Source organism: Amblyraja radiata, chromosome 22 (assembly GCF_010909765.2).
Source record: "Amblyraja radiata isolate CabotCenter1 chromosome 22, sAmbRad1.1.pri, whole genome shotgun sequence".
NCBI lineage: Eukaryota > Metazoa > Chordata > Chondrichthyes > Rajiformes > Rajidae > Amblyraja > Amblyraja radiata.
The window spans coordinates 1,089,624-1,151,480 of NC_045977.1; the positions used below are offsets into that span (position 1 = coordinate 1,089,624).

General features: G+C 48.5%; 1 protein-coding gene across 1 annotated transcript; it reads right to left on the minus strand.

The window, feature by feature from the left end:
- Nucleotides 1-21,989: 21,989 nt before the first annotated feature.
- LOC116985499 (mucin-7-like) lies at nt 21,990-60,746 on the minus strand. Its single transcript, XM_033040263.1, has 7 exons — nt 60,734-60,746; nt 54,365-54,541; nt 53,147-53,242; nt 51,305-51,457; nt 33,074-33,157; nt 26,458-26,543; nt 21,990-22,116 (listed from the first exon to the last, which is right to left on the minus strand). Exons 1-7 carry the CDS (start codon nt 60,744-60,746, stop codon nt 22,048-22,050), a joined length of 678 nt encoding a protein of 225 aa, XP_032896154.1. The 3' UTR covers nt 21,990-22,047.
- Between the last annotated feature and the right edge of the window lie 1,111 nt (nt 60,747-61,857).

Sequence of the window (61,857 nt, forward strand, 5' to 3'; positions counted from 1 at the left end):
TGAATACCGAAGAAAAGAAATTGTTCAATACCTCCCCCATCTCTTTTGGCTCTGCAGATAGCTGTCCACTCTGACTCTCTAATGGACCAATTTTATCCCTCGTTATCCTTTTGCTATTAATATAGCTGTAGAAACCCTTTGGATTTATTTTCACCTTACTTGCCAAAGCAACCTCATATCTTCTTTTAACTTTTCTAATTTCTTTCTTAAGACTCTTTTTGCATTCTTTATACTCCTCAAGCACCTCATTTACTCCATGCTGCCTATAATTATTGTAGAGCTCTCTCTTTTTCCGAACTAAGTGTCCAATTTCCCTTGAAAACCATGGCTTTTTCCAATTTTTACTATTTCCTTTCAACCGAACAGGGACATAAAGATTCTTTTCCATAAAATAAACTGTCCCAATTTACTCCTTTTAAATCGCTCCTCAAAGTTAGCCTTTCTCCAATCAAAAATCGCAACCCTAGGTCCAGTTCTGACCCTCTCCATAATTATATTGAAACTAATGGTATTCTGATCACTGGTCCCGAACTGTTCCCCAACGCATACCTCTGCCACCTGACCCGTCTCATTTCCTAACAGGTCCCTTCTCTAGTAGGTACTACTATGGATTGCTGCAAAAAACTATCCTGCACACATTTTACAAACTCCAACCCATCCAGCCCATTTACAGAATGTGTTTCCCAGTCTATGTGTGGAAAATTGAAATCTCCCACAATCACTATCTTGTGCTTACTGCTAATATCTGCAATCTCCTTACATATTTGCTCTTCCAATTTCCGCTCCCCATTTGGCAGTCTATAATACACCCCTATAAGTGTTGCTAGCCCTTTCCCATTTCTCAGTTCCACCCAAATAGCCTCCCTAGACGAGCCCTCTAATCTATCCTGCCAAAGCACTGCTGTAATATCTTCCCTGATAAGCAATGCAACACCTCCACCTCTTGCCCCTCCAATTCTATCACACCTGAAGCAACAAAATCCTGGAATATTTAGTTTCCAATCACAGCCCTCCTGCAACTATGCTTCACTGATCGCCACGACATCATACTTCCAGGTGTCAATCCAGGCTTTAAGTTCATCCACCTTTCTTACAATGCTCCTAGCATTAAAATATACACATTTAAGAAACCCACCCTCTCTTATTCTCTGTTTATTGTCTTTTTCTTCTCTCTCCCCTACATTTTGGGTCAGAGTGCTACCATTCTCTGCCTCCTGCCTCACACACTGACTGCTAGCTTTCCCAATTTGAGTCCCTCCCCCCAACCATACTAGTTTAAAGTCTCCCCAGTAGCCTTCGCAAATCTCGCCGCCAGGATATTGGTCCCCCTCGAGTTCATGTGCAACCCATCCTTTCTGTACAGGTCGCACCTTCCCCAAAAGAGGTCCCAATGATCCAGAAACTTGAATCCATACCCACTACACCAGTTCCTCATCCACTCATTTATTCTCCACCTCGCTCCATTCCTACTCTCACTGTCGCGTGGCACAGGCAGTAATCCTGAGATTGTTACCTTTGCAGTCCTTCTCCTTAACTCTCTACCTAACTCCCTAAATTCTTCTTTCAGGACCTCTTCTCTTTTTTTACCTATGTCGTTGGTACCTATATGTACCACAACCTCAGGCTCCTCTCCCTCCCATTTCAGGATTTCTGGGACACGTTCAGACACATCCCTGACCCTGGCACCAGGGAGGCAAACTACCATCTGGGTCTCCTGTCTGCGTCCACAGAAACGCCTATCCGACCCCCTGACTATAGAGTCCCCTATTACAATTGCCCTCCTCTTCTTTTCCTTACCCTTCTGAGCAACAGGACCGGTCTTTGTGCCAGAGGCCCGGCCGCTGTCGCTGCCCCCAGGTAGGCTGTCTCCCCCCCAATTACTCAAACATGAGTACTTATTTTCAAGGTGTACAGCCACCGGGGTACTCACCAGTCCCTGCCTCTGCCCATTGCCCTTCCTAACTGTTTAAACAGTTTTCTGTCTCCCGTGGTCTTGGAGTGACCACCTCCCTGTAACTCCTTTCTATGACCTCCTCGCTCTCCCTGAGCAGATAGAGGTCATCGAGTTCCTGCTCCAGGTTCCTAACACGGTCCCTTAGGAGCCCCATCTCGACGCACCTGGCGCAGATGTGGACGTCTGGAGAGCACTCAGACTCCATGACCTCCCACATCTGACATCCAGAACAGTAAACTGCCCTGGCCCTCATTCTCGCCCTTATCTGAATTCAATAACGCCTTAACCGGGATACAAGCCAATCAGCTGCTTCCTCTGGTCCTCTTCCACCAATCAGAGGATTCCACCAGAATCCTTCTCTGGAAGTGAGATGGAACGTTGCAGATTTGGGTAACTCCTCCTCGCACCAACGGCTCCCTAGTCCTCTGTAGAAGCAAGTCCCGCGCTGTTTTTATACTCACAGCTCCAGGTAACTCCTGCTCGTTCCAACGGCTCCCCGGGCCTCTGTAGAAGCAAGTCCCGCGCTGTTTTTATACTCAGAGCTCCAGGTAACCCCTCCTCGGTCCAACGGCTCCCCGGGCCTCTGTAGAAGCAAGCCCCGCGCTGTTTTTATACTCACAGCTCCAGGTAATCCCTCCTCGCTCCAACAGCTCCCCGGAAATAAACATGGCTTTTGAAATAAATGTGACTTTTGAGGTGTGGTTTTTGAAATAAATGTGGCTTTTGAAATAAATTTTGCTTTTGAAATGTGGCCTTCGAAATAAATGTTGCTTTTGAAATGTGACTTTAGAAATAAGTGTAGCTTTTGAAATGCGTTTTTTGAAATAAATGTAGCATTTGGAATGATGGTTTTGAAAGAAATGTGGCTTTTGAAATTTGGCTTTTGAGGTGTGTGGCTTTACGAAATGTGGTTTGATAGAAATGAGCTTTTTGAAATATGGCGTTTGAAATAAATGTAGCTTTTGAAATGTTGGTTTTGAAATAAATGTGGCTTTTGAAATGTGGCTCCCGAGGTGTGGCTTTTGAAATGTGGCTCCCGAGGTGTGGCTTTTGAAATAAATGTGGCTGTTGAGGTGTGGCTTTTGAAATAAATGTTGCTTTTGAAATAAATGTGGCTTTTGAAATCAATGTGGCTTTTGAAATGTGGCTTTTGAAACAAATGGGCTTTTGAAATAAATGTGGCTTTTGAAATAAATGTGGCTTTTGAAATGCATGGGCTTTTTGAGGTGTGGCTTTTGAAATAAAGAAATGTCGCTCTAGAAATGAATGTGGCTCTTGAAATGAATGTGGCTTTTGAAATAAATGTGGCTCTTGAAATGAATGTGGCTCTTGAAATGAATGTGGCTCTTGAAATAAATGTGGGTCTTGAAATGTGGCTTTTGAAATAAATGTGGCTCTAGTGGCGTGGCTTTTGAAATAAATGTGGCTCTACTGGCGTGGCTTTTAATGTGTCGCTTTCGAAATAAATGTGGCATTTGAAATAAATGTGGCTTTTGAAATACATGTGGCTTTTGAGGTGTGGCTTTTAAAATAAACATGGCTTTTGAAATAAATGTGACTTTTGAGGTGTGGTTTTTGAAATAAATGTGGTTTGAAATAAATTTAGCTTTTGAAATGTGGCTTTCGAAATATATGTGGCTTTTGAAATGTGGCTTTTTAAATAATTGTTGCTTTTGAAATGTGTTTTTTGAAATAAATGTAGCATTTGGAATGATGGTTTTGAAATGAATGTGGCTTTTGAAATTTGGCTTTTGAGGTGTGGCTTTCGAAATGTGGCTTTTGATAGAAATGAGGCTTTTGAAATATGGCGTTTGAAATAAATGTAGCTTTTGAAATGCTGGTTTAGAAATAAATGTGGCTTTTGAAAAGTGGCTCTTGAGGTGTGGCTTTTGAAATAAACGTGTTTTTTGAGGTGTGGCTATTGAAATAATAGTAGCTTTTGAAATAAATGTGGCTTTAGAAATCAATGTGGCTTTTGAAATAAATGAAGAGTTTGAAATGTGGCTTTTGAAAGACATGTGACTTTTAAAATATGGCTTTTGAGGTGTGGCTTTTGAAAGAAAGAAATGTGGCTCTTGAAATGAATATGGCGCTTGAAATTAATGTGGCTTTTGAAACGAATTTGGCTCTTGAAATGAATGTGGCTCTTGAAATGAACATGGCTCTAGAAATGAACATGGCTTTAGTGGCGTGGATTTTGTGGTGTCGCTTTTGATATAAATGTGGCTTTTGAAGTGTGACTTTTGTGGGGTGGCTTTTAAGGGGTGGCTCGAAATAAATGTGGCTGTTGAAATAAATGTGGCTGTTGAAATAAATGTGGCTGGTGAAATAAATGTTGCTGTTGAAATAAACGTGGCTTTTGAAATAAACGTGGCTTTTGAAATAATCGTGGCTGTTGAAATAAATGTGGCTTTTGAAATAAACAATGCTTTTGAAATACATGTGGCTATTGAGCTGGGCATTTTGAAATAAACATGGCTTTTGAAATAAATGTGGCTTTTGAGGTGTGGTTTTTGAAATAAATGTGGCTTTTGAAATAAATTTAGCTTTTGAAATGTGGCTTTCGAAATAAATGTTGCTTTTGAAATGGGACTTGAAATAAGTGTAGCTTTTGAAATGCGTTTTTTGAAATAAATGTAGCATTTGGAATGATGGTTTTGAAAGAAATGTGGCTTTTGAAATTTGGCTTTTGAGGTGTGGCTTTCGAAATGTGGCTTTTGATAGAAATGAGGCTTTTGAAATATGGCGTTTGAAATAAATGTAGCTTTTGAAATGTTGGTTTAGAAATAAATGTGGCTTTTGAAAAGTGGCTCTTGAGATGTGGCTTTTGAAATAAATGTGGTTTTTGAGGTGTGGCTATTGAAATAATAGTAGCTTTTGAAATAAATGTGGCTTTAGAAATCAATGTGGTTTTTGAAATTTGGCTTTTGAAATAAATGAGGCTTTTGAAATGAATATGGCTTTTGAAATGAATGTGGCTTTTGAAATGTGGCTTTTGAAACAAATGTGGTTTTTGAAATGAATGTGGCTTTTGAAAAGTTGCTTTTGAAAAATGTGGCTTTTGAAAAATGTGGCTTTTGAAATGAATGTGGCTTTTGAGGTGTGGCTTTTGAAATAAAGAAATGTGGCTCTTGAAATGAATGTGGCTCTTGAAATGAATGTGGCTCTTGAAATAAATGTGGCTTGAAATGTGGCTTTTGAAATAAATGTGGCTCTAGTGGCATGGCTTTTAATGTGTGGCTTTCGAAATAAATGTGGCATTTGAAATAAATGTGGCTTTTGAAATACATTTGGCTTTTGAGGTGTGGCTTTTAAAATAAACATGGCTTTTGAAAACAATGTGACTTTTGAGGTGTGGTTTTTGAAATAAATGTGGTTTGAAATAAATTTACTTTGAAATGTGGCTTTTGAAATAAATGTGGCTTTTGAAATAAATGTAGCTTTTGAAATAAATGTAGCTTTTGAAATGGTGTTGAAACAAATGTGGCTTTGAAAAGGTGCTGTTGATGTGTGGCTTTTGAAATTAACGTGGCTTTTGAACTAAATGTGGCTTTTGAACTAAATGTGGCTTTTGAGGTGTGGCTTTTGCAATAAATACCGGTTTTGCAATAAGTATGGATTTTAAAATGTGGCTTTTGAAATATATGTGGCTTTTGCAATGTGGCTTTTAAAATAGATGTAGCTTTTGAAATGTACCTTTTGAAATGTGGCTTTTGAAATCCATGTGGTTTTTGAAATCCATGTGGCTTTTGAAATACATGTGGCTTTTGAAATGTGGCTTTTGAAAGAAGTGTTTTTTGTATGTTGCATTTGAAATAAATGCAACTTTTGAAATGTGGCTTTTCGGGTGTGGATTTTGAAATAAATGTGGCTTTTGAAATGTGGCTTGAGGTGTGGCTTTTGTAATAAATGTGGCTTTTGAGGTGTGGCTATTGAAATAATAGTAGCTTTTGAAGTAAATGTGGCTTTTGAAATCAATGTGGTTTTTGAAATTTGGCTTTCGAAATGAATGTGGCTTTTGAAATGAATATGTCTTTTAAAATGTATATGACTAGAAATTAATGTGCCTTTCGAAACGAACATGGCTTTTGAAATCAATGTGATTTTTGAAAAGAATGTGGCTTCTGAAAATGATGTGACTTAAAATGAATGTGGCACTTGAAACAAATGTTGCTCTTGAAATGTGGCTTTAGAGGCGTGGCTTTTGTGGTGCAGCTTTTGAAATAAAAGTTGCTTTTGAAATGTGGTTTTGTAATAAACGTGTCTTTTGAAATGAATGTGGCTTTTGAGGTGTTGCTTTTGAAATAAATGTGGCTCTTGATGTGTGGCTTTTGAAATATACGTGGCTTTTGAAATAAATGTGGCTTTTGAGGTGTGGCTTTTAAAATAATAGTGGCTGAAATAAATGCGGCATTTGAAATCAATGTAGTTTTTGAAATTTGGCTTTTGAAATGAATGTGGCTTTTGAAATGAATATGGCTTTGAAATGAATGTGGCTAGAAATGAGTATGGCTTTTGAAAGGAAATGAATGTGGCTTTTGAAATGAATGTGGCTTTTGAAATGAATGTGGCTTTTGAAAGAAATGTGGCTTTTGAAAGAAATGTGGTTTTTAAATTAATGTGATTTTATAAAAGAATGTGGCTTTTGAAAAGGATGTGGCTCTTAAAATGAATGTGGCACTTGGAAGAAAAATGTTGCTCTTGAAATGTGGCTTTAGAGGCGTGGCTTTTGTGGTGTGGCTTCTGAAATAAATGTGGCTTTTGAAATAAACGTGGCTTTTAAATAAACGTGGGTTTTGAAATAAATGTGGCTTGAAATAAATATGGCTTTTGAAATAAGTGTGGCTATTGAAATAAACGTAGCTTTTGATGTGAATGTGGCTTTTAAAATGAATGTGGCTTTTGAAATGAATGTGGCTTTTGAAATAAATGTGGCTTTTGAAATAAATGTGGCTTTCGAAAACAACGTGGCTTTTGAAATAAAAGTGGTTTTAAAATAAATGTGGCTTTTGAGGTGTGGGTTTATGAGGTGTGGCTTTTGCGGTGTAGCTTTTGAGGTGTGGATTTTGAAATAAATGTGGCTTTTGTAAGATATGAAGTAAACGTGGCTTTTGAAATAAATGTGGCTTGAAATAAATGTGGCTTCGAAATTAATGTGGCTTTTGAAATGTATGTGGCGTTTGAAATAAACGTGGCTTTTGAGGGGTGGCTTAAGAGGTGTGGCTTTTGAGATAAATGTTGCTTTTGAAAGAAATGTGGCTTTTGAAATGTTGCTTTTGAGGTGTGGCTTTTGAAATAAACGTGGCTTGAAATAACTGTGGCTTTTGAAATAAATGTGGCTTGAAATAAATGTGGCTTTTGTTATGAATGTGGCTTTTGAAATAAATGTGGCTTTTGTGGGGTGGCTTTAGAGGTGTGGCTTGAGATAAATGCAGCTTTTGAAAGAAATGTGGCTTTTGAGATAAATGTGGCTTTTGAGGTATGGCTTTTGAAAGAAATGTGGCTTTTGACAGAAATGTGGATTAAGAAATGTGGCTTTTGAAAGAAATGTGTCTTTTGAAATGTGGCTTTTGAAATAAATGTAGCTTTTGAAATGTGGCTTTTGGAATGTAGCTTTTGAAATATGGCTTTTGAAATGTAGCTTTTGAAATGTTAGTTTTGAAAGAAATGTGGCTTTTGAAATGTGGCTTTTGAGGTGTGGCCTTTGAAATAAATGTGGCTTTCGAAATGTGGCTTTTGAAATAAATGTTGCTTTTGAGGTTTGGCTCTTGGAATAAATGTGGCTTTTGAAATAAATGTGGCTTTAGAGGTGTGGCTTTTGAGATAAGTGTGGCTTTTGAAAGAAATGTGGCTTTTGAAATGTGGCTTTTGAGATGTGTTTTTTGAAATAAATTTGTTTTTTGTAAAAAATGTGGCTTTTGAGGTGGTGTGGCTTTTGAAATAAACGTGGTTTTGGAATAAATGTGGCTTTTGAAATAATGTGGCTTTTGAAATGAATGTGGCTTTTGAAATAAATGTGGCTTTTGAGGGGTGGCTTTTGAGATAAATTTGGGTGTTGAAAGAAATGTGGCTTTTGAGGTGTGGTTTTTGAGGTGTGGCTTTCGAGGTGTGGATTTTTAAATATATGTGGCTTTTGTAAGATAAGTGGCTTTAGAGCTGTGGCTTTTGAAATAAGCGTGGCTTTTGAAATAAATGTGGCTTTTGAACTAAATGTGGCTTTGAAATTAATGTGGCTTTTGAAATGTATGTGTCTTTTGAAATACATGTGGCTTTTGACCCTGCATCTAGCCTGTCCAATCCCTTATGAATTTTGTAAGTTTCTATAAGATCCCCCCCCCCCCAATCTTCTAAATTCTAGCGGGTACAAGCTGAGTCTATCCAGTCTTTCTTCATATGAAAGTCCTGACATCCCAGGAATCAGTCTGGTGAACCTTCTCTGTACTCCCTCTATGGCAAAAGTGTCTTTCCTCAGATTAGGAGACCAAAACTGTATGCAAAACTCCAGGTGTGGTCTCACCAAGACCCTGTACAACTTCAGTAGAACCTCCCTGCTCCTATACTCAAATCATTTTGCTATGAATGCAAACATACCATTCGCTTTCTTCACTGCCTGCTGGACCTGCATGCCTACTTTCAATGACTGGTGTACCATGGCACCCAGGTCTCGTTGCACCTCCCCTTTTCCTAATCGGCCACCATTCAGATAATAGTCTACTTTCCTGTTTCTGCCACCAAAGTGGATAACCTCACATTTATCACACATTATACTGCATCTGCCATGCATTTGCCCACTCACCCAGCCTATTCAAGTCATCTTGCAGCCTCCTAGCATCCTCCTCACAGCTAACACTGCCCCCCAGCTTCGTGTCATCCGCAAACTTGGAAATGTTGCATTCAAATCCCTCGTCCAAATCATTAATATATTTTGTAAATAGCTGGGGTCCCAGCACTGAGTCTTGCGGTACCCCACTAGTCACTGCCTGACATTCTGAAAAGGACCCGTTTACTCCTACTCTTTGCTTCCTGTCTGCCAGCCAGTTCTCTATCCACATCAATACTGAACCCCCAATACCGTGTGCTTTAAATTTGTATACTAATCTCTTATGTGGGACCTTGTCGAAAGCCTTCTGAAAGTCCAGATATAACACATCCACTGGTTCTCCCTTATCCACTCTACTAGTTACATCTTCGAAAAATTCTATAAGATTCGTCAGACATGATTTACCTTTCATAAATCCATGCTGACTTTGTCCAATGATTTCATCACTTTCCAAATGTGCTGCTATCTTTAATATCTCACTAGCAGTTTCCCCACTACTGATGTTAGACTAACTGGCCTGTAATTCCCCATTTTCTCTCTCCCTCAGTTTTTAAAAAGTGGGGTTACATTAGCTACCCTCCAATCCTCAGGAATTACTCCAGAATCTAAAGAGTTTTGAAAAATTATCACTAATGCTTCCACTTTTTCTGGAGCTACTTCCTTTGGTATGCATCCTATCTGGCCCTGGGGATTTATTGGCCTTTAATCTATTCAATTTACCTAACACCACTTCCCGGCTAACCTGGATTTCACTCAGTTCCTCCATCTTATTTGACCCCCGGTCCCCTGCTATTTCTGGCAGATTATTTACGGCTTCCTTAGTGAAGACAGAATCAAAGTAGTTATTCAATTGGTCTGCCATGTCCTTGTTCCCCATGATCAATTCACCTGTTTCTGCCTGCAAGGGACCTACATTTGTTTTAACTAATCTTTTTCTCTTCTCAAATCTATAAAAACTTTTGCAGTCAGTCCTTTAGCTATCGTTCAAAGCAGGAAGAAGCTAGCTTTTACCACAGCATTGACTTGTTTGTCAATTTTCAATGTTGAGTCAAATATCATGCTAAAGTTTTTGATGTGAGGTTTGAGTATTGGGTGGGGTAAGGCTTCCAAGGCTGCCTGCTATCATTTTGATTGAGTCCGAGTGGCCGAGAAGGATGACCTCAGACTTACTCTCGTTTAGTTGGAGGAATTTCTCGGCCATCCAACACTTTATATCACGAGGCAGCAGATGAAGTTAAGCAGATTTGATTGGTCTTCAGGGGGAGATAGAGATGTGTATCTTCTGCGTAGCAATGGAAGGAAATGCCGTGCCTTTCAATGACTTGGCCTTAGGGGAGCATAGACAGGGAGAAGAGAATGGGGCCAAGGATGGAACCTTGTGGAACCCCACAGCAGAGGCTAGCTGGGGAGGAGAAAGAGTTGCCTATGTTAGTAGTGAAAGTCCTACCTTTGAGGAAGGAGATGAACCAGCTCAGGGCAGTGCCATCAATACCAACCCCGTATCGGAGACGGTCAATTAGTATGGCGTGGTCGACAGTATCAAATGCTGCGCTGAGGTTGAGAAAGAGCAGGATTGCAAAGTCGTCAGAGTCAACGGTGAGAAGTAGGTCATTTTGTACCTTCAACAAGGCAGGTTCTGTGCTGTGGTGGGCCCTGAAACCTGATTGGAAAGTTTACAAGATAGTATTTTGGTGAAGGTTAGGCATAGTTGATGTGGACCAGCTTTTCCCTTTGAGAATAGGGAAGATTCAAACAAGGGGACATGACTTCAAAATTAAGGGACAGAAGTTTAGGGGTAACATGAGGATGAACTTCTTTACTCAGAGAGTGGTAGCGGTGTGGAATGAGCTTCCAGTGGAAGTAGTGGAGGCAGGTTCGTTGGTATCATTTAAAAATAAATTGGATAGGCATATGGATGAGAAGGGAATGGAGGGTTATGGTATGAGTGCAGGCAGGTGGGACTAAGGGAAAAAAGTTGTTCGGCACGGACTTGTAGGGCCGAGATGGCCTGTTTCCGTGCTGTAATTGTTATATGGTTATATGGTTATATAAGTTGACTTAAAATTATCTTTTCAAGGACTTTTGAAAGGAAAGGCAGTTTTGAAATGGGTCTGTAGTTGCTTGGCAAGGTAGGGTCGAGGTTAGGTTTTTTCAGGTGTGGCTGGACCTCCGCATGCTTGAACAGTGCCAGTGGCCAGACAACTGTTGAAGATGACGAGGATGCTGGGACCGGCTATTGTAATGACATCCTTCAGAAGGACAGAGGGGACAGTGTCGAGGGGGCAGGTAGTAGGTTTCATGGTGGTGACCAGTTTTACAAGGGATGGTAGAGTAACGGGTTGGAAACAATCTAATTTTGAAGAACAGACCAATGCGACAGCCAGGTCACGGATGGGAGGGGAAAGAGTTAATAGAAACCTGAGTCGGGAACCTTTCCATTCAGACGGTGGTGGGTGAATTGTTTGAGCTGTGAGAGGATGTAGCAGAGGCAGAAACTATAACAACATTTAAAAGACACATGGGCAGCTGCATGGACTGGAAAAGTCTAGAGGGATACATGCTAAATGTGGGCAAATGGGAATAGTGCCTTGTGTCTCCATGCTACTGAGAATGGAGTGATGTGCCACAAGGTTCAGTGCTGGGCCCGTTACTGTTTGACATCTACATCAATGATTTGGATGAGAACATACAGGCCAAGATTAGCAAGTTTGCTGATGATACCAAATTTAGTGGTTTTGCAGACAGTGAAGATGGTTGTGAACGATTGCAGCAGGATCTTGATCAATTGGCCAGTGGGCGCAGGAATGGTTGATGGAATTTGGAACGTCGAACAAGGACAGGACCTACATAATACATTGTAGGCATCTGGGTAGTATTGTAGAGCAGAGGGATCTAGGAGTACAAGTGCATGGGTCCATGAAGGTCGAGTAGCAGGTAGATAAAGGGGTCAAAAAGGCTTTTGGCACTTTGCCCTTCATCAGTCATAGTATTGAGTATAGAGGTTGGGAGGTCATATTGCAGTTGGATAAGATGTTGGTGAGACCACATTGAGAATATTGTGTTCAGTTTTGGGCACCATGTTATAGGAAAGGTATTGTCAAGCTTGAATTGTTTCAGAATTTTTTTCGAGGATGTTGCCAGGACTAGAGGGCGTGAGCTGTAGGGAGAAGTTGAGTAGGCTGGGTATCTATTCCATGGAGCGCTGGAGGATGAGGGGAGATCCTATGGAGGTATAGAAAATCAGGAGAGGAATAGATTGGGTAGATGCACCTTTTACCCAGAGTAGGGAAATCGAGGACCAGAGGACATAGGTTCAAGGTGAAGGGGAAAAGATTTAATAGGAATCCGAGAGGTAAATTTTTCACACAGAGAGGGTGGGTTTATGGAACAAGCTGCCAGAGGAGATAGTTGAGGCTGGGACTATCCCATTGTTTAAGAAACAGTTGGACAGGTACATAGATAGGACAGGTTTGGAGGGTTTTGGACCAAGCGCACGCATGTGGTACTAGGGTAGCTGGGACATTGTTGGCTGGTGTGGACGAGTTGGGCCGAAGGGCCTGTTCCCACACTATTAATCTATAACTCATAGACTCGAAGGTGTTTTGCTCGTTTGCCTTCATTGGCAGGGCACTGAGTATAAGAGTTGAAATGTCATGTTTAATCTGTATGTGATATACTTGAAGTGAGCTTTAAGATGACACAGGAGATGTGCGGGGCAATTGCTTGACACAGAGTACGGTGTGTGCCTGGAGCTTGTTGCTAGGGGTGGTGGAGGCGGATATAACAGTGGTGTTTGGGAGACATTTGGATGGGCACATGTTGGAGCGATATGGACTTTGCCCAGGCATTTAAGAATGTTGTTGATTTCATGTTTGGCACAGACATTGTGGGCCGAAGGGCCTGTTCATATACTGTAGGGTTCTATGTTCTGTGCATATTGTGTGCAGTGGGGGGAGGGGGGTGTGGGAAGAGGCGTGTGGGGGTAAGGGCGGGTGTGGGGTTAGGGGGTGTGTGGGGGTAGGGGGGATGTGGGGGTAGGTGGTTGAGGGTTGGGGGTGGGGGAAGTGGGGCTGGGGGGAGTGTGGGTGGGGGGTGGTGGGGGAATGGGGGGAGGGGGGTGGGGGAATGGGGGGGGGGGGTTGAAGAGGGGGAAGGGGGAAGGAGGAAGGGGGAAGGAGCGATGTGGGAATGGAGGGGGGTGATTGCAGCAGACGCACCTCGCACTCTGCTCACTCCCGCACCTTCATCTTTTGGCATCATTGTGAATTCAATCAGAAGCTTCCGGTTCAACCTAACACGCTGCTCACAGATTCAGCCCCGCCTCCAGGACTTTAGTCTCTGCGGGTGCCGGAAGGGACGTTACCATCACGGTGACTGACAGGTGAGAAGACCAATCTGCTAATCTCACATAGAAACATAGAAAATAGGTGCAGGAGTAGGCCATTCGTCCCCTTGAGCCTGCACCGCCATTCAATATGATCATGGCTGATCATCCAACTCAGTATCCTGTACCTGCCTTCTCTCCATACCCCCTGATCCCTTTAGCCACAAGGGCCACATCTAATTCCCTCTTAAATATAGACAATGAACTGGCCTCAACTACCTTCTGTGGCAGAGAATTTTAAACCTTCCTAACTTTTCTAATATTTCACTGAACGGAACAAAACTCGGTGCGCTTAGAGCAGACGAGAATGGTGAGTACGATGGCGAATCCTAGCGATATAGGGCACCGTTTTTGTGCAAATTAAAAAACACCGCAAATGTGGTCAAGATTAGAGTTTTAGAGATAGACGGACAGACAGACAGACAAGGCCAAACGCAGACCCGTTCCGTCTGCTCCCCCAACGTAAGGTTCCACCACTCACCCGATTCCCCAATGCAACATTACACCACTGACTCATAGCCCCCGAATACGCAGGCGCAGCTCATTTCTCATCAACCCCCAGCACTCCCTCCTCCTCATCCTCCCTCTTCAATCCCTAGAGAGGGAGGGGTTGTAGAGAGGGAGGGGTAGCGATGGAGGTGGGTGGAGGGTGAGGGCGAGGGGGTAGAGATGGAAAGGGAGGGGGTGCAGAGGGAGGGGGGTGCAGAGATATGGGGGGTGCAGAGGGAGGGGTTAGAGAGGGTGGGGGAGGGGGTAGAGAGGGAGGGTAGAAGGAGGGGGCGAGGGGTAGAGGGGGAGAGGGGCTAAGGGAGGGGGGTAGATTGGGTGGGAGTGAGGGTAGATAGGGAGGGGGTAGAGAGGGCCAGGAAGGGTAGATAAGGAGGGGGTGAGAGAGAGGGTGCAGACGTGGCAACTACCCTCCCTACCCAGTCTTCTCCCTCAATCCCCCCACTCTCCCTCTTCACGTCCCCAGTAACTTTCCCCTCTGCACCCCACGCCCCACCCCACTCTCCCTCCTCCACATCCTCCCCATCTCCCTCTACCACCCCACTCCCCAACCCATCTCTCTCATCCTCATTTCCCTTATCCTCATCCCCTCACTCCCATTCCCTGCCCCAGCATCTACCCAGGTCATAGAGTAGCGCCAGGGTCTGGAACTCGGCCTGGTTCTCGTACACGGGCAAACGCTGACTGTAGACTCCAGCTGTCAGCTTGTCCAGGCCCCGACTTCATCTCCGGGCTCGTCCCTGACCCTGGACCCAGGCTCGTCCTTGATTCCAGCGGCGGCTTCTTTCTCGGCCCCGGTCACGGCCCCATCCCAAGCCCTGGGCTCGGCCCTCACTCCAGCTCCAGCACCAGGCTCAGCTCCAGCCCAGGCCCAGTCCCCGGGCTCAGCCCACGGCACCACCCTCCCCGTGTACTAGGTGGCCGTTGGGCGTCAACAACCACCGCCACTCCTCATTCACCACAAGCGCTGGGGTGCCCCTTACTCCCGGGGTGTCCAGTCCTGCCTTACAAGTGCATTGTGACGTTACTCTGATTTTGTTTTCCAAAGTGGGTGAGTTTGAAGGAATTGGGCTGATTTTAAAATTTCAAGAATTAATAACTTCAGAAGTATAGATGGGAGCACGACGGGAAGATGTTTATCGCCATCACGGGGGAAATGTGAGTAGGAAATGTGAAAATGGGAAGTCTGTGGCCTAGTGTTTGGAAGAAGATAGGAGTTGGCACACACACACAGACACATACAAGACAGAGACTTTTAGTTATATAGAGATGAATATGTAGACATAGAGTTGTAGATGTAGTCCAGTCCATCACACAGACCAGAATAGCCACCGTTGACTCCATCTACACTTTAGCCTCAGGGAAGCAGCTGACATAATCATGACTTGTCCCACTCTGGTCATTCCTTGTTCCCCCAGCGTCCATTGGGCAGAAGGTACAGCAGCTTGAAACTACACCATCAGATTCAGGAACAGCTTCTTCCCGTCTGTAATCAGGCTTCTGAACAGTTCTATAAGCTAGGGTACTGTCCGATTCACCTCTACCCCATCACACATTGGATTTTGCCTCTGGATCTGATGCGCTACGATGCTGAGAATATATGATGTACTCTGCATCTTCCCCTTTGCTTTACCAATTGTACTTGAGTTTGACTTAATTCTATTTATGTACAATATTTTCCAATCTGAGTGGATAGCATGAAAAACAACATTTTTAGCTGTGTCTGACATAAACTGGAAAGTAAAGCAGTGAGTTTCACATTCCACTCACCCTCTGTGGGATCCCCCCCCCCACCCCCCCTCACATCAGCAGAGGCACAACTGGTGGAGCTGCTGCCCCTCAGCACCAGAGACACGGCTTCCATCCTCACCTTGAGTGCCATCTGTGTATGGAATTTGCAGCTTCTCTCAGTGACAATTAGTTTCCTCCGGGTTCTCCAGTTTCCTCCCACATCCCAGAGACGTGTGGGTTTGTTAGTTAATTGGCCTCTGTAAATTGTCCCCTTGGGGATAGGGTACAACGTAGACCCAGTGTGAACAGTAATCGATGGGGGACACGGACTCGGTGGGCCACATTGCCGGTTTCTATGCTGTATCTCTAAACTAAATGTGTCTTCCAAACCTCCAACCCATGTTTTAAAACTGTCCTGTCCTTTGATTTTAGTCTCCGTTGCTTTGGGAATATTTCCTGCTATCTTGTCTACCTATGCCTGTGTAATATTGATCCCTCTACACACAACCCATCAGTAGCCTCTGCTGCTTGTAAAACAAATGCCAGTCTCTGTGTCTCACTATTACAGATACGTTCTGTCCCTGTAACATCCTGGTGAATCTACTCTGTACCCTCTGGCGTGTGGTGACCAGAACCGCACCCAGCGTGTGAGCTGAGGTGAGCAAGGTTTATAAACCTGTACCATGCTGTGGCATTTGTTGTAACTACACTACCACCAATGAAGTCAGGCATCTCACCCACCTTCTCCACAGCACAGCATCACACAACTCTCTGGCCACGAGCTACACAGTGGTTTACACTGTTCTGTGTGAATACGTTGCCCCTCTGCTCCAGTTATATCTTTCCACTCTCGTCTTCAACCTATGCCCTCTGGTTCTTCATTCCCCTCCTCTGGGTGAAAGACTCTGTGCGTACACCTGAAATATTCCCTTGTTGCTGTTCCTCTGTTGACTGTTTGATGTATGAATGTTGTTATTGCAACTGCCTCACCTCCCTCCTCTGGCAGCTCGTTCCATGGATTTTTCAGCTTATAAATGAAGACAAAGTTCTCAGATTCTTGCGTTCAAGATGTTGCAATTTTATTGAGCTCACACATAAGTAACAGCAATACAAATCATAAGCTTCACACACAACTAATATTCAGTACACTCAGTATCCAGGCCTTTCAACCCATGCAGTCTGAGCTGCCACTTCACTGCCTCTTCACTGCCTCTCCAGCCCCTCCATCCCCGTCCCTCGATGGCAACTGCTACCTCACGGCACGGCTTCACAACAGTGTGTCACTGCGCTGGGGATGATTCCACAACACTCCCCTGTTGTAGAATCATGACTGGGGCCACAGAGACAGGACCTGCAGCCCACAATGTCTGTGCCCAACACCATGCCAACAACAACTCTTATCTGCCTGCACACCATCCATATTCCCCCATTCCCTGCATATCCACATGCCCATCCACACACTGAAACACCACTCTGCCCCCTATCTGCCTCCACCACCACCCCCAGCAGCATGATCCAGGCACCCATCAACCTCTGTGTAAAGACCTTACTCTACACATCACCTTTACACTGTGCCCCTCTCACCTGGAAGCTATAGCCTCCAGTATGTTAATTCCCCCATGGTACAAAGGCTGCAAGTGTCTCCCCTATCCATGCCACACGTATCGAGGTGGTGAGTTGTTGAGGAGAGGCTGTATTGGGGAGAGCGTTGGGGGGAGGGAGAGAGTCAGGTGGTGGATGTGGGAGAGGCTGGTTGGTGAGGGGGCAGAATAAGGGACTCACGTACGTACCGGCCTGTAGAGCCAATGGGGAGGAGGAGATGTGGAAAAGAAGAATGTGGAGAGTTGTGGGAGAGGGAGTGAGAATGCAGGGCAGAGGGAAAGTGGACTGTGGGAAAGGGACAGGAGAAACTGGAGAGGGGAAGGAGTAGGTGAGGCGGGAGGTGTGACAGATGATGGAGACTGCGGGAAAGGGGCATAGATGGACTAGTGGTGTGACTAGTGATGGGCCTCAGGGCTCAATGCTGGGCCTGTTACTGTTTGTCATCTACATCAATGATTTGGATGAGAACATGTAGGGCAAGATTAGCAAGTTTGCTGATGATACAAAAGTGGGTGGCATTGCAGACAGTGAAGATGATTGTGAAATATTGAAGCAGGATCTGGATCTATTGGCCAGGTGGGCTGAGGAATAGTTGATGGAATTTAATACAGAGAAGTGTGAGGTGTTGCATATTGGGTCGTCTAACAAGGGCAGGACGTACACAGTGAATGTCAGGCCTCTGGGTAGTGTTGTAGGCCAGAGGGATCTAGGAGTACAGGTGCATGGTTCCTTGAAGGTCGAGTCAGGTAGACAAGGTGGTTAAAAAGGTTTGTGGAACATGGGCCTTCATCACTCACAGAGAGTATAGAAGTTGGTAGGTCATGTTGCAGTTGTCTTAGTTGTTGGTGAGAAAGCATTTAGAATATTATGTTCAGTTCTGGGCACCATGTTATAGGAAAGATATTGTCAAGCTTGAAAGGGTTCCGAAAATATTTACGAGGATGTTGCCAGGACCAGAGGGTGTGAGCTATAGGGAGAGGTTAACGAGGCTGGGGAGAGCAGGAGCATGAGCAGGAGGACGAGGGGGAATCTTATAGACATATACAAAATCACGAGAGGAATAGATTGGGTAGATGCACAGAGTCTCGCCCAGAGTAGGGAAATCGAGGACCAGAGGACACAGGTTGAAGATGAAGGGGAAAAGATTTATTAGGAATCTGAGGGGTAACTTTTGCACACAGAGTGTGGTGTGTGTATGGAACAAGCTGCCAGAAGAAGTAGTTGAGGCTGGGGCTATTCCTACGTCTTTAGAAACAGTTAGACAGGTACATGTATAAGACAGGTTTGGAGAGATATGGGCCGTGTGCAGGCCGGTGGGACTAGTGTAGCTGGAACATTTTTGGCCGGTGTGGGCATGATGGGCCGAAGGGCCTGTTTCTACACTGTATCACTTTCTGACTCTATGACTGTTAGTGATTCGGTGTGTTCCTGCCTGTCTATGTGTGAGCACACGTGTTGTGTGTGGCCAAAATCCATGGGTACATTGTCATGTTTCTGTGTGTCTAAGTCCAAGCATGTGTGATCACAGTGTGTGTGTGTGTGGTCAGTTGTGTGTGTGTGTGTGCGTGCATGTGTGTGTGCATGTGTGTGTGTGTGCGTGTGTGTGTGCATGTGTGTGTGTGTGTGTGTGTGCGTGTGAGAGCACGCGTGTGTGTGTGTGCGTGTGTGTGTGCATGTGTGTGCATGTGCGTGTGCGTGTGTCTGTGTGTGTGTATGCACGTGCGTTTGCGTGTGCATGTGCGTGTGTGCATGTGCGTGTGTGCGCGCGTGTGAGCATGTGTGTGTGCGCGCGTGTGTGTGTGTGTGTGTGTGTGTGTGTGCATGTGTGAGCATGTGTGTGTGTGTGTGTGTGCGCGCGTGCGTGTGCGTGTGTGCGCGCGTGTGTGTGTGTGTGTGTGTGTGTGCGTGTGCATGTGTAAATAACTAATGTTTGGTGATGAGCTGAATTATTGAGGAGTGAGGAAATTGGGCACGTCTCCAATGCATCTTACCTACCTCTAAATATGCAGCATGGAAACATGGGTGTACTACAGACCTCTAAATAGTCAACGGGAATTAGAACAAATATGCCAGGAGATTGCCCCTACCTCCCTCCCCCCGCCTCCATTCTCACTCTCTGCCCCCTCTCTGCCCCCTCTCTGCCCCCTTCTCTCCCCCTCTCTGCCCCCTCTCTCTCCCTCTCTCTTCCTCTCCCTCCCTCTCCCTCCCTCTCTCTACCTCTCTCCCTCTCGCCACAGGGTGCGTCACAGCTGGGTTTGGGAACTGCTCTGCCCAAGACAGCAAGACGTTGCAGAGAGTTGTGCATGTGAGCCTAGTCCATCACACAGACCAGGTTCCCCATCACTGACTCCATCTACACCACGCTGCCTTGGAGAAGCTGCCAACATAATCAAAGACTTGTCCCATTCATTCTCCATTCTCCTGTCTGGCAGAAGATACAGAAGCTTGAAAACACTGACCACCAAACTCAGGAACAGCTTCTTCCCCTCTGTTGCCATGCTCCTGAATGGACTTTCCTTAAACTAGGGTACTGTCTGATTCACCTCGACCCCATTGTGGACATTGGACTTTGTCTCTGGAACTGATGCACTATAATGATGAAAACTACACACTCTGTCTATTACTTTTCTCTATTGAATTGAATTGATTGATAGAATTTATTGCCACACAACCAGGGTCGGTAGAATTTTGGGTTGTCTGCAGCGGTACAATAATAAAGAACATAACCACAATAAAAATGTAACACAAACATCCACCACAGCATTCATCACTGTGGTGGAAGGCACAGAACTTTGCCAGACCTCCTCCATTTTCCCCCGTGGTCGGGACCTCCACTCTCCGCAGCCGTTGCTGCGGGTGTCCAGATGGTAAGGGACAAAGTCAAAGGCAAGGTAAGTCCAGGATCGGCTCTTCCCCACCGGAGCTTCAGGCTGGTGTAGGCCGCAGGCCGGCGGTCGAAGATTTAAAGTTCCCGCCGCGCCGCAGCCAGAAGCACCGCAGACTGCAGGGCCGATGGTCGAAGCTCCCCTCCAGGGGTGATGGTAAGTCCATGCCGGACCCGCGGTAGAAGTTGGCCGCGGGCCGGCAGTGATGGCTACTTCTTCCCCCGGGTCCCCACGAGGGATCCCGAGCTGTAGACGCCGCGCCAGCTGGAGTTGTGCAGACCGCGCACGACTTCAGACTGCCGGCTGCCCCGGGCCAGCGAAACGGAGCGCTCCCCTCCAGCGAGCCCCAGCGGGGACTCACCCGCTTCACGTAGAAAGTCCACGCTGCGCCCGCCGCTGGAGCCCCGGGCGCGTCTCCGGGAAAGGCCGCGCCGATCCTTGCTATTGGCCACGGGGGAGGCGACCTGGAAAAATTCGCCTCTCCATGGAGGAGGCGGCCGAAACGGTTTCCCCCTCACCCCACCACACACCACCCCCCCCCAACACCACCCCCCCCCCCCCACACCACCCCCCCTCACCCCACCACACACCACCCCCACAAAACACACAAAGAAACATTAAAACATATTTAAAAATTTAAAAAGTTGAAAAAACTAACGCGCTGCTGACAGGGCTGCTGCCACTGCAGTGTCCCCTACCTGCCACTGCAGCGCCCCCTACCTGCCACTGCAGCGCCCCCTACCTGCCACTGCAGAGTCCCCTACCTGCCACTGCAGCGCCCCCTACCTGCCACTGCAGCGCCCCCTACCTGCCACTGCAGCGCCCGCTACCTGCCACTGCAGCGCCCCCTACCTGCCACTGCAGCGCCCCCTACCTGCCACTGCAGCGCCCCCTACCTGCCACTGCAGCGCCCCCTACCTGCCACTGCAGCGCCCCCTACCTGCCACTGCAGCGCCCCCTACCTGCCACTGCAGCGCCCCCTACCTGCCACTGCAGCGCCCGCTACCTGCCACTGCAGCGCCCCCTACCTGCCACTGCAGCGGCCCCCTACCTGCCACTGCAGCGCCCCCTACCTGCCACTGCAGGGTCCCCTACCTGCCACTGCAGCGCCCCCTACCTGCCACTGCAGCGCCCCCTACCTGCCACTGCAGCGCCCCCTACCTGCCACTGCAGCGCCCCCTACCTGTCACTGCAGCGCCCCCTACCTGTCACTGCAGCGCCCCCTACCTGCCACTGCAGTGTCCCCTACCTGTCACTGCAGCGCCCCCTACCTGCCACTGCAGTGTCCGCTACCTGCCACTGCAGCGCCCCCTACCTGCCACTGCAGCGCCCCCTACCTGCCACTGCAGCGCCCCCTACCTGCCACTGCAGCGCCCCCTACCTGCCACTGCAGCGCCCCCTACCTAACTGCAGCACCCCCTACCTGCACATATTGTACTATGAGATTAACATTATATTTATCAAGAGTATTATCTGATCTGTTTAGATAGCATGCAACACAAAGCTTTTCACTGTACCTCGGTACACGTGACAATAATAAAGGCAAATGCAGCAGTAGCGAGCGTCCCCACTCCCTGCAGCAGAGGCTGAAGCTGCAGCAACGCAGCAACAGTGTAGCTCAGCCACAGGGTGAATCCCTGTAGCCATGTGAGCAAGAGGCCAGGCTGAGGGGCGGGGTCACGAGGGGAGGGGGTGAGGGGCGGGGTCACGAGGGGAGGGGGTGAGGGGCGGCGTCACGAGGGGAGGGTGTGAGAGGCGGGGTCATGAGGGGAGGGGGGGGAGGGGCGGGGTCATGAGGGGAGGGGGTGAGGGGCGGGGTCATGAGGGGAGGGGTGAGGGGCGGCGTCACGAGGGGAGGGGGTGAGGGGCGGGGTCATGAGGGGAGGGGGTGAGGGGCGGCGTCACGAGGGGAGGGGGTGAGAGGCGGGGTCACGAGGGGAGGGGGGTGAGGGGCGGGGTCACAAGGGGGTGGGGGTGAGGGGCTGGGTCACAAAGGGTAGGGGGTGAGGGGCGTGTTCACACAAGGGGTTGTGGTGAGGGGCGGGGTCACGAGGGGAGGTGTGAGGGGCGGGGTCATGAGGGGAGGTGTGAGGGGCGGGGTCACGAGGGGAGGGGGTGAGGGGCGGGGTCACGAGGGGAGGGGGCGTTGACAGCTCGGTCCCCGTCACTCCTCCTCCAGAGTTTTCGACACCGACTCGACGTGGGGGTTCGGGTCACCAAACATCTCCCGCAACTGCAACCACAGAGGAGTAAAGGTGAGTTACTGCAAGAGTGGGGGGCAAGGGGAGAGGTGGGGGCAGTGGGAGAGTAAGGGAGAGGGGGAGGGTAGGTGGTGGGGGAGAGAGTGAAGGGGGGAAGAGAGAGAAAGAGAGAGAGAGAAAGAGAGAGAGGGGGAGAGGGAAAGGGGGAGTTAGAGAGGGAGGGAGGGAGGGAGATGGAGAGAGAGATAGATAGAGAGAGAGAGATAGAGGGTATAGGGGGTGAGAGGGGGCAGAGAGTGGCAGAGGGGGCACAGGGAGAGGAGGGGAGAGGAGGGAGGGCAAGAGGGAGAAAGGTAGAGAGAGGAAGGGAGAGGAAGAGAGAAGGAGAGAGAGGGTGAGAGGGGGAGAGAGAGAGAGAGAGAGAGAGGGGGCAGAGAGGGAGAGAGAGTGAGAATGGAGGAGGGGGGAGGGGGTGTAGGAGCAATGTCCTGGCATATTTGTTCTAATTCCCGTTGACTATATGGAGGTCTGTAGTACACTCCCAACATAGTTATCATCCCTTTCTTGTTCCTCAACTCCAAGCTACACGAACCATCCGTCATGTCACCTCTGACCACTGCCGTCACATCCTCCTTGACCAATAATACAATCCCTCCCCCCCCCCATCTCTTTTCCCCTCACCCTGTCAATCCTGAAAAAACCTGGTTCCTATTGAGGTGCCGGAAGAGTGGAGGGGGGCAAATGTTGTGTCTTGATTCAAGAAGGGCTGCAGGGGAAAAGGCCATCTGTAGTTGGAAAGTTACTGGAGAGTATTCTGAGGGATGGGTTATACAGGTATTTGGATGGGCAAGGGCTGATTAGGGACAGTCAGCATGGTTTTGTACGTGGGAGGTGATGTCTCATAAATCTGATTGATTTTTCTGAAGACAGAAACATAGAAACATAGAAAATAGGTGCAGGAGTAGGCCATTCGGCCCTTCGAGCCTTCACCGCCATTCAATATGATCATGGCTGATCATCCAACTCAGTATCCCGTACCTGCCTTCTCTCCATATCCCCTGATCCCTTTAGCCACAATGGCCACATCTAACGCCCTCTTAAATAAAGCCAAAGAACTGGCCTCAACTACATTCTGTGGCAGAGAATTCCAGTGATTCACCACTCTCTGTGTAAAAAATGTTTTTCTCATCTCAGTCCTAAAAGATTTCCCCTTTATCCTTAAACTGTGATCCCTTGTTCTGGACTTCCCCAACATCAGGAACAATCTTGCTGCATCTAGCCTGTCCAACCCCTTAAGAATTTTGTAAGTTTCTATACGATCCCTCCTCAATCTTCTAAATTCTAGCACACGCAGAGTCCATTCAGTATTTCTTCATATGAAAGTCCTGACATCCCAGTAATCAGTCTGGTGAACCTTCTCTGTACTCCCTCTATGGCAAGAATGTCTTTCCTCAGATTAGGAAGACGTGACCAAAAAGGTCGATATGGTTGGTCAGAGCTGTAGATGTTGTGTACATGGACTTCAGTAAGGCGTTCAACAAGGTTTCACGTGGTAGACGGGGGTGGGGGTTGAGTGAGGGGGAGAGAGAGGGTGGGTGGAGGTGGAGAGATGGGGAGAGATGCAGAGGAAAGTGGGGAGAGAGGGAGGAGAGAGCAGTGATAGAGTGGGGAGGGGGATAGATGGGGAGAGAGAGGTGGAGAGTGAAGGGGAGAGAGAGGGGAGAGAGGGGGGGAAGATGGAGAAAGGGGGGGAGAGTGCAGGGGAGAGAGAGATGGAGAGAGGGAGCGAGAGTGAGAGAAAGGGGAAGAGAGGGAGGGAGAGGTTTGGGGGAGAGGGAAAGAGGGGAAGAGGGGGAGTGAGGGGGAGGGAGAGGTGTCTAGAGAGGGGGAGAAAGGGGGAAGAGAGGGAGGGGGAGAGAGGGGGGAGATTGGGTTGGAGGGGGAGAGAGAGGGTTGGAGGGGGAGAGAGGGTTGAGAAGGTAATCTCTGGGGGAGTTTTTCAGTGAGTTTACAGGAGCGGGTGATTTAAAAGCCGGTCGGGACCAGCCTGCAACACATACCTTCAAGGTCAGCAGAGGAGCGGCAGGTGAAGGAGTGAGTGCGGGGATTGGCGGAGGAATTTAAATAGCAAATGGATAAGTTAGCAAATTGGTCAATTGATCAGCTAATATAAGCAAGGTTTGCTCTAGGGGAGCGGCCTGTCGGGGAGCAGCCTTGTCGAGGGAAGTGCCTTGTGAGAAAAGTGCGGGTCTTTGGCTCCAGAGTCTTCAGCAAGGAGGCTGAGGGAGGAGACTACGCCAAAAGCTGGAGAGGGTGAGACCCAGTGAAGAAATGACAGGTAGCTGATTCAGTGTGAGGCTTGCAGGTTGTGGGAGGTCAGGGACACTGATGGTGCCTCTGGCTGCTACAACAGTGGAAAGTGTGTCCAGGTTCAGCTCCTGAAGGACCGTGTTGGGGCACTGGAGACGCAACTTGATGACCTCAGGATCACCTGGAGAGTTTCCTGGACAGGACCTACAGCGAGATCGTTACACCGAAGGTACTGGAAGAGAGAAGGTGGTTGACGATGAGGAAGGGAAGGAAGCTTGGAGTACAGGAGACCCTGGGGGATGTACTTCTTGAAAACAGGTTCACCCTCTTGGATGCTGTCGGGACAGAAGACACTGCCAGTCTGAGCGGTGGACAGGTCTGCGAGTCAAAACATGGCGCTGAAGCAAAGCCGAAGGGACAGACGTCAGGCAGAGCCGTGGTAGTCGGGGACTCCATCGTGAGTGGTACAGACAGGGGTTTCTGCGGCAACAGGTGGGAGTCAAGGATGGTGTGTTGCCTCCCTGGTGCCAGGAACCAGGATGTCATGGACCAATTGCTGGGCATCCTCAAGGGTGAAGGTGAGCAGCCGGAAGTGGTGGTGCATGTCGGCACAAATGAGGTCGGGAAGAATGGGAAAGAGATTCTGCAGCGTGACTTCAGAGAACTCGGAAGAAAGCTGAAAAGCAGGAACTCTAGGGTGGTTATCTCAGGTTTGCTTCTAGTTACTCGTGCTGGTGAGGGCAGGTACAGGGAGATACAGGACCTGAATGTGTGGCTGAGGAACTGGTGCAGGGGGCAGGGATTTAGATTCTTAGACCACTGGGATCTGTCTTGGAGTAAGGGGGAACTGTACAACAGGGACGGATTGCACCTTAACAGGTGTGGGACCAGAATTATGGCAGGCAGGTTTGCCACTGTTACACGGGTGGTTTTAAACTAAATAGTGGGGGGAATAGACAAATTGGAAATACAAGGATGGAGTTAAAGGGAAAAAGAGTACAGGAAAAGTTAAGAAAGACACCAGAATTAACGGGGCAGAAAGCTCAGGAAGGGATAGGAGAGTATGGCCAAGTGAAATAGGAATCAATGTGAAAGGTGAGGTGAGTAATGGATTAAAAGTATTATATATGATTGCACGAAGTGTAACAAGTAAAGTGGATGAACTTGAGGCTCAGTTAGAAACTGCAAGTATGATGATGTGGGAATTACAGAGACTGGATACAAGAGGACCAGGGCTGGGAACTGAATATTCAAGGGCATCTGTCCTATCAAAAAGACAGACAGGTGGGCAGAGGGGGTGGGTTGCTCTGTTGGTGAGGAATGGAATTCAGTCCCTTGCGAGGGGTGGCATAGAATCAGGAGATGTTGAGTCTGTATGGATAAAACTGAGGAATCTTAAGGGTGAAACAACCCTAATGGGAGTTATCTAGAGGCCCCCAAACAGTGGCCTGGATATAGGGTGCAAGTTGAATCAAGAGTTAAAATTGGCTTTCCCCTTCCCCCCTTTCGACAGAGCTCTTAAAGAGTCGAGGGATATGGGGATCAGGCAGGAACAGGGTACTGATTGTGGGTGATCAGCCATGATTACAGTGAATGGTGGTGCTGGTTCGAAGGGCCGAATGGCCTACTCCTGCACCTATTGTCTAATGGAGGGTTATGGTCTGGGTGCAGGTAGATGGGACTAGGTAATTGTTATATGGTTATATGGGGAGAGAGAGAGAGGGGGGAGAGAGAGTGGGGGAGAGAGAGAGTGGGAGAGGGGGTGAGATAGGCTAGAGGGGGTCGGGGAGAGGGAGGGGGAGGGGGGAGAGGGAGAGGGAGGGGGAGGGGGGAGAGAGAGGGGGAGAGAGAGTGGGGAGAGAGAGATGTGTGAGGGGTGAGGAGGGGCTGGGTAGAGATGTGTAAAAGATGAACTGCGATACAGAGAGGGGGACAGGGAGAGAGAGAGAGACACTGGAGAGGACATTCACCCCCCACCCTCACTGTGAGGACAGACAGACAGTGAGAGGGAGGTGAGACCCTGTGACCCTCCCTCCCTCCACCCTGTACGACTGAGTTCTTACCTTCACAATGAGAGCTGCCTTCACTTGTTCCTCAGTCATGTCCCCGTTGTCTGTCACCTGTATCTGAATCCACTGGTACTCTCCTTCTGCACAAACCAGCCCAACATCAACAAGGAGACCAGAGTCAGGTTGAACATGGCTCAGACAATGTCTCCCCCACTCCCTCATCTAATGGAGGTTCCACTCCCCACGTTTACAACCCCTTGTCCCTGGCCTTGCCCCGCTGTTCTTTATGTATTTGTTTCTCTTTTGGGAAAAAGTTATGGACGTACAGAGGCACAGAGTGAGAGACGGGGAGAGGGGGAGAGAGAGAGTGAGTGTGGGATAGAGGGAGGGGGAGAGAGGGAGAGAGAGAGAGTGAGAGTGGGAGAGAGGGAGGGGGAGAGAGGGGGAGAGAGAGAGAGTGGGATAGAGGGAGGGGGAGAGAGGGGGAGAGAGAGAGTGAGAGTGGGAGAGAGGGAGGGGGAGAGAGGGGGAGAGAGAGTGAGAGTGGGATAGAGGGAGGGGGAGAGGGTGGGAGGGGGGAGAGAGGGGGAGGAAGGGGAAGAGGGGCGAGGGGGAGAGAGTGAGGGGGAGAGTGGGAGAGAGACAGGGGAGAGGGAAAGGGAAAGAGGAGAGGGAGCAAGAGTGAGAGATAGGGAGAGAGGGAGGAAGCGAGGGAAAGAGGGAAACTGAGAAAGAGTGAAACGCGCACAGAGAGAGAGAGAGAGAGAGAGAGAGAGAGAGAGAGAGAGAGAGAGAGAGAGAGAGAGAGAGAGAGAGAGAGAGAGAGACACTCAGAGTCAGAGAGGGAGTGTGAGAGAGAGAGAGCATCAGATAGTGGGTGTCATAGAGTTGTACTGTACGGAAACAGGCCCTTCAGCCCAACGTGCCCATGCCAACCACGACACTCCATCTACACTAGTCCCACCTGCCCCGTTTGGTTCTAAACCTTTCCTCTCCATGTATCTGTCTAAATATTATAGTCATACAGCATGGAATGAGGCCCTTCGGCCCACATTGCCCATGCTGACCAAGATGCCCCATCCAGCATTGTGTTTAGCTCGTGTCCCTCTACAACTATCCTGTACATGTACTGTACATACAAATGTATTTTAAATGTTGTTATAGAACTTGTCTCAACTATCTCCTCTGGCAGCTCATTGTATAAATCCAATACCGCTCTGTGAAATAGTTGTCCCTCAGGTTCCTATTAAATCTATTCCCTTTCACCTTAAACCGATGTCCTGTGATTCATGATTCACATTCTCTGGGTAAAACACTCGGTCTATTCACTCTATCTATTCCCCTCATGATCTTATACACCTCTATAACATCCCCCCACATCCCCCTGCACTCCAAACAATAAAGCCCCAGCTGCCCAATCACCCCAAAGCTCAGTCCCTCAAGTCCTGGCAACAGCCTCGTAAATCTCCTCTGCAACTTTCCAGCTTCACCACATCTTTTCCATAGAACGGTGACTAAAACTGAACACAATACTCCAAATGTAGCCTCACTAACATCTTGTACAACTGTAATATTATATACCCAATACCCTGACTAATGAAGGCCGGTGAACCAAATGCCTTCTTGACCACTTTGTCTATCTGTGATACCACTTTCAGGGAAATATGTCCCTACACTCCTAGATCCCTCAGCTCTACAACACTCCACAGAGCCGTGCCATTCACTAAGGTCTTGCCCTGGTTAGATTCCTGTAATTGCAACACCTCCCATTTACCTGCATTAACCTCCATCAACCATTCCTCAGCCCACTTGCCCAACAGATCCAGTTCTGCTGTAATAGTTGAGAACCATCTTTGTTATCTACGATACCACCCACTTTAAAGGGCCTTTTCACGGGGCGAGTTGACGCAAGATGTCACCAGAGTGAAGAGGTCGTGGTCCAGCACGAGTCTCGCACGATATAACGGCAGTAGATAAAGAGTTCCCACGGTACTCGGCATTTATGTTATTCGTGCGAGTGACTTCGCCGTTTCCCGAGCTGTCGCGTTAAATCTTGAATGAACATCGTGAACTACACGTGACACAAATGAATAATTTGGGACCTCTGCTGAAGAAGACTGACACTGTAATGAGAAAAGCACTGGAACCAGGGTTGCGCATAGCAATCACCCTCCGCTACTTGGCCTCAGGCGATTCTTATACTGCGACTTTTTTACTTTGCAGCTGCAGGGCAGACAGACAGACTTATAAGAGAAATTTAAGTTAACTGCAAACACAGCACTTTTACATCAATAGCAATGTATGTTTTTAAATCTTGGATAACATTAAATGGTTCTCCTCTTGATGAACTTATATATCGTTATATAAACTCACATGAGCACTCGGGAAACTCGGCAGCCTTCGTCTCCAGCAGGTTCCTTTTTCTCTCCCTGTTTCTATAATCCTCTCTGGATTTATCGTACAGAATCTCGTTAAATTGGAACCATTCTACAAGTTCCCCCTCTTGTTCCCTGGTGAAGTTATATGACTTTACCTTCTGCCATCTTCCCTTTACGTCTGTAGAGGCTATTCCTACAACGGCTACTGGGGAGGCAATCTGAATTGCACCTTGCTCACCCTCTCCCTGCTCCAAGGAGCCCACAGGCAGTGTTATCTGTGGCATCTCCTGTTGCCTCTCCACCTGTCTCTCTTGCTGCGTCTCCTCCTCATTCTCCTGCATGGCAAAAACATCTCTGACCCGCTTTACCCCCTTCCTTTGAGATTTTCTGGGAGCCATCTCTGCAAGTGTTCCTGTTAAAAAGATTATCCAACAATGACAATTAGGTGGGACGTCCTCGAAGGACACATGTTCCCATGTGTCCTTTTGAGACCACCTTTTTTAGTCACCCTCTGTCCCCTCTGTCCAGCTTCCGGGTTTACCGTTCGCAGGAGTTCCCACGCGCTATATCTCTAAAATCTGAAGTTATGTAATGTCTAAAGGAACTGCAGACGCTGGTTAATGCTGGTTAATATGCACAGAAGGACACAAAATGTTGGTGTAACTCAGCAGGTAAGTCAGATCTGGGAAGAAAAGCATAAAAAGCTGGAGTAAGTCAGCGGGTCAGGCATCATCTCTGGAGAAAAAGAATAGGTGACGATTCGAATCGGAGCCCTTCTTCAGACATCCTAATCGGAATTGAGTCTGAAGATGTGTCTCGTCCCGAAACATCAGCTTTTTTTCTCCAGAGATGCTGCTTGACTCGCTGAGTTACTCCAGCTTTTTGTGTCTGTCTTCGGTTTAAACCAGCATGTGCAGTTCACTCCTTACACGGGTCTCTGCACAACATTGATTGGTAGCGTTCCGGACCCCTGGACCCGAGGACTCCGACCTGTATCTCTCAAAGAAGTACATGTGAAAAATATCTCACGGACCATAAAAATGCGTAACCTTTCAGTAAAGTCCCTTTTAAAGTCCCTTTTAAAGATTATAGTTATTTTCTTGAATCTCATTAACATAACTCATGAATAAATTGATGTCCATATGCGGATGTAAATCTTTATTTTTATTTATTTTTTAAATTCAATCCCACTGAAGATAATATGTAATCACCTTCTGTCCCCTCTGTCCAGCTTCCGGGTTCACCGTTCGCAGGAGTTCCCACGGTACCCGCAAGAGTTATTACGGATATCGCACGGATATCGCACTGGCCACTACGTTCATATAATGTTGCAATACTCAACCACAAGTGTACAAGTCACTCTTGGAGAAATTCAAATTTTATTGAATTTTCTCCCGAGTGACCAAGTTACACGATGACCTGCCGTTAGCGCTACGGTGGTCCACGGTGGTCCACGAATGCCGCACTGTTATCGCACGAGGTTCCCACGATGTTGAACTCTGGTTAACTCTTGCGTCACGCCTTGTACATCTCATCCAGAATGTTGAGACCAACCATAAACAGCGATGGGCCCAACACTGAACGCTGAAGCTCACCACTAGACACAGGTGTCCAGTCTGAAAAACAACCTTCCACCATCGCCCTCTGCTTCCTTCCACGAAGCCAATTCTCTATCCTGTCGTCTAGATCTCCCTGGATCCCACGTGATCCAATCTTCCAGAGCAGGCTACCATGTGGAACCTTATCACATGACTTGCTGAAGTCCGATAGACAATGTCTACACTTTGCCCTGGTCGACATGTTTGGGCCATATCCCCTTCCTGTCCATCTACCTGTACAAATGTCTTGCAAATGTTGTTTGAGTACCTGTGGGATCTATCTCCACCGGCAACTCGTTCCATGTCAACACCACCCCCTGTGTGGGTAAAGATGTACCTCAGGTTCCTATTAAATCTTTCCCATCTCATCCTACACCTATGTCCTCTGGTTCTTGATTCCCCTACTCTGAGTAGACGATAGACAACAGGCAATAGGTGCAGGAGTAGGCCATTCGGCCCTTCGAGCCAGCACCGCTATTTACTGTGATCATGGCTGATCATCCACATGCAGTATGCCGTTGTTACCTCCTCACCATATCCCCTGAGTCCGCTATCATTGAGAGCTTTATCTCTCTCTTGAAAGCATCCAGAGAATTGGCCTCCACTGCCTTCTAAGGCAGAGTATTCCACAGATTCAAAACTCTCTGGTTGGAAAATGTTTTTTCTCATCTCTGTTCTACCCAAACCCCTTATTCTTAAACCATGGCCTCTGGACTCCCCCAACATTGGGAACATGTTTCCTGCCTCTAGCGTGTCCAATCCCTTCAGTCTGAAGGGTCTCGACCCGAAACGTCACCTATTCCTTTGCTCCATAGATGCTGCCTCACCCGCTGAGTTTCTCCAGCATTTTTGTCTACCAATCCCTTAATAATTTTATATGTTATAAAATACTGTGCATTCACACCATCTGTTACCCACATAACTTTATACACCTATATAAGATTACTCCACAACCTCCTGTGCTGCAATGATTCAAGTCCTCGCCTACCCAACTCTGGGTAAAATAATTGGCGAGGCTTTGGAAATGTCTAGGGTTAGGAATCTATGATGTGAACACTGGCAAATGGGATGAGGATAGCATGGAGATGGTGGGCCGAAGGGTATTTTCCTCCACTGTTTAGCTGCATGAGGATGAGACTGAGAGAGCATCGAGAGAGCGTGAGAACAAGTATAAAACAAGAGCTAAATATTACCTGAGAACAAAAGGGGAAAGTGGGATAAGAGAAGAGAGTGAACGAGAAAGAGAAGGGAAGAATGAACAATGAGGCAAAGAGTAAATTAGAGGCAGTGAGACATCAATGAGGGAAATTAGAGAGAGAGAGAGGGAGAGAGAGGGAGAGAGAGAGGGAGAGAGAGAGGGAGAGAGAGAGGGAGAGAGAGGGAGAGGGAGAGAGAGGGAGAGGGAGAGGGAGGGAGAGAGAGGGAGTGGGAGGGAGAGATGAGAGAAAGGGAGGTAGAGAGAGGGAGAGAGAAAGAGGGAGAAAGAGAAAGAGGAAAATAGTTCCCTGTGTCAGTTGGTACTGAGACTAACTACCCCAATTCAGTTCAACCCTATCCAGTTAAACCCTGACTGGCCCCAGATCAATACTGACCCCCCAATCACCAGTTAGACTGAACCAAATTATCAAACAATGTAAAGAAACGTATTTGGATCATTGGGATTAGATTAGCAGATTAGAATGTACCGTGCCCTAAAAAGAGATTATAAATTGGCAGACTATCTCTCAACTGTTAGAGACATAAAGCAGAGACAGACCCTCACCAAATACAGGCTAAGTGACCACTATTTGGCAGTCGAAAAAGGAAGACAGAAGAGATTCTGGCAACCAAGAGAAAACAGAATATGCAGCCACTGTTTGACAGATGAGGTTAAAACAGAGGTGCACTTCCTCCAAAAATGCAATAAATTTGATAAAACAAGGAAAGCATACTTTGAGAAATTCAGTGTAGCAACCCCTGACTTTAAAGAACTAGATGATACATCAAAACTAAGAATAATCCTTGGCGAAGGAAATACGGCACATCTTGGTGCACAATACGTAACAGCATGCCATAACCTGAGAGACGGTGAATGACCAACATGCACATATGTACGCACACACTAATCGACATTAACTGACACTAAGAAATTAATATTGAATTGCTAAACTTGCTATTGTGTTCTACTGCTTACAGCTACAAGAACGTGTAGCAATCAATAAAGGGCTAGAGGCCTATTGCAAGGGAGCTTCGATCACCCTGACAGCGGATGGTTCAACAGCCCCGAATTCAGGAGAATAAAGAGGAAGAAGTTTGGACTTTATTGCTCCATCACCGTGAGGAATGTGAAGAATGCAGTGGTGGATGTTCATGAACTTTGATGTCATTGTGTGTCTTGTTGCTTTGTGTTTAGTATGGCTGTATGGTGATTGGGATTTCACTGCACCTTAATTGGTCCATGTGACAATAAACTGAACTGGAAACCTTGGTGGAAAGAGAAATGCAATGGAATGTTGCAGGTGTGATGAGAATGTGTATTTGTTTGTCTCCCCACTCTTTCACCCACTCTCAGCACTGATGAGTCAGTCAGTGTTGGGTACCAGGTGTCCCTGTACAGAGCCGTGGGGGTCCCACAAAGACAGGCTCGTGTGACGGACCATGGCTGAGGGAGGAGTTTAACCTCTATGGACAGAGGGAAAGCTGCAACATTCTCACCTTCATCATGAGACTGATCGGTGGAAGGTTTCTTGCAGGTGGATGCTGAGTCAGCGGTTCCTGGGGCATTTCCACACGTTCCATCTGAAACAAAAACAGGAGACGCAAGGAACTGCTGGTTTACCAAAGGAAGGCACAACTGCGGGTGTAACTCAATGAGTCAGGCAGCATCTCTGGAGGACATGGTAGGTGACATCTCATGTTGGGACTAAAGGAAGGTCCTGAGCTAAATCGTCTCCTGAAACGAGGACAGTGATGGTCCCAGTTCCCTGAGATTCTGCAGGAAGATGGAGCGGGCAGATATGTACCACCTCCCCTCCCGTCCCCCTCAGCACACTGCCCCCTGTGGTCAGCCGGAAATATCCAGACCACACATACTCAGAGGCAACTCCTGAGCCACATGTTGCTCCTGCACCAGCAGCCTGGTGTTATTTAGGACGCACATTTCTGTGTTTGAGTCAGGACTGTCATTATTGTTTGAGTACTGTTGGGGGGGGGGGGGGGACAGCCTACCTGGGGGTAGCAACAGTGGCCGGGCCTCCGGTAGGGTTGCTCAGAAGAGTAAGAAAAAGAAGAGGAGGGCAGCAGTAAGACTCTATAGTTAGGTGGTCAGACAGGCGATTCTGTGGATGCAGTCGGGAGACCCGGTTGGTAGTTTCCCTCCCTGGTGCAAGGGTCTGGGATGTGTCTGAACGTGTCCAAGATATCCTTAAATGGGAGGGACAGGAGCCCGAGGTCGTGGTACATATAGGTACCAATGACATAGGTAGAAAAAGGGAAGAGGTCCTGAAAGGAGAATTTAGGGAGTTAGGAAGAGAGTTAAGCAAAAGGACCACAAAGGTAACAATCTCAGGATTACTGCCTGTGCCACGCGACAGTGAGAGTCGGAATGGAGCGAGGTGGAGGATAAATGTGCGGCTGAAGGACTGGTGCAGAGGGCAGGGATTCAAGTTTATGGATCATTGGAACCTCTTTTGGGGAAGGTGTGACCTGTACAAAAAGGACGGGTTGAGCTTGAACCCGAGGGGGACCAATATCCTGGCGGGGAGATTTGCAAAGGCTACTGGGGAGACTTTAAACTAGAACGGTTGGGGGGAGGGACTCAAATAGAGAAAGCTAGTAGACAGTGTGTGAGGCAGGAGGCCGAGAAGGGAAACACTCAGACCCAACATGTTGGGGGGAAAGAAGAAAAAGATAATAAACAGAGGATAAGAGGTGGCTGGGTTTCTTAAATGTGTGAGCAGAGAGACAGAGGGGTGTAAAATGAGGATAGAAGCAATAGGTAGCAAGATGAATAGTAAAAGTGGCAGGCAGACAAATCCAGGGCAAAAATCAAAAAGGGCCATTATTCAACATAATTGTATAAGGGGTAAGAGTGTTGTAAAAACAAGCCTGAATGCTTTGTGTCAAATGCAAGGAGCATTCGTAATTAGGTGGATAAGTTGAATGTGCAGATAGCTATTAATGACTATGATATAGTTGGGGTTACATTAGCTACCCTCCAATCCTCAGGAACTACTCCACAATCTAAAGAACTTTGAAAAATTATCACTAATGATAATTTTCAAGATTTTCAAGATGGCGGCGCTGGCTTAACAGCTGCGTCCCACCTGCAGTCGGTCTGTTTTTTTACTTTCTTTTTGTTCCTTTGTCATGTTTTAGTTAATTTTGTTTTATTAAGTTGTGTATGTGTGGGTGGGGTGGGAGAAACATGTTTTGGTCTCTTCCTTCGGGGGATGCAACTTTTTTCTGTCGTATTCCCCGTCCCCGTCTCCGTCTGTGCCGAGGCCTAATGGTGGAGCTGGCGGCCTCAGAGCTGTGGCGGTGGCAGCAGCGGCAGCGGAGACCCGACTCGGCCCAGGAGCTGTAGCGGCGGCTGCAGCGGCAGCGGTAGCGGTAACGGAGACCCGACACGGCCCGGAACCGTGACGGCGGTAATGGAGACCCGACTCGGCCCCAGAACCGTGGAGTTTGAACCGGCCCGTTCGCGGAGCACGGTTGAGCCGCGGGATTTACCATCACCCGGTGAGGTCACAACATCTGGAACCTGGATCGCCTCTGCGCAGAGGGAGAACAATAGAGGGAAGAGACAGAGACTTTTGCCTTCCACCACAGTGAGGAGGTGTTTGGTGAACTCACTGTGGGGATGTTAAATTTGTGTTGATTGTGTGTTTTTGTCATTTTTTATTATATGTATGACTGCAGGGAAACAAAATGTTGTTCAGACTGAATGACAATAAACAAATCTAATCTAATCTATTCTAATCTAACTAATGCATTCACTATTTCTGGGGCTACTTCCTTAAGTATTCTGGGATGGGTCTATATGGCCCTGGGGATTTATCGGCCAGATAGGGGATGAATCTTATAACATTTTTAGAGGATGTAACTAGTAGAGCAGATAAGGGAGAACCATTGGATGTGTTATATCTGGACTGACAGAATGCTTTCGACAAGGTCCCACATAAGAGATTAGTATGCAAACTTAAAGCACACAGTATCGGGGGTTCAGTATTGATGTTGATAGAGAACTAGTTTCCAGACAGGAAGCAAATAGTAGGGTCCTTTTCAGAATGGCAGGCAGTGACTAGTGGGGTACCGCAAGGCTCAATGCTGGGACACCAGCTATTTACAATATATATTAATGATTTGGACGATGGACTTGAATGCCACATCTCCAAGTTTGCGGATGACACTACTTTCCTGTTTTTGCCACCAAAATGGATAACCTCACATTTATCCACATTAAACTGCATCTGCCATACATTTTCCCACTCACCCAGCCTATCCAAGTCATCTTGCAGCCTCCTAGCATCCTCCTCACAGCTAACAAAGATGACTTGGATAGGCTGGGTGAGTGGGCAAATGTATGGCAAATGTAGTATAATGTGAATAAATGTGAGGTTATTAATTTTGGTGGAAAAACAGGAACGAGACCTTGGTGTCATCATACACCAGTCATTGAAAGTAGACATGCAGGTGCAGCAGGCAGTGAAAAAAGCGAATGGTATGTTAGCATTCATTGCAAAAGGATTTGAGTATAGGAGCAGGGAGGATCTACTGCAGTTGTACAGGGTCTTGGTGAGACCACACCTGGAGTATTGCGTACAGTTTTGGTCTCCTAATCTGAGGAAGGACATTATTGCCATAGAGGGAGTACAGAGAAGGTTCACCAGACTGATTTCTGGGATGTCAGGACTATCATATGAAGAAAGACTGGATAGACTCGGCTTGTACTCGCTAGAATTTAGAAGATTGAGGGGGGATCTTATAGAAACTTACAAAATTCTTAAGGAGTTGGACAAGCTCGATGCAGGAAGATTGTTCCTGACGTTGGGGTAGTCCAGAACAAGGGGTCACCGTTTAAGGATAAAGGGGAAATCTTTTAGGACTGAGATGAGAAAAACATTTTTTACACAGAGAGTGGTGAATCTCTGGAATTCTCTGCTACAGAATGTAGTTGAGGCCAGTTCATTGGTTATATTTAAGAGGGAGTTAGATGTGGCCCTTGTGGCTAAAGGGATCAGGGGGTATGGAGAGAAGGCAGGTACAGGATACTGCGTTGGATGATCAGCCATGATCATATTGAATGGCGGTGCAGGCTCGAAGGGCTGAATGGCCTACTCCTGCACCTATTTTCTGTTTCTATGTTTACCCTTGCTCACTGTGCCCATGTCCACTGGCAACAGAAACACCACAGTTAAAACTGAGTGACCATTGGCCTCTGCTGCAGTCCTGCTGTGGCCAGCAATGTGTGTTGAATGGGCAGCTACACAGGGCAGTGATGCTGTGTATCTGTTGCCTCAGGGTGAGTCAGGATCTCACTCCACACTCCTCCCCTCGGCGTAAAGCCCCACCTTCACTCTCCCTCCAACAGCTCCCATACCCACTCCCCAGATCCCTCCTGCTACCTCGCCTCACTCCACACCACCCCCACGACCCACACTCCCAACTTCCCCACCACCCTGCTCATCCCATACCTTTCCCACTCCCAACATCCTCCCACCCATCTCCCCTTCGCCCCCCCCACCCTCCAATCACTCTCTCCCCCCACTCACGATCCCCCCCACTCACTCTCTCCCCCCCACTCACGATCCCCCCCATTCCCAAACACCATCTTCCCCTCTCCCTCCCCCACTCGATACCCCCACTCGTTACCCCCTCCCCTCACTGCCAACCCCCTCCTTTCCACCTCCTGCCTCATCCCCTCCCCCCACTCACAACCCCCTCCTCCCCCTCCATCCACCCCACTCACTCCCCCTTGAATGTTTGGGGGAAGAACCTGTTCCAACGATCCCCACATCGATACCTGAGCTTGCATCTGGTATTGGTACAGTGGACAAATCCTGCCGGGGTTCGGATGCATCCTGGGATTCAGGTGTTTCCTGGGGTGTGTGTGCTATCTGGGGTTCAGCTGCTGTTTCCTGGGGTTCAGTTGTTGTATCCTGGGGTTCAGCAGCTGTTTCCTGGGGTTCAGCTGCTGTTTCCTGGGGTTCAGGTGTTGTATCCTGGGGTTCAGCTGCTGTATCCTGGGGTTCCACAGTTGGTACGGAGGCTGGATCTGTAATAAAGTGTGTACAGACAGTGGGTGTAGTGTGGAAATAATCCAGCAGCTCTGTGGGATGGGAGCAGAGGGAAGTGCACGGCCGACACCAGTCTCTGGTGACACCAACGGTCCCGCCCTCTCCTGCACCGTGTATCCTGACACCCCCAGTACATCCCACTCCACAGTGGAGTGACCGTTACTGCCTCCCAGCTCCTCCACCCCACACACCTCACACATTGGGACCAGTCCCTGCGTCACTCCGCTCCCCACTCCCTCTGCTCCTCACCCCCATCATTCCCATCGTCACTCAATACTCTCCGTCCATCTCTCTGCCCTAATTCCCCTCCGCTCGCCCCTCCCTGCCCTCCCACCTCCTCCTCCTCGACTACAGAGAAGGGAAGCACTCGGACACAACATGTAGGGGAGAAAGAAGAAAAAGATAATAAACAGAGAATAAGAGAGGGTGGGTTTCTTAAATGTGTATATTTTAATGCCAGGAGCATTGTAAGAAAGGTGGATGAGCTTAGAGCCTGGATTGACACCTGGAAGTATGATGTTGTGGTGATCAGTGAAACATGGTTGCAGGAGGGCTGTGATTGGAAACTAAATATTCCAGGATTTTGTTGCTTCAGGTGTGATAGAATTGGAGAGGCAAGAGGTGGAGGTGTTGCATTGCTTGTCAGGGAAGATATTACAGCAGTGCTTTGGCAGGATAGATTAGAGGGCTCGTCTAGGGAGGCTATTTAGGTGGAACTGAGAAATGGGAAAGGTGTAGCAACACTTATAGGGGTGTATTATAGACCGCCAAATGGGGAGCGAGAATTGGAAGAGCAAATATGTAAGGAGATTGCAGATATTAGTAGTAAGCACAAGGTAGTGATTGTGGGAGATTTCAATTTTCCACACATAGACTGGGAAACACATTCTGTAAATGGGCTGGATGGGTTGGAGTTTGTAAAATGTGTGCAGGATAGTTTTTTGCAACAATACATAGATGTACCTACTAGAGAAGGGGCGGTGCTGGACCTCCTGTTAGGAAATGAGACGGGACAGGTGGTGGAGGTATGCGTTGGGGAACAGTTCGGGACCAGTGATCACAATACCATTAGTTTCAATATAATTATGGAGAGGGTCAGAACTGGACCCAGGGTTGCGATTTTTGATTGTAGAAAGGCTAACTTTAATGAGATGCGAAATGATTTAAAAGGAGTGAACTGGGACATTTTGTTTTATGGGAAAGATGTGGAAGAGAAATGGAGGACATTTAAAGATTACATTTTAAGAGTACAGAATCTTTATGTCCCTGTTCGGTTGAAAGGAAATAGTAAAAATTGGAAGAGCCCTGGTTTTCAAGGGAAATTGGTTCGGAAAAAAAGAGAGATCTACAATAATTATAGGCAGCATGGAGTAAATGAGGTGCTTGAGGAGTATAAAGAATGTAAAAAGAATCTTAAGAAATAAATTAGAAAAGCTAAAAGAAGATATGAGGTTGCTTTGACAAGTAAGGTGAAAGTAAATCCAAAGGGTTTCTACAGCTGTATTAATAGCAAAAGGATAACAAGGGATAAAATTGGTCCATTAGAGATTCAGAGTGGACAGCTATCTGCAGAGCCAAAAGAGATGGGGGAGATATTGAACAATTTATTTTCTTCGGTATTCACCAAGGAGAAGGATATTGAATTATGTGAGGTAAGGGAAACAAGTAGAGTAGGTATGGAAACTATGAGATTCAAAGAAGAGGAAGTACTGACACTTTTGAAAAATCTAAACGTGGATAAGTCTCCAGGTCCTGACAGGATATTCCCTAGGACATTGAGGGAAGTTAGTGTAGAAATAGCAGGGGCTATGATAGAAATATTTCAATTGTCATTAGAAACGGGAATAGTGTCGGAGGATTGGCGTACTGCGCATGTTGTTCCATTGTTTTAAAAGGGTTCTAAGAGTAAACCTAGCAATTATAGACCTGTTAGTTTGATGTCTGTGGTGGGCAAATTAATGGAAAGGATATTTAGAGATGATATATATAAGCATCTGGATAAACAGGGTCTGATTCGGAACATGGATTTGTGCCTGGAAGGTCATGTTTGACTAATCTTCTTGAATTTTTTGAAGAGGTTACTCTGGAAATTGATGAGGGTAAAGCAGTGGATGTTGTCTATATGGACTTCAGTAAGGCCTTTGACAAGGTTCCTCATGGAAGGTTGGTTAAGAAGATTCAATTGTTGGGTATTAATGGTGGAGTAGCAAGATGGATTCAACAGTGGTTGAATGGGAGATGCCAGAGTGTAATGGTGGATGGCAGTTTGTCAGGTTGGAGGCCAGTGACTAGTGGGGTGCCACAGGGGTCTGTGTTGGGTCCATTCATGTTTGTCATGTACATCAATGATCTGGATGATGGTGTGGTAAATTGGATTAGTAAGTATGCAGATGATACTAAGATAGGTGGTGTTGTGGATAATGAAGTAGCTTTTTTCAAAGTCTACAGAGAGATTTAGGCCATTTGGAAGAGTGGGCTGAAATATGGCAGATGGAGTTTAATGCTGATAAGTGTGAGATTCTACATCTTGGCAGGACAAATCAAAATAGGACGTACATGGTAAATGGAAGTGAGTTGAGGAATGCAGTTGAACAGAGGGATCTAGGAATATCAGTGCACAGTTCCCTGAAGTTGGAATCTCATGTAGATTGGGTGGTAAAGAAAGCTTTTGGTGTGCTGGCCTTTATAAATCAGAGCATTGAGTATAGAAGCTGGGATGTAATGTTAAAATTGTACAAAGCATTGGTGAGGCCAATTCTGGAGTATAGTGTACAATTTCGGTCGCCTAATTATAGGAAGGATGTCAACAAAATAGAGAGAGTACAGAGGAGATTTACTAGAATGTTGCCTGGGTTTCAGCAACTAAGTTACAGAGAAAGGTTGAACAATAAAGTCTTTATTCTTTGGAGCTCAGAAGGTTAAGGGGGATAGACAGAGTTGACGTGGGTAACTTTTCCCATTGAGAGTAGGGAAGATTCAAACAAGAGGACATGACTTGAGAATTAAGGGACATAAGTTTAGGGGTAACATTAGGGGGAACTTCTTTACTCAGAGTGGTAGCTGTGGGGAATGAGCTTCCAGTGGAAGTGGTGGAGGCAGGTTCGATTTTATCATTTAAAAATAAATTGGGTAGGTATATGGACGGGAAAGGAATGGAGGGTTATGGTCTGAGTGCAGGTCGATGGGACTATGGGGGAATAAGTGTTCGGCACGGACTAGAAGGGCCGAGGTGGCCTGTTTCTGTGCTGTAATTGTTATATGGTTATATAGACTGGGCAGCTACACAGGGCAGTGATGCTGTGTCTTTGTTGCTTCAGGGTGAGTCAGGATCTCACTCCACACTGTGGGATTACTGACCCTGAGGGTCGGGGAGAGCCGACTGTCTGAAACTCGTCAATCTTCGATCTCACAGACTTGCTGCAGCCCTCACTCATCACACCCCGTACATTCCTACTCCCCATGACCCTCCACCCCCCTCCCCACGACCCCACGCCCATGTCCCCACCTCCACTCTCCCTGAGATCCACTCCCTCCAACAGCTCCCACACCCACTCCCCAGATCCCTCCTGCTACCTCTCCTCACTCCACACCACCCCCACGACCCCACACTCCCGACATCCCCACCCCATATTCACTCCCACTCCTCTCCCACTCCCAACACACTCCACCATCTCCCCCTCCACTCACTCTCTCCCCCTCCACTCTGCCCCCCCCCCAATCACGATCACCCCCACTCCCAAACCTCATCTCCCTCCCCCTCACTATCGACTGTTCCCTCCCCCCCACTCCATCCCCCCCTCCTCCTCCACCCTTCTGCCCCCACTTGATACCCCCTCCCCTCACTCCCTACCCCCTCCTTTCCACCTGCTTCCTCATCTGCTCGCACCACTCCCAACCCCCTCCTCCCCCTCCAACCCCCCTCCACCCCCCACTCCCTCACATTCGGACGTTTGGGGGAAGAACCTGTTCCAACGATCCCCACATCAATACCTGAGCTTGTATCTGGTACTGGTACGGTGGACAAATCCTGCCGGGGTTCGGTTATTTCCTGGGGTTCAGTTGTTGTTTCCTGGGGTTCAGTTGTTTTATCCTGGGGTTCAGCTGCTGTTTCCTGGGGTTCAGCTGCTGTTTCCTGGGGTTCGGGTGTTTCCTGGGGTTCAGGTGCTTCCTGGGGTTCAGGTGTTGTATCCTGGGGTTCAGCTGCTGTTTCCTGGGGTTCAGCTGCTGTTTCCTGGGGTTCGGGTGTTTCCTGGGGTTCAGGTGTTTCCTGGGGTTCAGGTGTTTCCTGGGGTTCAGGTGTTGTATCCTGGGGTTCAGCTGCTGTTTCCTGGGGTTCAGCTGCTGTTTCCTGGGGTTCGGGTGTTTCCTGGGGTGCAGGTCTTTCCTGGGGTTCAGGTGTTTCCTGGGGTTCAGGTGTTGTTTCCTGGGGTTCAGCTGTTGTTTCCTGGGGTTCAGCTGTTGTTTCCTGGGGTTCAGGTGTTTCCTGGGGTTTGGGTGTTTCCTGGGGTTCAGCTGCTGTTTCCTGGGGTTCAGGTGTTTCCTGGGGTTCAGCTGCTGTTTCCTGGGGTTCAGCTGCTGTTTCCTGGGGTTCAGGTGTTTCCTGGGGTTCAGGTGTTTCCTGGGGTTCAGGTGTTTCCTGGGGTTTGGGTGTTTCCTGGGGTTGAGCAGCTGTTTCCTGGGGTTCAGCTGCTGTTTCCTGGGGTTCAGTTGTTGTTTCCTGGGGTTCGTGTGTTGTTTCCTGGGGTTCAGCTGCTGTTTCCTGGGGTTCAGGTGTTGTATCCTGGGGTTCAGCTGCTGTATCCTGGGGTTCCACAGTTGGTACGGAGGCTGGATCTGTAATAAAGTGTGTACAGACAGTGGGTGAAGTGTGGAAATAATCCAGCAGCTCTGTGGGATGGGAGCAGAGGGAAGTGCACGGCCGACACCAGTCTCTGGTGACACCAACGGTCCCGCCCTCTCCTGCACCGTGTATCCTGATACCCCCAGTACATCCCACTCCACAGTGGAGTGACCGTTACTGCCTCCCAGCTCCTCCACCCCACACACCTCACACATTGGGACCAGTCCCTGCGTCACTCCGCTCCCCACTCCCTCTGCTCCTCACCCCCATCATTCCCATCGTCACTCAATACTCTCCATCCATCTCTCTGCCCTAATTCCCCTCCGCTCGCCCCTCCCTGCCCTCCCACCTCCTCCTCCTCGACTACAGACAAGGGAAGCACTCGGACACAACATGTAGGGGAGAAAGAAGAAAAAGATAATAAACAGAGAATAAGAGAGGGTGGGTTTCTTAAATGTGTATATTTTAATGCTAGGAGCATTGTAAGAAAGGTGGATGAGCTTAGAGCCTGGATTGACACCTGGAAGTATGATGTTGTGGCGATCAGTGAAACATGGTTGCAGGAGGGCTGTGATTGGAAACTAAATATTCCAGGATTTTGTTGCTTCAGGTGTGATAGAATTGGAGAGGCAAGAGGTGGAGGTGTTGCATTGCTTGTCAGGGAAGATATTACAGCAGTGCTTTGGCAGGATAGATTAGAAGGCTCGTCTAGGGAGGCTATTTGGGTGGAACTGATAAATGGGAAAGGTGCAGCAACACTTATAGGGGTGTATTATAGACCGCCTAATGGGGAGCGAGAATTGGAAGAGCAAATATGTAAGGAGATTGCAGATATTAGTAGTAAGCACAAGGTAGTGATTGTGGGAGATTTCAATTTTCCACACATAGACTGGGAAACACATTCTGTAAATGGGCTGGATGGGTTGGAGTTTGTAAAATGTGTGCAGGATAGTTTTTTGCAGCAATACATAGAGGTACCTACTAGAGAAGGGGCGGTGCTGGACCTCCTGTTAGGAAATGAGACGGGACAGGTGGTGGAGGTATGTGTTGGGGAACAGTTCGGGTCCAGTGATCACAATACCATTAGTTTCAATATAATTATGGAGAGGGTCAGAACTGGTCCCAGGGTTGCGATTTTTGATTGTAGAAAGGCTAACTTTAATGAGATGCGAAATGATTTAAAAGGAGTGAACTGGGACATTTTGTTTTATGGGAAAGATGTGGAAGAGAAATGGAGGACATTTAAAGATTACATTTTAAGAGTACAGTATCTTTATGTCCCTGTTCGGTTGAAAGGAAATAGTAAAAATTGGAAGAGCCCTGGTTTTCAAGGGAAATTGGTTCGGAAAAAAAGAGAGACCTACAATAATTATAGGCAGCATGGAGTAAATGAGGTGCTTGAGGAGTATAAAGAATGTAAAAAGAATCTTAAGAAATAAATTAGAAAAGCTAAAAGAAGATATGAGGTTGCTTTGGCAAGTAAGGTGAAAGTAAATCCAAAGGGTTTCTACAGCTGTATTAATAGCAAAAGGATAACAAGGGATAAAATTGGTCCATTAGAGATTCAGAGTGGACAGCTATCTGCAGAGCCAAAAGAGATGGGGGAGATATTGAACAATTTATTTTCTTCGGTATTCACCAAGGAGAAGGATATTGAATTATGTGAGGTAAGGGAAACAAGTAGAGTAGCTATGGAAACTATGAGATTCAAAGAAGAGGAAGTACTGACACTTTTGAAAAATATAAACATGGATAAGTCTCCAGGTCCTGACAGGATATTCCCTAGGACATTGAGGGAAGTTAGTGTAGAAATAGCAGGGGCTATGATAGAAATATTTCAATTGTCATTAGAAACGGGAATAGTGTCGGAGGATTGGCGTACTGCGCATGTTGTTCCATTGTTTTAAAAGGGTTCTAAGAGTAAACCTAGCAATTATAGACCTGTTAGTTTGATGTCTGTGGTGGGCAAATTAATGGAAAGGATATTTAGAGATGAAATATATAAGCATCTGGATAAACAGGGTCTGATTCGGAACATGGATTTGTGCCTGGAAGGTCATGTTTGACTAATCTTCTTGAATTTTTTGAAGAGGTTACTCTGGAAATTGATGAGGGTAAAGCAGTGGATGTTGTCTATATGGACTTCAGTAAGGCCTTTGACAAGGTTCCTCATGGAAGGTTGGTTAAGAAGATTCAATTGTTGGGTATTAATGGTGGAGTAACAAGATGGATTCAACAGTGGTTGAATGGGAGACGCCAGAGTGTAATGGTGGATGGTTGTTTGTCAGGTTGGAGGCCAGTGACTAGTGGGGTGCCACAGGGATCTGTGTTGGGTCCATTCATGTTTGTCATGTACATCAATGATCTGGATGATGGTGTGGTAAATTGGATTAGTAAATATGCAGATGATACTAAGATAGGTGGTGTTGTGGATAATGAAGTAGATTTTCAAAGTCTACAGAGAGATTTAGGCCATTTGGAAGAGTGGGCTGAAAGATGGCAGATGGAGTTTAATGCTGATAAGTGTGAGATTCTACATCTTGGCAGGACAAATCAAAATAGGACGTACATGGTAAATGGAAGTGAGTTGAGGAATGCAGTTGAACAGAGGGATCTAGGAATATCAGTGCACAGTTCCCTGAAGTTGGAATCTCATGTAGATTGGGTGGTAAAGAAAGCTTTTGGTGTGCTGGCCTTTATAAATCAGAGCATTGAGTATCGAAGCTGGGATGTAATGTTAAAATTGTACAAAGCATTGGTGAGGCCAATTCTGGAGTATAGTGTACAATTTCGGTCGCCTAATTATAGGAAGGATGTCAACAAAATAGAGAGAGTACAGAGGAGATTTACTAGAATGTTGCCTGGGTTTCAGCAACTAAGTTACAGAGAAAGGTTGAACAATAAAGTCTTTATTCTTTGGAGCTCAGAAGGTTAAGGGGGATAGACAGAGTTGACGTGGGTAACTTTTCCCATTGAGAGTAGGGAAGATTCAAACAAGAGGACATGACTTGAGAATTAAGGGACATAAGTTTAGGGGTAACATTAGGGGGAACTTCTTTACTCAGAGTGGTAGCTGTGGGGAATGAGCTTCCAGTGGAAGTGGTGGAGGCAGGTTCGATTTTATCATTTAAAAATAAATTGGGTAGGTATATGGACGGGAAAGGAATGGAGGGTTATGGTCTGAGTGCAGGTCGATGGGAGTATGGGGGAATAAGTGTTCGGCACGGACTAGAAGGGCCGAGGTGGCCTGTTTCTGTGCTGTAATTGTTATATGGTTATATAGACTGGGCAGCTACACAGGGCAGTGATGCTGTGTCTTTGTTGCTTCAGGGTGAGTCAGGATCTCACTCCACACTGTGGGATTACTGACCCTGAGGGTCGGGGAGAGCCGACTGTCTGAAACTCGTCAATCTTCGATCTCACAGACTTGCTGCAGCCCTCACTCATCACACCCCGTACATTCCTACTCCCCATGACCCTCCACCCCCCTCCCCACGACCCCACGCCCATGTACCCACCTCCACTCTCCCTGAGATCCACTCCCTCCAACAGCTCCCACACCCACTCCCCAGATCCCTCCTGCTACCTCTCCTCACTCCACACCACCCCCACGACCCCACACTCCCGACATCCCCACCCCATACTCACTCCCACTCCTCTCCCACTCCCAACACACTCCATCTCCCCCTCCACTCACTCTCTCCCCCTCCACTCTGCTCCCCCCCCCAATCACGATCACCCCCACTCCCAAACCTCATCTCCCTCCCCCTCACTATCGACTGTTCCCTCCCCCCCACTCCATCCCCCCCTCCTCCTCCACCCTTCTGCCCCCACTTGATACCCCCTCCCCTCACTCCCTACCCCCTCCTTTCCACCTGCTTCCTCATCTGCTCCCACCACTCCCAACCCCCTCCTCCCCCTCCAACTCCCCTCCACCCTCCCCCCCACTCCCTCACATTCGGACGTTTGGGGGAAGAACCTGTTCCAACGATCCCCACATCAATACCTGAGCTTGTATCTGGTACTGGTACGGTGGACAAATCCTGCCGGGGTTCGGTTATTTCCTGGGGTTCAGTTGTTGTTTCCTGGGGTTCAGTTGTTTTATCCTGGGGTTCAGCTGCTGTTTCCTGGGGTTCGGGTGTTTCCTGGGGTTCAGGTGTTGTTTCCTGGGGTTCAGGTGTTTCCTGGGGTTCAGGTGTTGTATCCTGGGGTTCAGCTGCTGTTTCCTGGGGTTCAGCTGCTGTTTCCTGGGGTTCGGGTGTTTCCTGGGGTTCAGGTGTTTCCTGGGGTTCAGGTGTTTCCTGGGGTTCAGGTGTTGTATCCTGGGGTTCAGCTGCTGTTTCCTGGGGTTCAGCTGCTGTTTCCTGGGGTTCGGGTGTTTCCTGGGGTGCAGGTCTTTCCTGGGGTTCAGGTGTTTCCTGGGGTTCAGGTGTTGTTTCCTGGGGTTCAGCTGTTGTTTCCTGGGGTTCAGCTGTTGTTTCCTGGGGTTCAGCTGCTGTTTCCTGGGGTTCAGGTGTTTCCTGGGGTTTGGGTGTTTCCTGGGGTTCAGCTGCTGTTTCCTGGGGTTCAGCTGCTGTTTCCTGGGGTTCAGTTGTTGTTTCCTGGGGTTCGTGTGTTGTTTCCTGGGGTTCAGCTGCTGTTTCCTGGGGTTCAGGTGTTTCCTGGGGTTCAGGTGTTTCCTGGGGTTTGGGTGTTTCCTGGGGTTGAGCAGCTGTTTCCTGGGGTTCAGCTGCTGTTTCCTGGGGTTCAGGTGTTGTATCCTGGGGTTCAGCTGCTGTATCCTGGGGTTCCACAGTTGGTACGGAGGCTGGATCTGTAATAAAGTGTGTACAGACAGTGGGTGAAGTGTGGAAATAATCCAGCAGCTCTGTGGGATGGGAGCAGAGGGAAGTGCACAACCGACACCAGTCTCTGGTGACACCAACGGTCCCGCCCTCTCCTGCACCGTGTATCCTGACACCCCCAGTACATCCCACTCCACAGTGGAGTGACCGTTACTGCCTCCCAGCTCCTCCACCCCACACACCTCACACATTGGGACCAGTCCCTGCGTCACTCCGCTCCCCACTCCCTCTGCTCCTCACCCCCATCATTCCCATCGTCACTCAATACTCTCCATCCATCTCTCTGCCCTAATTCCCCTCCGCTCGCCCCTCCCTGCCCTCCCACCTCCTCCTCCTCGACTACAGACAAGGGAAGCACTCGGACACAACATGTAGGGGAGAAAGAAGAAAAAGATAATAAACAGAGAATAAGAGAGGGTGGGTTTCTTAAATGTGTATATTTTAATGCTAGGAGCATTGTAAGAAAGGTGGATGAGCTTAGAGCCTGGATTGACACCTGGAAGTATGATGTTGTGGCGATCAGTGAAACATGGTTGCAGGAGGGCTGTGATTGGAAACTAAATATTCCAGGATTTTGTTGCTTCAGGTGTGATAGAATTGGAGAGGCAAGAGGTGGAGGTGTTGCATTGCTTGTCAGGGAAGATATTACAGCAGTGCTTTGGCAGGATAGATTAGAGGGCTCGTCTAGGGAGGCTATTTGGGTGGAACTGATAAATGGGAAAGGTGCAGCAACACTTATAGGGGTGTATTATAGTCCGCCTAATGGGGAGCGAGAATTGGAAGAGCAAATATGTAAGGAGATTGCAGATATTAGTAGTAAGCACAAGGTAGTGATTGTGGGAGATTTCAATTTTCCACACATAGACTGGGAAACACATTCTGTAAATGGGCTGGATGGGTTGGAGTTTGTAAAATGTGTGCAGGATAGTTTTTTGCAGCAATACATAGAGGTACCTACTAGAGAAGGGGCGGTGCTGGACCTCCTGTTAGGAAATGAGACGGGACAGGTGGTGGAGGTATGTGTTGGGGAACAGTTCGGGTCCAGTGATCACAATACCATTAGTTTCAATATAATTATGGAGAGGGTCAGAACTGGTCCCAGGGTTGCGATTTTTGATTGTAGAAAGGTTAACTTTAATGAGATGCGAAATGATTTAAAAGGAGTGAACTGGGACATTTTGTTTTATGGGAAAGATGTGGAAGAGAAATGGAGGACATTTAAAGATTACATTTTAAGAGTACAGTATCTTTATGTCCCTGTTCGGTTGAAAGGAAATAGTAAAAATTGGAAGAGCCCTGGTTTTCAAGGGAAATTGGTTCGGAAAAAAAGAGAGACCTACAATAATTATAGGCAGCATGGAGTAAATGAGGTGCTTGAGGAGTATAAAGAATGTAAAAAGAATCTTAAGAAATAAATTAGAAAAGCTAAAAGAAGATATGAGGTTGCTTTGGCAAGTAAGGTGAAAGTAAATCCAAAGGGTTTCTACAGCTGTATTAATAGCAAAAGGATAACAAGGGATAAAATTGGTCCATTAGAGATTCAGAGTGGACAGCTATCTGCAGAGCCAAAAGAGATGGGGGAGATATTGAACAATTTATTTTCTTCGGTATTCACCAAGGAGAAGGATATTGAATTATGTGAGGTAAGGGAAACAAGTAGAGTAGCTATGGAAACTATGAGATTCAAAGAAGAGGAAGTACTGACACTTTTGAAAAATATAAACATGGATAAGTCTCCAGGTCCTGACAGGATATTCCCTAGGACATTGAGGGAAGTTAGTGTAGAAATAGCAGGGGCTATGATAGAAATATTTCAATTGTCATTAGAAACGGGAATAGTGTCGGAGGATTGGCGTACTGCGCATGTTGTTCCATTGTTTTAAAAGGGTTCTAAGAGTAAACCTAGCAATTATAGACCTGTTAGTTTGATGTCTGTGGTGGGCAAATTAATGGAAAGGATATTTAGAGATGATATATATAAGCATCTGGATAAACAGGGTCTGATTCGGAACATGGATTTGTGCCTGGAAGGTCATGTTTGACTAATCTTCTTGAATTTTTTGAAGAGGTTACTCTGGAAATTGATGAGGGTAAAGCAGTGGATGTTGTCTATATGTACTTCAGTAAGGCCTTTGACAAGGTTCCTCATGGAAGGTTGGTTAAGAAGATTCAATTGTTGGGTATTAATGGTGGAGTAGCAAGATGGATTCAACAGTGGTTGAATGGGAGACGCCAGAGTGTAATGGTGGATGGTTGTTTGTCAGGTTGGAGGCCAGTGACTAGTGGGGTGCCACAGGGATCTGTGTTGGGTCCACTGTTGTTTGTCATGTACATCAATGATCTGGATGATGGTGTGGTAAATTGGATTAGTAAATATGCAGATGATACTAAGATAGGTGGTGTTGTGGATAATGAAGTAGATTTTCAAAGTCTACAGAGAGATTTAGGCCATTTGGAAGAGTGGGCTGAAAGATGGCAGATGGAGTTTAATGCTGATAAGTGTGAGATTCTACATCTTGGCAGGACAAATCAAAATAGGACGTACATGGTAAATGGAAGTGAGTTGAGGAATGCAGTTGAACAGAGGGATCTAGGAATATCAGTGCACAGTTCCCTGAAGTTGGAATCTCATGTAGATTGGGTGGTAAAGACAGCTTTTGGTGTGCTGGCCTTTATAAATCAGAGCATTGAGTATAGAAGCTGGGATGTAATGTTAAAATTGTACAAAGCATTGGTGAGGCCAATTCTGGAGTATGGTGTACAATTTTGGTCGCCTAATTATAGGAAGGATGTCAACAAAATAGAGAGTGTACAGAGGAGATTTACTAGAATGTTGCCTGGGTTTCAGCAACTAAGTTACAGAGAAAGGTTGAACAATAAAGTCTTTATTCTTTGGAGCTCAGAAGGTTAAGGGGGATAGACAGAGTTGGCGTGGGTAACTTTTCCCATTGAGAGTAGTGAAGTTTCAAACAAGAGGACATGACTTGAGAATTAAGGGACATAAGTTTAGGGGTAACATTAGGGGGAACTTCTTTACTCAGAGTGGTAGCTGTGTGGAATGAGCTTCCAGTGGAAGTGGTGGAGGCAGGTTCGTTTTATCATTTAAAAATAAATTAGATAGTTATATGGACGGGAAAGGAATGGAGGGTTATGGTCTGAGTGCAGGTAGATGGGACTATGGGGGAATAAGTGTTCGGCACGGACTAGAAGGGCCGAGGTGGCCTGTTTCTGTGCTGTAATTGTTATATGGTTATATAGACTGGGCAGCTACACAGGGCAGTGATGCTGTGTCTTTGTTGCTTCAGGGTGAGTCAGGATCTCACTCCACACTGTGGGATTACTGACCCTGAGGGTCGGGGAGAGCCGACTGTCTGAAACTCGTCAATCTTCGATCTCACAGACTTGCTGCAGCCCTCACTCATCACACCCCGTACATTCCTACTCCCCATGACCCTCCACCCCCCTCCCCACGACCCCACGCCCATGTACCCACCTCCACTCTCCCTGAGATCCACTCCCTCCAACAGCTCCCACACCCACTCCCCAGATCCCTCCTGCTACCTCTCCTCACTCCACACCACCCCCACGACCCCACACTCCCGACATCCCCACCCCATGCTCACTCCCACTCCTCTCCCACTCCCAACACACTCCACCATCTCCCCCTCCACTCACTCTCTCCCCCTCCACTCTGCCCCCCCCCAATCACGATCACCCCCACTCCGAAACCTCATCTCCCTCCCCCTCACTATCGACTGTTCCCTCCCCCCCACTCCATCCCCCCCTCCTCCTCCACCCTTCTGCCCCCACTTGATACCCCCTCCCCTCACTCCCTACCCCCTCCTTTCCACCTGCTTCCTCATCTGCTCCCACCACTCCCAACCCCCTCCTCCCCCCCCCCCCCACTCCCTCACTTTCGGATGTTTGGGGGATAAACCTGTTCCAACGATCCCCACATCAATACCTGAGCTTGTATCTGGTACTGGTACGGTGGACAAATCCTGCCGGGGTTCGGTTGTTTCCTGGGGTTCAGCTGCTGTTTCTTGGGGTTCAGCTGCTGTTTCCTGGGGTTCAGCTGCTGTTTCCTGAGGTTCCACAGTTTGTACGGAGGCTGGATCTGTAATAAAGTGTGTACAGACAGTGGGTGTAGTGTGGAAATAATCCAGCAGCTCTGTGGGATGGGAGCAGAGGGAAGTGCACGGCCGACACCAGTCTCTGGTGACACCAACGGTCCCGCCCTCTCCTGCACCGTGTATCCTGACACCCCCAGTACATCCCACTCCACAGTGGAGTGACCGTTACTGCCTCCCAGCTCCTCCACCCCACACACCTCACACATTGGGACCAGTGCCTGCGTCACTCCGCTCCCCACTCCCTCTGCTCCTCACCCCCATCATTCCCATCGTCACTCAATACTCTCCGTCCATCTCTCTGCCTCATTCCCCTCCGCTCGCCCCTCCCTGCCCTCTCACCTCCTCCTCGACCCTGCCTCCCCCTCACCCGCCGGCTCACTCGGTCTCGGGGAGGGGAGTTCCCTGGGGGAGGGGATAGGGGACGGCTCAGTTTGGGTTTCTAGGGGTGGTCTTGGTACCAGGGGGGAGGGGAGGAGAAGCCTCGGTCAATGGGGAGGGGGTGTGGGTCAGTTTGGGTCCCTTGAGGGGGGAGGAGTATAGGGGATATCACGGTCCCAGGGAGGGGTTGTGGGTCAGTCTGGGTCCCTTGAGGGGGGAGGGGGAGTATAGGGGATATCACGGTCCCAGGGAGGGGGTCCCAGGCTTGGTCCCGGGGGCACAGTGAGGGACACTGCGGGTCAGTGGGAGATATCACGGTGTATCTCAGTCCACAGATGATCATCCCAGCCAAGTTATTGATACAGACTATGACTCACCGGGACCCAAACACTGAGCCCTCTTGTACCCACACGTCACAGCTCCCAACCTGAGAATGATCTGCTTATTCCCACCTGTTGCTCTCTGTCCAAAAGCCAATTCTCAATCCATGTCAGTGTGTGAACAATTCCATGTGCTCTGACCTTGTTGACCAGCCTCTTGTGCAGGAACGTACCCCACAGCCCAGTCACTGGTTCCCTGGTCTGTTCTACTGGACGTGTCCTCAATGTGCTCCAGGGACAACAGTGTCTCTGCTCAATCCACACATATTTCACCACATGCCTGTTACTGCAGTAATACCCCACTGATCCAGCACGCTCGGTACAATGGTGGTGCCAGCCTTTCAAGTGTCTCGGACCGTATTCCTTTAACACTCTTACACATCACACAACGGAATCATCCATTTCCACTGAACCCGACTGGTTTAATGTGAAGGACACAAAGTGCTGGAGTAACTCAGTGGGTCAGGCAGTAGTTCTGGGGAACATAGATAGGTGACGTTTCAGGTCGGGAGCCTTCCTCAGACCAATTGCAGGATGGGGGGAAGCTGGAAGAGAGGGGAGGCAGGACAAAGCTTGGCAGGTAATAGGTGGACATGGGTGAGAGGGGTTTTTGGTGGGTAGATGGTTGGAACAAAGGCCAGAGAATTAAACATGAAGGTGTGGGACAGGAACCAGGGACAATTTACAATGATACCAAGTCAATTAACCTACAAACCTGAATGACTTTGGGGTGTGGGAGGAAACCGAAGCACCCAGAGAAAACCCACGCAGGTCACGGAGAGAACGTACAAACTCCGTACAGACAGCACCCATAGTCAGGATCAAACCCGGGTCTCTGGCGCTGTAAGCCAGCAACTCTACCGCTGCACCACCATGCCACCGTTATCTATGTTCCATGCTCCCCACCACTGATACCTGAGCTTGCAGACCCTGCTGGGTCACTAGTTAAACCCGGACCAGAGTCTCCAGTCCCTGTTCCCTGGGGTTCCAGTGTTGTGTCCAACGGTGGATCTGGAAGAAGAGAGAGGAGGAGGGACAGGGAGGGTAAATGAGTAAAAACACATTGAACAACTGATCAGGAGGGAAGTCAGCTGCAGAGACCAAGAGTCACCAGTTCATGCTGATAACAACACACACCAAATCTCACAGGTCCCACATCTCACCTGGAACATTACACATTCCTCCAACACGCTCCACGCCACGCTTCCTTGTTCCTCCTCGACTCTCCTACAGAGTTCTATCCCTGGATCCTGACTAAATCCATCCTTTTCCCGACTCACTCACACCCCTCACCCAATCCGCGCACACGCTCACTCGCTTCACCATTCAGCCCCCGCCCCCGAGTGTCAGTCAGTCACCAAAATACATTCTCCACAAGCTCTCCACTGACATTCCCCCTCCTCCCGCAAACTTCTGTCACCCATTCACTCCTTAGGGCAGCACAAGGGGCAGCGGTAGAGTTGCTGCCTCACTGCGCCAGAGACCTGAGTTAGTTCCTGAGTACGGCTGCTGTCTGTGTGGAGTTTGCACGTTCTCCATGTGACTGCGTGGGTTTCCCCGGGTGTCCTCTCACACTCCAACGACGTACAGGTTTGTAGGTTAATTGTCTTTGGTATAAATTGTAATTGTCCCCAGTGTACAGGATAGTGCAAGTGTACGGGGACCACTGGTCATCGCGGAATTAGGGTCGAAGGACGAAGGGCCTGTTCCCGTGCTATACCTGCCCTTCTCTTCCACGATACTCACATTTCTACTTGCCCTCCTCCCCTCTCCACACTATCCCACATTCACCCTCCCCTGGTGTCCGCTCCCACCAATGGATTCCAGGCCCATCTCCCCACACTCCCTCCTGCCACCTCCACCCCAATACCAGACCTCTCTCTCCCCACTCCACACTCCCCAGCACCAACCTTCCAGACCTCCCCATCCCCACTCCACACACCCTCCCGTCCATTACAGACCCCCTCTTCCCCTCTCTCTCTCCAGATTTCCTCACCTCACACCCCAGCCTCTCTCCTCCATCTCCTCGATGCCAATATTCCTCAAGTCACCCTCCCCTGCCCTTTCCCCACCAGCACCGACATTTGGGGTCAGAAATATCAATACCTGATGTCAGATAAAAACCATCAATACCTGGGGTTGTATCTGGTTCTGGGACGGTGGACACATCCTTCCGGGGTTCAGCTGCTGTTTCCTGGGGTTCAGCTGTTGTTTCCTGGGGTTCAGTTGTTGTTTCCTGGGGTTCAGTTGTTGTTTCCTGGGGTTCAGCTGTTGTATCCTGGGGTTCAGGTGTTGTTTCCTGGGGTTCAGCTGTTGTTTCCTGGGGTTCAGCTGTTGTTTCCTGGGGTTCAGGTGTTGTTTCCTGGGGTTCAGCTGTTGTTTCCTGGGGTTCAGCTGTTGTTTCCTGGGGTTCAGCTGTTGTTTCCTGGGGTTCAGGTGTTGTTTCCTGGGGTTCAGCTGTTTTTTCCTGGGGTTCAGGTGTTGTTTCCTGGGGTTCAGGTGTTGTTTCCTGGGGTTCCACAGTTGGTACGGAGGCTGGATCTGTAATAAAGTGTGGACAGACAGTGGGTGTAGTGTGGAAATAATCCAGCAGCTCTGTGGGATGCTCGCCCCTCCCTGCCCTCTCACCTCCTCCTCGACCCTGCCTCCCCCTCACCCACCCTTTCCCTCTCTCTCACCCACGCACCTCTCCCACCCCCTCTGTCCCACTCCACCCTCTCCCTGCTTCCCCCTCACCCGCCGGCTCACTCGGTCTCGGGGAGGGGAGATCCCTGGGGGAGGGGATAGGGGACGGCTCAGTTTGGGTTTCGAGGGGTGGTCTTGGTCCCAGGGGGGAGGGGAGGAGAAGCCTCGGTCAATGGGGAGGGGTTGTGGGTCAGTTTGGGTCCCTTGAGGGGGGGCGGGGAGTATAGGGGATATCACGGTCCCAGGGAGGGGGTCCCAGGCTTGGTCCCAGGGGGCACACTGATGGGCACTACGGGTCAGTGGGAGATATCACGGTGTATCTCAGTCCACAGATGATCGTCCCAGCCAAGTTATTGATACAGACTGTGACTCACCGGGACCCAAACACTGAGCCCTCTTGTACCCACACGTCACTGCTGCCAACCTGAGAATGATCTGCTTATTCCCACCTGTTGCTCTCTGTCCAAAAGCCAATTCTCAATCCATGTCAGTGTGTGAACAACTCCATGTGCTCTGACCTTGTTGACCAGCCTCTTGTGCAGGAACGTACTAAATACTTTCTGAAAATCCCCCACAGCCCAGTCACTGGTTCCCTGGTCTGTTCTACTGGACGTGTCCTCAATGTGCTCCAGGGACAACAGTGTCTCTGCTCAATCCACACATATTTCACCACATGCCTGTTACTGCAGTAATACCCCACTGATCCAGCACGCTCGGTACAATGGGGGTGCCAGCCTTCCAAGTGTCTCGGACCGTATTCCTTTAACACTCTTACACATCACACAACGGAATCATCCATTTCCACTGAACCCGACTGGTTTAATGTGAAGGACACAAAGTGCTGGAGTAACTCAGTGGGTCAGGCAGTAGTTCTGGGGAACATAGATAGGTGACGTTTCAGGTCGGGAGCCTTCCTCAGACCAATTGCAGGATGGGGGGAAGCTGGAAGAGAGGGGAGGCAGGACAAAGCTTGGCAGGTAATAGGTGGACATGGGTGAGAGGGGTTTTTGGTGGGTAGATGGTTGGAACAAAGGCCAGAGAATAAAACATGAAGGTGTGGGACAGGAAGGTTGAAGAGTTGCAAGTTGTGGAGACAGAGGGAGTGAGGTGAGGAATAGGTGTGAGTTTAGGAGGGGCACAGATTGGAAGGAAGAAAGGGGGGTGGGGTGGGGCAGTGTGGGGGGGTTTGTTGCAGGTTGCATCAGTGGGAAATTCACTGCTGATAATGCTGGGATGTAAGCGACCCAAACGGACCAGGTTCTGTTCCTTCAGTCTGTGGCCTCACTCTGGCAATGGAGGAGGCCCAGGACAGGGAGGTCGATGTGGGAATGGGAAGGGGATAAAATGGTTAGCAACCGGCAGATTCAGTAGACCTTGGTGGACCGTGAACATGTGTTGCCGAGTCCACACTTTGTCTCACCGATGTACAGGAGCCCGCATTGGGAACACTGGATGCAGTAGATGGGCTTCGAGGAGGTACATGTGATCCTCTGTATCATATAACCATATAACAATTACAGCACGGAAACAGGCCATCTCGGCTCTACAAGTCCGTGCCGAACAACTTGTTTCCCTTAGTCCCACCTGCCTGCACTCATACCATAACCCTCCATTCCCTTCTCATCCATATGCCTATCCAATTTATTTTTAAATGATACCAACGAACCTGCCTCCACCACTTCCACTGGAAGCTCATTCCACACCGCTACCACTCTCGGAGTAAAGACGTTCCCCCTCATGTTACCCCTAAACTTCTGTCCCTTAATTCTGGTCATTTCCTCTTGTTTGAATCTTCCCTTTTCTCAAAGGGAAAAGCTGATCCACATCAACTCTGTCTATCACTCTCATCGTTTTAAAGACCTCTATCAAGTCCCCCCTTAACCTTCTGCGCTCCAGAGAATAAAGCCCTAACTTATTCAACCTTTCTCTGTAACTTAGTTTTTGAAACCCAGGCAACATTCTAGTAAATCTCCTCTGTACTCTCTCTATTTTGTTGACATCCTTCCTATAATTGGGCGACCAGTATCAACTGGATGGTCTGTCCGGGTCACTGGATGAAGGTGAGGGGGGGAGGTACAGGGACAGGTGTTACATCTCCTGCGGTTGCAGGAAAAAGTCCCTGTGGAAGGGAAGGTTTGAGTGGGAAGAGATGAGTGAACCAAGGAGGTGTGGAGGGAGGAACTGTTGGGGGAGGGAGGGGACAGTGTCTCTGCAAGGGGGGGTGGGGTGTAGGGGACTGTATTGGGGCAAGTGGGGGGGGTGTAGGGGACTGTATTGGGGCAAGTGGGGGGGGGGGTAGGGGACTGTATTGGGGCAAGTGGGGGGGGGGGGGTAGGGGACTGTATTGGGGCAAGTGGGGGGGGTGTGTAGGGGACTGTATTGGGGCAAGTGGGGGGGGGTGTAGGGGACTGTATTGGGGCAAGTGGGGGGCGGGTGTAGGGGACTGTATTGGGGCAAGTGGGGGGGGGGTGTAGGGGACTGTATTGGGGCAAGTGGGGGATGTGTAGGGGACTGTATTGGGGCAAGTGGGGGGGGGGGTGTAGGGGACTGTATTGGGGCAAGTGGGGGGGGGGTGTAGGGGACTGTATTGGGGCAAGTGGGGGGGGGTGTAGGGGACTGTATTGGGGCAAGTGGGGGGGGGGGTGTTGGGGACTGTATTGGGGCAAGTGGGGGGGGGTGTAGGGGACTGTATTGGGGCAAGTGGGGGGGGGGGGGTGTAGGGGACTGTATTTGGGCAAGTGGGGGGGGTGTAGGGGACTGTATTGGGGCAAGTGGGGGGGGGGTGTAGGGGACTGTATTGGGGCAAGTGGGGGGGGGGGGTGTAGGGGACTGTATTGGGGCAAGTGGGGGGGGGGGTAGGGGACTGTATTGGGGCAAGTGGGGGGGGGGGGTGGTAGGGGACTTGTATTGGGGCAAGTGGGGGGGGGGGTGTAGGGACGTATTGGGGCAGGGGGGGGGTGTAGGGGACTGTATTGGGGCAAGTGGGGGGGGGGGTGTAGGGGACTGTATTGGGGCAAGTGGGGGGGGGTGTAGGGGACTGTATTGGGGCAAGTGGGGGGGGGGCAGATGAGGGGAGGGGACTATACCAAGGGGAGGGGCCAGGCTGGGGAGAGTAGGATAGTGGACAGTGCCAGAGAGAGTGAAGAGTCCAGGATGGAGGGGGGAGCATGATGTTCCCATGAGGGGGAGGGAAGCATAGGTCCAGGGGTGAGGGGCTGAGGCTGGAACCCATGGAGCGATTGGGCCAAGTGGGGTCACAGGTCAGACCAGGGGATGAGAGCTTGTGTGACTGGGGAACAGGGACCTACCTCAGGGCCACTTGTTCCACTTGCGAGGTCCCTCCCAATCCCCCATCGCCACGACTAGATGAAAATGGTCCACCAGATTGACACCAATTTGCAGCTGAGCGTGGCCAATGAGATAAGCGGCTGGAAAGCTGCGTTATTTATTTATTTATTTATTTACTGCCCGTGCTAGTGTTGAGTTATCGGCTTAAAACACTATTATTCTGAAATAGAGGGCAAGGAAAATTACTGAAGGGTTGTTTAGTGACTACAGTGCGTTGTGACATCATATGTAAGAAAGGCCTATGACAGTGTCAAAAATATTATACGCCTTGCAGGGCTCTCACTTAATTTTTTTTCTCTGCAATTTAGGTTTAGGTGGTCGTTTAAGACGACTTGCAAGACGCGTGCGATAATGTGCTCGGACAAAGTGCATTGTTACAAGTCGGAAATATGCTCAATGAAGCATTCACATATTATTTCTGCTTCAAATAAAGTCACAAACTAAACATATTCACCAATCAAGACATGATATATACCACAATGACATGCAGCAAAACTATAATACAGTATCTCAATTCTTTTTGCACGTTGCAATGAATGCAATTTATTTTATTTATTTCCACTTCCAAACAAAAATGTGGTTGGATTATTCAGCGTATGATCAACCTCGGTGAGACCAAGCGCAGGCTTGGCGATCGCTTCGCACAACACCTCCACTCAGTTCGCATTAACCAACCTGATCTCCCGTGGCTCAACACTTCAACTCCCCTTCCCATTCCGAATCCGACCTCTCTGTCCTGGGTCTCCTCCATGGCCAGAGTGAGCCCCACCGCATATTGGAGGAACAGCGCCTCATATTTGTTTGGGTGTTTACACCCCAGCGGTATGAACATTGACTTCTCTAATTTCAGGTAGTCCTTGCTTTCACCCTCCTTCCCCTCCCGTTCCCAGCTCTCCCACAGCCTACTGTCTTCACCTCTTCCGTTCTTTATAGTGCCACCCCCCCGACATCAATCTGAAGAAGGGTCTCGAGCCGAAACATCATCTATTCCTTCGCTCCATAGATGCTGCCTTACCCGCTGATTCTCTGCAGCTTTTTTGTCTACGAACGGGATCCCACCACTGGCCACATCTTCCCATCTCCTCTCCTGTTGGCTTTCTGCAGAGACCGCTCTCTCCGTAACTCCCTGGTCAATTCCCACCAAAACCACCCCCTCTCCTGGCACTTTACTTGCAACTGCAGGAAATGCTACACTTGTCGCTTTACCTCATCCCCTTGACTCCATTCAAGGACCCAAGCAGTCTTTCCAGGTGAGGCAGAGGTTCACCTGCATCTCCTCCAACCTCATCTATTGCATCCGCTGCTCTAGGTGTCAACTGCTCTACATCGGTGAGACCAAGCGTAGGCTTGGCGATCACTTCGCCCAACACATCCGCTCGGTTCACAATAACCAACCTGATCTCCCGGTGGCTCAGCACTTCAACTCCCCCTCCCATTCCGAATCCGACCTTTCTGTCCTGGGCTTCATTGGCCAGAGTGAGGACCACCGTAAATTGGAGGAGCAGCACCACATATGTTGCTTGGGCAGATTACACCCCAGAGGTATGAACATTGACTTCTTCAATTTCAGGTAATCCCTGCTTTCTCTTCCCCTTCCCAGCTCTCCCTAAGCCCACTGTCTCCACCTCTTCCTGTCTTCTCCCCATCCTCCCCACCCTCACATCAGTCTGAAGAAGGGTCTCGACCAGAAACGGCCCCTAATTCCTTCGCCTAATTTGAGGAAGGACATTCTTGCTATTGAGGGAGTGCAGCGTAGGTTTACAAGGTTAATTCCCGGGATGGCGGGACTGTCATATGCTTAGAGAATAGAGCAGCTGGGCTTGTACACTCTGGAGTTTAGAAGGATGAGAAGGGATCTTATTGAAACATATAAGATTGTTAAGGGTGTGGACACGCTGGAGGCAGGAAACATGTTCCCGATGTTGGGGGAGTCCAGAACCAGGGGCCACAGTTTAAGAATAAGGAGTAAGCCATTTAGAACGGAGATGAGGAAACACTTTTTCTCATGGAGAGCTGTGAGTCTGTGGAATTCTCTGCCTCAGGTGGATAGTGTTCTTAAAAATAATGGAGTCAGGGGATATGAGGAAAAGACAGGAACAGGTACTGATTGTGGATGATCAGCCATGATCACATTGAATGGCGGTGCTGGCTCGTAGGGCCGAATGGCCTCCTCCTGCACCTATTGTCTATTGTCTATTTGGCCAATCGTCAGCTGACCAACGACCTGAATGAGTTTTACCGCAGGTTTGAAAATCAGAAACATAGCCCTGGTAGCCCCCCCCCCCCGTCCCCGTCCCCGTCCCCGTCCCCGTCCCCGTCCCCCACCAACACAGCCAGACCCCAGTCTACAAAGAATGAACCCTGAACCCTCCCCTTCACATTCACCACTTCACACCTACTTAAGGCAAGACTCCAGTATGAAAAGACTGGACCATTTGCCACCTCAACCAACACTGTACACCCACTCACCGCCTGACCGCATTCTGCAAAGACTGGGCCCTTCTACACCCACCCCCCTCCAATCACCACTTCACACACAATCACCTACACCCTCCGAGCTGCACAACATTAATTCTCCATCATCGACAATAAAAATAGAGGAGGTGGAAAGGCTTTTCAGAGGACAAAAAAGCTGGAAATCTCCAGGACCTGACAATGTTTCCCCCTCTACTCTATACCTCTGGCACCAGTTTATACAGACATTTTTAACCAGTCCCTGCAAACATGTACTGTCCCTGCCTGCTTCAAAGACTCCACTATTGTCCCTGTACCCAAAAAGGCAAGGATTACTTGTCTCAAAGACTACAAGGCCTGTCGCACTGACCTCTGTAGTCATGAAGTCTCTTGAAAGGCTTATGCTGTCCAAGCTGAAAAATATCACAAACTCCCTGCTGGACCCTCTACAGTTTGCATATCGGGCCAATAGATCTGTGGATGACGCAGCCAACCTGGGCCTGCACTTCATCCTACAGCACCTGATCCGCCAGGGGACCTATGCGAGGATCCTGTTTGTTGATTTTAGCTCTGCATTCAACACCATTGTGCCAGAGCTACTACACTACAAACTTTCCGAGTTGACTGTGCCTGAACCCCTCTGTCGATGGATCACCAGCTTCCTAACAGACAGGAAGCAGCATGTGAGGCTGGAAAAGCACATCTCGGACCCGCAAACGCTCAGCATTGGAGCACCGCAAGGCTGCGTACTCTCTCCTCTCCTCTCCTCTCTCTACACCAATGACTGCACCTCCACAGACACCTCTGTCAACCATATCAAGTTTGTGGATGACACAACCCTGATTGGACTGATCCTGGATGGGGAGGAATCTGCCTACGGACAGGAAGTGACACAGCTGGCGTCCTGGTGCCGTAGCAACAACCTAGAGCTCAGTGCTCTTAAGACAGTGTAATTGATTGTGGACTTTAGGAGGGCTTCCCCTCCCCACACCGCCCTCACCATCAACAACACCACAGTCACATTTGTGAGTCTTTTAAGTTCCTGGGACCATCATCTCCAGGGACCTTAAGTGGGGGCTACCATCGACTCCACAGTCAAAATGGCACAATATAGGCACACATAGCCACAAAATGGCACA

Bases quoted from the DNA above. Each gene is read 5' to 3' on its own strand.
- LOC116985499 (XM_033040263.1), bottom strand. The intron at 26,544-33,073 runs GTGAGAATGTTG...TGGTTTGTGCAG, and splicing joins CGATCAGTCTCATGATGAAG to AAGGAGAGTACCAGTGGATT. The intron at 22,117-26,457 runs GTAAGAACTCAG...CTGTGGTTGCAG, and splicing joins AGGCAGCTCTCATTGTGAAG to TTGCGGGAGATGTTTGGTGA.